Source organism: Cryptomeria japonica, chromosome 11, assembly GCF_030272615.1.
Source record: "Cryptomeria japonica chromosome 11, Sugi_1.0, whole genome shotgun sequence".
Classification (NCBI taxonomy): Eukaryota; Viridiplantae; Streptophyta; class Pinopsida; order Cupressales; family Cupressaceae; genus Cryptomeria; species Cryptomeria japonica.
Window position 1 is genome coordinate 466,640,683 of NC_081415.1, and position 72,089 is coordinate 466,712,771.

Below are 72,089 nucleotides of genomic sequence, written 5' to 3' on the forward strand. Positions count from 1 at the left end.
ATCTTGTGATGCTTTGTTATTACTTGCTGAGCATGTGATGGTTCTGTGTTTTATGCCTGTCTATAAAGCATACTGAACTAACTATTGTGATGATCAGAGGATAGTTTACCTGTTCATGCATGAGGGTGAAATGGTAGTGTTGTTTTGAGTTAAATGAAAAGCTAAGTGTTCAACCAGTCAATGCTTGTTTTAGACACTCTTGGCTTTACCAGTTGCAGTTTGTGTTGATTAAGTATTCCTGTTTGCCAGTCGTTTGGAGTATTTGCTGTCAAACCAGTTTTGAACTGTATTTGTGTTTGTACTGATTCACCCCCCCCTCTCAGTACCAGTTTGGTACTAGTGGTTCATCATTGAGTCATCAATTGGTATCAGGGCACCTCCAGGTCCTTTGTGTTGTAAGCTTAACCACTTGAGGAAAAGATCCTAGTCAAATGATGAAGAGTGAAGGTCCAAAGTTTAATAGGGAAAATTTTGGTATATGGAAAGACAGGATGAAGATATTCATCAAAAGCTCAGGTGTTTAAAACTGGAGTTATGTTGAAAATGTATATGTTGTTCCTATCGGTACTCTCACCGATGACCAAAAGAGAGAGATACAAGAAAATGGGCAGGTCATGGAAGCCCTCATTAGTAGTCTATTTGACATTGAATTTATTGATGTTCAGGACAAGGCAAATCCCAAAGAGGTATGGGACGCTCTTGAAAATATCTATGGTGGTGATGAGCATGTAAAACAAGATAAGGAAGAAATCCTGAGAGGGAAGTTTGAAGACATGCAGATGGTTGAAGGAGAGACCATTCAACAGTATGGAATAAGAATCAAAATGGTTGTTGGAGAAATCAAGAGTGCAGGTGGCAAAATAGAAGATTCCACCATGGTAAGTAAAGTCCTGAGATCCCTGTTGCCAGTCTATGCAGTAAGGGTTGCTGCTATTCAGGAGCTGAGATCAATAGACAAGTCTAAGGTGTCCTTGGACTCCATTATAGCCAAATTGACAGCCTATTAGCTGAATAGTTTTGATGACAGTGTTCAAAAGACAGAATCAACTTTTAAAGCCTCTGCTATACCATCTAGAAAAGGAAAAGAGGCTAGCACTAGTGGGGAACCTAGTCAGAACAGAGAAATGAATGATGAGGAGTTTTTGATGGAATTTGAAGCTCTTCTTGCCAGGACATTTCTAAAAGGAATTGGTAAATACAAAGGTAAGCTCCCTTTGAAATGCTTTTCCTGTAATTAGATAGGACATATTGCTTTGAACTGTCCTAATAGCGACAACAAGGATAAACCGGAAAGGTTCAAGAAATTCAAAGGAGGAAAGTAGAGAAATTGTTTTGTGGCAGTTGATGAAGGTGTCAGAGATGAGGAATCAGAAGATGAAGAGAATGAAGATATTGTGTTTGTTGTTGTAAAGGAAGATGTGGCAGACAAGAAGGCTCTTGTCTCCCAGTTTGATAATTTAAATGAATGGATCATTGACAGTGGCTATTCTCACCATATGACTGGTGACCAGAGCAAGTTTTTATCCTTAGAGGAGTATGATGGTGGTGTGGTTCTCTTTGGAAATGATGCACTATGCATGGTCAAAGGTAGAGGGTCCATCTCTCTGAATGGAAAGAGTAGTGCTGAGAATGTGTATTGGGTCGATGGTCTCATACACAACCTTCTAAGTGTTGCCCAGCTAAATGATAGTGGCCTCACTCTGCAATTCAAGAATGGAGTTTGCAGAATCAAAGGAAAAGATGGTAAATTGGTGGCCATTGGCATGTAGACCAAAGGTAACTTATTTCAGTTGAATGCAAATGTAAGTACCTGTCTTATGGCTAAGCTTGATGATAGTTGGATATGGCATAGGAGACTTTGTCATATAAACTTTGATAACATTGTAAAGGCTAGTAAGATGAAGGCAGTTAGAGGGTTGCCAGTGCTAAACAAACCGGATAATACCTTGTGTAGAGAGTGTCAATTGGGGAAAATGTCTTCCTCAACTTTTAAAGGTAAATCTTTCATTGCTGACAATTTTCTTGATCTTGTACATACTGATTTGTGTGGTCCTATGAAAACTAGAAGTGTGCATGGTGATAGGTACTTCATGATCCTCACTAATGACTGCTCAAGAATGATGTGGGTCACATTATTCAAAGACAAATATGAAGCTTTTGGGAAATTCAAAGCTTTCAGAGCATTAGTGGAGAAGGAAAGCAGTAAAAGGATCAAGTGTCTCAGAACTGATCAAGGAGGGGAATTCACTTCCAGTGAACAGATTCTACCCCTCGGACTCCATAGCAGAATGGCCTAGTAGAGAGGAATAACCAGACTATGGTTGAAGTAGCTAGAACCATGTTGATTCAAGGAAAGGTAGCTCACACTTTTTGGAGAAAAGCGGTGAGCACTGCAGTCTACACTATGAACCGGGTACTCATCAAAAAGGGTAAGGACAAAACTCCTTCTGAGTATTGGACTGGTAAGACACCTGTGGTTAGCTACTTTAAGGTATTTGGTAGCAAATGTTACATCAAGAGGAGTGAACATCAGGGCAAATTTGAAGCTAAATGTGATGAGGTAATATTTCTAGGATATTCCACCAAAAGTAAAGCTTTCAAGTGCTACAACAATAGGACTCAGAGAATTATGGAAAGTATCAATGTAAGAGTTGATGAATCCTCTGAGAAAATTGAGGAAACCAGTAGTGAGTAAGTTGTAAATGAACTGGTTGCAACCTTCTGGGAATCGGTTGTTAGCCAACCAAGTACCAGTAACAGTGTCCCTGAACTCATGAATACTGATATTGATGAAGATGAGGATGAAGAAGAAAAGCAAGAAGAACCAGTTAAGACTATTCCTTGGTATGTCAAGATGAATCATGATCCTAAGCAAATCATAGGTGATAAGGATGCAGGAATCCTTACAAGAAGAAAGATCAGAGAAAACTCATGTATGATCTCTGAATTTGAGCCTAAATCATTCAAAGAGGCTCATAAAGATGAAGACTGGATCAAGGCAATGGAAGAGGAACTTGATCAGATAGAGAAAAATGGTACATGGTCCTTGGTACCCAGACCTGAGCATAAAAATGTCATTGGCACCAAATGGGTGTTCAGAAATAAGTTGAATGAGGATGGCATAGTGATTATGAATAAAGCCAGAATTGTATACAAAGGATATGCTCAAGAAGAAGGAGAAGACTATGGAGAAACCTTTTCTCCTATAGCCAGATTGGAAGGAGTTCATATGCTTCTTGCATATGCAACCTTTAAAAGGTTCAAAGTATATCAAATGGATGTAAAATCTACATTCCTAAATGGTGTACTTGAAGAGGAGGTATATATAGAGCAACCAGATAGGTTTTCCCTATCTGGAGACAGTGATATGGTGTGCAGGATACATAAAGCTTTATATGGTCTAAAGCAAGCACCTAGGGCATGGTATGAGTGCCTACATTCCCATCTTGTGAAGATTGGATTTGAGAGAACAAGTGAAGATAGCAATATCTACTTGAAGTCTGAAGGAGATCAGATCCTGATCTGTGAGGTTTTTGTTGATGACATTATCTTTGGAGGAGATGACAAGATGAGTCATGAGTTTGCTGATGAGATGAAGAAAGAGTTTGAGATGTCACTCATAGGGGAGATTAAGTTCTTCATTGGACTGTAGATCCAGCAGATGGAAGATGGAATCTTTATCGCTCAGTCCAAATATGTCAAAGAGGTACTGAAGACCTTTGGCATGGAAGATAGCAAACTGGTTGGTACACCAATGGTGACTAGTTGCAAATTGACAAAAGAGGATGATTCCGCACTAGTTGATGAGAAGGAATACCAATCAATGATTGGTAAGTTGCATTATGTAGTGCATAGCAGACCGGATATTGCACATGTAGTTGGCATTACTGCAAGGTTCAAGAAAAGTCCAAGAGAATCCCACTTGATTGCAGTCAAGCGGATTCTTAGGAATCTAAAGGGAACAGTTGACTATGGATTGTGGTACCCATACAACAATGATTTCAATCTAAAAGTGTTCACAGATGCTGATTGGGTAGGTAATGTGGATGACCAGAAAAGCACAATCGATGGTGCATTCTTTCTTGGTGGTAGACTGGTCTCATGGATGAGTAAAAAGCAAAGTTGCATCTCTCAGTCTACAGCGGAAGCGGAGTATGTTGCAGCTTTCATGAACTGCACTTAGACAATCTAGACGAAGCATGTACTGGAAGGCTTCAAGATCCCTGTATCTGAACCGGTAAGTATATTCTATGATAACACAAGTGCTATCAATATATCAAAGAATCCGGTCTTACATTCTAGATCCAAGCATTTTGAGCTTAAGTATCATTTCTTGAGGGAAAAGGTTCAGAATAAAGAGATTGAACTAGAGCGTGTGTCCAGTAAGGAGCAGTTAGCAGACATATTCACCAAGCCTCTCCCAAAGACTACATTTATGCATTTAAGAGGTGAATTGGGGGTATTTCCCCTTCAGGAGGTGAACTAAAAGTAATTGTTCCACATCAGTCAGGTATTGGAAAGACAAATTTTTGGTTGATTGATGTGTTGAAGGATGCTACTCCTCAGGGGGAGTAACTGTTGGCATATGGACACTCCAATGAGACATTATGTGTGATTGAAGGTTTTGTCATTGATGGCAACCTTGCAATCCTATGACACCGGAAAGACATTCTATCGGTAAAACATTATTCAAGCAAGACAGTGCACCGGCATCAGCAAGACCACTCTACACCGGCACCGGCACTGGCACAGAAGAAAAGATGTATACCGGCACAAAGGCCGACAAGATTTTTGATATGTAATATTTTGTTTATTATTGTAAGCCAACTTGGCAAATTGTAAAATGACTCTTGTATATAAAAGAGATCATTGTAGACATTTGTAAGAGGTGATATAGCTATCAAAAAGAAAATTATTAGGCAGACCTAATGTGCGAATTATAGGTCAAGGGTATATGTAAAGAACAGAGTAAGAACAGGTACTGAATCTGGCATTGAGGATGCTATTGTAAAGTAGTACAAAATATTGGATTAACTTAATCCTCATTGTAAGTCAGTGTGACTTCTTACTGAGTAGTGTGCTCTAGATAGTTGGCCTTCCTGCATGTGCAGGCCCTTATTGTAAGTAATATTCTCTTATTGGCCAGTAAGTGAATATTGTGGGTCACAAATCACACCGAGGTTTTTCCCACACCGGGTTTCCTTGTTAAACATCTTGTGTTATGGTGTTCTTTTCATGTGGATGCTTTTGATTCTGTTAATTGCATTAATTCTTGCATACCGGTATACTGTTACTTTATGTTCTGCATGTTTTGTATTAAGAAAATTACATTACCGGTCAGATACTGATTCACCCCCCCCTCTCAGTATCTGTGGGAACCCTAGCAATTGGTATCAGAGCCCGGTCCTCTATTTTCAGAAGCCTAACAACTTGAGGAAGATCTTGACACCGGTAAAAATGGAAAATTTGATGAAGCAACTTGAAGGAGCTCTTACTGACTATGATGTAGAGAAGTTGAAAAATATCAAATTAGAAGATGATTTAAAAGCAGCCCAGGATATCATTCAGGCACTTCAAGAAAATCTTACTGTTACAAGAAATAAGAGAATAGAACTTTGTGAAAAATTGCAAAATGAGAATGATGAAAAGGAATCACTTAATGATAGGATAAGCAAATTGAAACAAGAGATCATGACAACAAAAAATGAAATGCAGGATATGACTATGAGATTTTGCAAAGAGATTGAGGACAGAAAGAAGAATGAAGAAGAATTGACCAGAAGACTAAGTGATGCAGCAAATGAGAACACAAGACTTAGCTATGAAAATGACATGTTGAAGACAGATCTGATGCATACTTAGAATGACTCGAATGAACTAATGAGACAAAAAGAAATCTTGGAAAGGGAATTGGAAACTACAAATCAACACAAAGAAAATTTCAAGAAAAGCTCAGAAGAACTTGGTACCTTATTGAAGAATCAAAAACCCAAAGGTGACACTTCTGGAATTGGATTTGAAGTTGGAGAAAGCTCCGATACTGCAAATACTCAGGATCATAGCAAACCGGTAAGACCTCCTAATACTTACAAATTCAATGGAAAATGCTTTAACTGTAATAGATATGGTCATAGGGCAAACAAATGTAGATCTAGGAATTATCAAAATATCAATCCTCCCACCAGTCAATGCTCCAAATGCAACAAAATTGGTCATAACTCTGAAAACTGCAGAATGAATGTAAGATGTTATGTTTGTGGAAGATTTGGACATTTATCAAATCAATGCAGAACACAAACTGGCATAGGTTATGGGAAAGATATTCAGAAAAATAATGTAACTTGTTATGCATGTAACAAAATTGGTCATATTGCTAAATTTTGTAGAAGTAAAGGTACACTGGTAGACAACAAAAGTACTAGCTTGAAAGGTAAAGAAAAGGTTGAAGAGATTAAGCAAAAATTCTCAAAGCAATGGATTAGAAAAGCTGATCTAAATATTGGGAATACTCCTCCACCAGTAGAACCAACAAATTTTCCACCGGCAGGACAATGTGATGCTCCACTGGCAAGACAGAGCAGTGCTCCACTGGTAGGAAGTTCTTCATCTAATTGAAGAAAATTATCTTGAGGCTTTGGCAATCTAATGAAACATGTGCTATTATTCCCTCAGTTAGAGAAAAGAAGTTGAAAATCACTCATTACCGGCAAATAAAGTTAAGCTAATACATTACCGACAAGCAATTAATGTGGTAGGTAGCGGAAAAGACTATAAAATAAGGTTTTGGCTCCATTTCATTTCACCGTGATTTCAAACTTTCAGAGAGCACGAAGATTTCCGAGCTAAGGCATTTTGAGAAAAAAGCAAGCACACTCCGAACAATCATTCATCCAAGACAGAAAAAAGGTATTTTATCATGGCATCCTCCTCTGCAATTGAATACATAGCGAACCCTACTATTGTGGAAGTAATTAAAAGACCTAGGCCCGTATTTCAGTTGGTCCCCGAAATAGCAAAGAAAGATGATACCTTAGGTGCATTCTCTCAAATCCCTAAAGGTGTTGTATATGCTGAAGACCCTAGAATGTATATTCACTACAATATTGAAGAGCTAGGAGACGAGGAAATCAAAACCATGTATAAAACTGAGATATGTGATGATACCGGCAATATCAAAGCTGAACACAAAATCATTGAAACCCTAGGATTCATAGAAATCCTTAGTATTCTTGAATTTCCTAAAGATGTGATTAGGATAGTATTAAGTAGAGTTCATGGAGAATTTTTCTGGTTAGATACAATTCATAAGATCACCAAGCAAGCGGTAAAGGCTGTCACAGGGTTACCGGCCATCGGTAAAAGACCAGATAAAAACAAAAAAGTTTCAAATGATCTAGTCATTGACCTAACAGGTGCAACATCCGATAGAATATCTTTAAGGGTTAATGATGTAAAGGATACAAATGTGAGATTCATAAGCATGATATTAGGTTACAAAGCCACTCATGCCAATAGACTCAACTCAGTTTCAAGTTTGTGCATCAAGAGTGCTTATGACATAGTAACAGAAAATGCAAAAATTGACATCTGTGAATGGCTAAAGGACGAACTGATAGACAACCTTGGGAAGATAAAGAAGGATAAGAAAGGAACCTTCAGATTTGGAAATCTGTTAGTGTGTCTAATGCTTCATATAACAAAACAAGTTCCTGGTATAGGATATAAAGATTTCGGATATGACATACCGGTAGGAAAGCAACTGACAGAACTGTTCAATACCATGGGCGACAATAAGGAAAACATCATTCATGACTTTTTCCAAGCACTAAAAACAAAAATGAAGAAAAGGAAAAGGTTATCACAGAAGATTGTGGACAAATACAAAGATGATATATGCTTTGTTATCAAAAAGGATGAAATATGGATGGAAGCAGTCATCCCCAAGACAATCTGGGTAATAGAAATGGGCTATGAAACAGATGACCACATAGTGGAAACTTATGCCAAAGCACTTCTGGAAGCCCCCAATGAACCTAAAGAAGAAATATTTGGTAGTGTTGAAACCATAGAAAGCCAAATTCAGTCAAAGAAAAGAGTGAAAAAGGTTGAGGCATTTGTGAGAAAAGGATCCAGACAAGAAAAAGCCATAAAGGAAGATATATTAAAGAAAATCGGCATAACTGAAGATGAGTTGGCAGACCCACAACCTGAAGCTCATCTATCACCAGTAGGTACTTCCTCAGAAGGAGATATACCAGCAACTTTTAAAAGAGTTGTTAGGAAAAGAGATCCCTCACTGGTAACCACTCCTTCACCTAGAAGGACAAGGCATAAGCAACAAGCTGTGAGATCTCTGGTCAGAAAGGTCACACCTAAAAAGAAGCTGACCCCAAAGAAAAAGAAAAAGACCACAACTGACTTGGCACCTCTAGAAATTTTGTCAAATGAAATCACAGAGGAAGGTAAATTGAAGAACATAGAGAAAATATATGACACTTTAACAGCTGATGAGAAAGAACAAGTAGAAAATAGTGTTATATTACATATGGATATGTACAAAATTTTTTTGATGGAAGTAGTCAATGAAATTCCAGATGAATTATTTCAAAGACTAGAGGCAAGAAGACAGGCAGTGATAGAATTGGATAAGAAAATAAAAATTGAGAAATTACTTGCTGTATATCCGGTAAAATCACCTAAAGAAATTGATGACCTAATTGCTCAAGCAAACCGGTCAGTATTCTTTATTGCACACTGGCAGATTTCACTAATGGCAGGAAGAGTTAATGAAGTGATAGAGGAAATAGAAGATGGATGGGATATATTCTTGGTTGAGAAAGAAAAACAAGAAGAGTTCAGGAACCCCAAACCTATAAAAGTTTATCAGAAAGATAGAGACAAGGGGAAAGGTAAAGTTGGTGGACCACCAAGTATCAAGGTTAGAGACAACTTACCCCCACCTCCTTTAAATACTCCACCGGTAAAATCAACAACTACTGAAGATCAACCGACAATTGAGAGCATGGATATAGAGGATGGAAATACTAATCCTGAAGTCCTATATACTGTGAATGTTGATACTCAGAAGATCAACATAGTGGTAGATAAAGATACAACAGATAAATCAGATATAGCCAAAGAGCCTTCGGTAACAAGAAATACAGAGAAACCGGTAGCAGATACAGGGAAAAAGGTGGAATCTGAAGCACAAACAGAGAAACCGATAGAGCTAAAGGCTCCAGAACAAATGCCACCGGTAAGAAATGCAGCAGGAAAACCAGTGCTTAAAGAAATGCAGACACAAACAGACCTACCAAAGGTCAATACAAGCATGGTCACTTCCACCGGTACTCAATTTGTTGGGTCACCATCAAAGTCAACAAATGTGACTGAGGTATTACTTGAATCTATCAAGAAAATAACTGACTATAGCTCACAAGCTTACAAAGAAATAGATGATTCAATCCCATTTTTGAAATCAATAGTTCCTAATTGTAATATAGATAATAAAGATTCTTTAGGACAGTTGGATACACTATGTAAATGCATTTCTGGAAATTTTGAGCAAATAAAGGTAGAAACTATAAAGGGCATTGTAGAAAAGGAGAAACAAAAATTCTTTGAGGAAGGAATTAAGAAGTGTAACAAAGATTTTGACACACTTCTACCAGAACTGTGTAGTCTGTTAAAAGAGTACATAAACCTATACAAAGACACATGCAAAACAAACTTCCTGACTATAGATGTAGACAAAAAGATAAACAAGACACAAGAAGAGATAAACAAGCTTGCAGACAATTTTGTCAACTCACCGGATTCATTATCTATTTTTGAAGATAAGTTAGCAAATATTGAGACAGAATAACTTAAACAGGAGAAAAAGAAAGAGACAATAATAAATAAGGCAAAGTACTTGAGATCCAAACTAAGTCCAAGATTGGATTATCTAGCATCTCTACGGAAGGAAATCTCAGAGGCATTAACACCAAGAAGTAAAACACCAGCAGAGCAATTGTAGCATCTCACCGACACTATGAAGAGAACTAAAACAATAATAAAAGATAGCAAAAAGTTTATGGATAGTATAAACTTAATTTTGGGCGATCTTCTTCAGATAATAACTACCCAACTACAAGGTTGAGGTTATGGACTGGTACAACTACAAACTCTACTAACCTTTGTCATTGATGCCAAAGGGGTAGTAGGATGAGAAAATTCAAAAACACAGGGATCATATGCTCAGGGGGAGTCACTCACTTTTTTGGTCTACACATTTTTGGATATCTTTTTGAAATTTCTCATGAGTGTTGCCATCAATGCCAAAGGGGGAGATTGTTGGCATATGGACACTCCAATGAGACATTATGTGTGATTGAAGGTTTTATCATTGATGGCAACCTTGCAATCCTACAACATCGGCAAGGCATTCTACCGGTAAAGCATTATTCAAGCAAGACAGTGCACCGACATCAACAAGACCACTCTACACCGGCATCGACACCGACACAGAAGAAAAGATGTATACCAGCACAGAGGCCGACATGATTTTTGATATGTAATATTTTGTTTATTATTGTAAGCCAACTTGGCAAATTGTAAAATGACTCTTGTATATAAAAGAGATCCTTGTAGACATTTGTAAGAGGTGATATAGCTATCAAAAAGAAAATTATTAGGTAGACCTAATGTGCGAATTATAGGTCAAGGGTATATGTAAAGAATAGAGCAAGAACCGGTACTGAATCTGGCATTAAGGATGCTATTATAAAGCAGTACAAAATATTGGATTAACTTAATCCTCATTGTAAGTCAGTGTGACTTCTTACTGAGCAGTGTGCTCTAGGCAGTTGGCCTTCCTGCATGTGTAGGCCCCTATTGTAAGTAATATTCTCTTATTGGCTAGTAAGTGAATATTGTGGGTCACAAATCCCACCGAGGTTTTTCCCACACTGGGTTTCCTTGTTAAACATCTTGTGTTATGGTGTTCTTTTCATGTGGATGTTTTTGATTCTGTTAATTACATTAATTCTTGCATACTGGTATACTGTTACTTTATGTTCTGCATGTTTTGTATTAAGAAAATTACATTACCGGTTAGATACTGATTCACCCCCCCTCTCAGTATCTATGGGAACCCTAATAGCAGCATGATGGAACAAAGATGCTTGTACCTCCACTTTGGCATTGTTGTCAAAGGGGGAGAAGGAGTGAAGTGAAAATATATCTGCAGCAAATGGGGAGAAGATGTGAAGTGGAGAAGATATCTTTGTATATTGCCATCAATGCCAAAGGGGGAGATTGTTGGCATTATGTGAACTGGCATGAAGACATAATGACATTGTATGTTGTCATTGATGTCAATATGTGTTATGAAGTGAATCGACATATGTGATATGTGAGAAGAGGGAAATGCCATATGTATGAACCGGTTTATATGCCAAAGTGAAGTAGTATATTTGTTCAAGGTGAACCGGTATGTCAAGGTGAACCGGCATGTTGTTATGAGAACCGACACATGGAAGCATTGTATGACTACCGGTTGGTAGGTAGCTTCCACTTCAGGATTTCTGGTTGAAGTACCTCAGGTCTGTGTGACTCAATCGATGATCTTCATGTGATGAGTTAGCAGTATAATGGAGGACAGATCATGTTACCATGTAAGCTCTATGTGTGTGAAGGATCTTGCATGAAGAAGACTATTCCTATCTACCTCAGGAATGTGCGAAGTCTGTCAATCAGTGATAACGCGTGATGGGTTATCAGCCGCAATGGAATTGGTGGAAAATGGACGATAGAGAATGTCTTGAGATCAATTCAAGACTATTGCATTTAATGTAGTATGATTCAATGGTCAAGAGTGAACCGCTTGAATGGCTTAACCTAACAGGTTTAGGGTTTAAGGTTTTTACTACCAACTTGTCTATTTCCTATAAGGTCGATGTTGTGTTTTTTTCTAAGGTTGTTGGAAAAAGTTGTGAATGTGTATCCAAGGGAAGTGATACACGATTCTTGCTAGACCAAAGGAGAGAAGAGATACCTGCAAAGTGAATGTGCAGAAGGAGAAGAGGAGCCTAATCAAATCTGCATTAGCATTGCATGCTGTTAACAGATCATTGTAATTCTTATTGATCTCTAACCACTTCAACAGTTGTAAAAACCCCTAACAGGGTAGCCTTAACAAGCTTGATGCAAAATCCCCTAACAGGGTGGTCTTAACAGGCTTGATTCAAATCCCTTAACCGGGTAACTCGAGGTTAATGAGTTCTCAGAAGCTATAGAGCTCTAGAGATCCTTTAGCTATTGAGTTCTTGAAATCCTCTAACAAGGTGACCCTACCAGGTTTAACCCTTAACCAAGTATTATAGCTATCCCTTAACTGGGTGATCTCTAACAAGATCGGTTCCTAGCAAAACCTATTGTAATGTCTTTAACCAGACAAGGCTCCTAACAGAGCAGACTTCAAAAGAGTTCAAAAGCAACTTGTGGGTATTCATCCCCACCGTGGTTTTTCCCAGTTGGGTTTCCATGTGAAAAATATGTGTGTCATGTGTGATGCTTTTATCTTGTGATGCTTTGTTATTACGTGTTGAGCATGTGATGGTTCTGTGTTTTATGCTTGTCTATAAAGCACACTGAACTAACTATTGTGACGATCAAAGGATAGTTTACCTATTCATGCATGAGGGTGAAATGGTAGTGTTGTTTTGAGTTAAATGAAAAGCTAAGTGTTCAACCAGTCAATGCTTGTTTTAGACACTCTTGGCTTTACCGGTTGCAGTATGTGTTGATTAAGTATTCCTATTTGCCAGTCATTTGGAGTATTTGCTGTCAAACTAGTTTTGAACTGTATTTGTGTTTGTACTAATTCAACCCCCCCTCTCAGTACCAGTTTGGTACTAGTGGTTCACCATTGACTCATCAGATCTAACCAAGCAGTTTGTGCTATTAGATAGATCAAACACTTGTGATTACTCACATCTTTGACAAGTCTGTAGCTCTTAACCGGGTAGGCCCAAAAGCCTTTGTAAAATCCTCTAACAAGGTGGTTCACCTCTGTGAATCTAAAATCCTCTAGCAAGGTAGTCTTTAATCAGACTTATCTCCTAATAGAGATTGAGATTCCTAATAGGACCTGTTCTGGTGAAGAACATTGTAAGACCTTAACTGGTCTGGTTTCTATTCTACAGATAGTGACTTGTGAGTTCCATCTCACCGTGGTTTTTCCCAGTTGGGTTTCCAAGTCAAATATCTTGTGTTATGGTTGTATTGCTTTTGTGGGTGAATACTTTATTTGCATTTTGGTTTGCATGTGTGTTAACCAGTCTGTCTGTTAAACTGCTTTACCAGTTTATCTTCAGACTGTTTAAGTGTTTTAGTGTAGAGATTTTTGGCATAATAATTCACCCCCCCCTCTTAGTATTCATCAAGGTAGAGGAACCTATACAAATCAGATTAAGGACAAGGAAGTAAACACATAAGGTAATTTATACCAGAAAGATGATAGAAATTTCTACCGGAGGAGAGAACCAGATGGCTATCGGAATGATAATTTTGGAAGACAAGACAAGAGAACATTTTGAGGAACTTTCTATAAGTGTGGAGGAGAAGGACATCATGATTTTGAGTCTAAGAAGATAGAGAATACTGGAAGAGTAGTAGTGGTGGAAGAAAACCCCACCAAATTAGACAATAAACCAGAAGATGGAGAACTATTGATGATGAGGAGATCTTTGTGTCATACCAGAGGAGATGAAGAGCCCTTGAGGAGGAAGAATTTGTTCAAGACCAGATGTAAGGTATCTGGTAAGTGTCGTAAAGTTGTTATTCATAGTGGTAGTTCATATAATATTGTTTTAGAAGAGATGGTGAATAAGTTGAATTTGGAAAGATTAAACACACTAAGCTTTATCAGATAGCATGGATTCATGATGAACATAAGTTGTTAGTAAGTGAGCAATGTTTGGTGAAATTGAAAATTGGGAATTATCATGATGAAGCCTTGTGTGATATTATGCCTATGAATATTTGTCATCTTTTGTTGGGTAGACCTTGGCAGTTTGATAGACATGCAGTACATGATGGGAGGAAGAATACATACACTATTGTGGCCAAAGGGATGAAGCAAACCTTGTTACCTTTGGAGGAAACTTTGAAGAATCAAGTCTGTACGAATGATAGAATATATTTGGTAGATGGAAGGAAATTCCTGGATGGATTGAGATATGAGAATGTGTGTTTTGCCTTAATTCCTAAGAAGACTAAGAAACAGGAACCGAAAGGAGAACAACCAGAAGAGAAAAAAGATTTGTTGACACAATATGAAGACATAATTTCAAATAATGTACCTAATGGATTGCCACCAGTGAGAAGTATTAGTCATTGCATGGACTTGGTTCTCAAAGCTAGTTTTCCTAACAAAGCTGCATACTAGATGACACCGACAGAGAGTGAAGAACTAAATGGACAAGTGTAGGAGTTGTTGAAGAAAGGTTTGATCAAGGAAAGTATGAGCCCTTGTGTAGTACTAGTAGTATTAGCACCTAAGAATAATGGAGAATGGAGAATGTGTATTGATTCCAGAGCAATAAACAAGATCATAGTGAAATATCAGTTTCATTTGCCTAGGATGGATGACATAATGGATTGTTTGAGTGGAGAAAAATACTTTACAAAGATAGATTTGAAGAGTGGATATCATCATATCAGGATCAGAGAAGGAGATGTGTGGAAGACAACAATTAAGATAAATGAAGGACTATATGAATGGTTGGTGATGCCTTTTGGGTTGACTAATGCGTCAAGTACTTTCATGAGGCTAATGAATGAGGTATTGAAGAAATTCTTGGGTAAGTTTGTTATTGTGTATTTGGATGACATTCTAATTTTCAGTAAGACAAAAGAGGAGCATTTGTTGCATTTGAGACAATTTTTGTAGAGGTTGAGAGAAGAGAGGTTGTTGATAAATATTAAGAAGTGTACTTTCATGAAGGATGAGTTAGTCTATTTGGGATTTGTGATATTTGAGGATGGTTTGAAGATGGACCCTGAGAAAGTGAAAGAAATTGTTGAAGGGCCTACACCAGAAAGCATTGGAGAGGTAAGATCATTTCATGTATTGGCTAGTTTTTACCGGAATTTCATCAGAAATTTCAGTTCAGTTTGTAACCCTATGATTGAGACCATGAGGGGAGATCGAAAGAAATTCAAGTGGACCACCAGAGAATTTTTTTTTGAACTGTTGAAGCAGAAAGTGATTGCAAATCCTGTGTTATCTTTACCGAATTTCAATAAAGTATTTCAAGTGGAACAATAATAGGAGAAGTATCGAGTTAGGAAGGGAGAGTAGCAACTTATTGTAGTGATAAATTGAATGGTTCTCAGAGGAGATATTTAGTGTATGATCAGGAGTTTTATACCGTAGGTCAAGCCTTGAATAAGTGGAGACATTACTTGTTGCCTAAGGAGTTTGTGTTGTATATAGATCACCAATCTTTGTAGTATTTGAACAATCAACGTAAGTTGAATAAGAGACATATGAGATGGGTAGAGTTTTTGCAAAGTTACACATTTGTGTTGAAGCATAGAAGTGGGAAATCTAACAAAGTTGTTGATGCATTGAGTAGGAGAAGGAATTTGCTGACAGAGGTAAGAGTGACAGTATTAGGATTTGAAGAATTGAAGACCTTGTATGATGATGACCCAGATTTTGCAGAACCTTGGAAAGCATGTAGAGAACCGGTTATGGTAGATAGAAGCAAGTGGTTGGATTACTTCATTCAGGATGGGATGTTATTTAGAGGACTTCAGTTGTGCATACCTAAGAGTTCTATGAGGGAGAATTTGATAAAGGAGAAACACAATGGAGGACTAGCTGGACATTTTGGTATTGACAAAATAGTAGCATTGGTGAGTGAGTAGTAATTTTGACCCCAGATTCATAAGGATGTTAAGAGATACATGCAAAGTTGTAGAGTTTGTCAATTTGCAAAGGGTAGTAGTCAGAATGTGGGATTGTATAAAACCTTGACAATACCGGTAAGACCTTGGGAGGATATAAGCATGGATTTTGTACTTGGATTACCTAAAACACTGAGAGGGAATGATTCTATATTTGTGGTAGTGGATAGATTCTTGAAGAAGGCTCATTTCATACCTTGTAAGAAGACATTAGATGCATTACATGTAGTAGACCTATTTTTCAAGGAAGTGGTGAGATTGCATGGATTACCTAAGAGAATAGTTTCAAATAGAGACACTAAGTTTGCTGGCTATTTTTGGAGAACACTTTGGAAGAAGATGAAGACATATTTGAAGTCTAGTTCTACATTTTATCCATAGATTGATGGACAAACATAAGTCGTTAACCAAATCTTGGGAAATTTGTTGAGATGTTTAGCTGGAGATAAAACCAGAAGTTGGGATTTGATCCTTGCAAAAGAAGAGTTTGCCTACAATAATTCACTAAATAGGAGTACTGGAAGAACACCTTTTGAGATTGTTACTGGAGTACATCCTAGAGGTATATCAAAATTAAGAGACATTAGCAGTGAAGACAAAAAAAGTTCAGAAGCAAAAGATTTTGTAGATCACATGGCAACCTTGCATATTTATGTTAAGCAACATTTGGAAGACATGAACAAAAAATATAAGAAAAAGGTAGATGAGAAGAGGAGAGAAAATGAATTTGAAGTTGGCGATGAAGTGATGGTATATCTGAGAAAAGAGAGATTCCCGGTTGGAACTTATAACAAATTGCAGATGAAAAAGTTTGGACCTTGTAGGATTTTGAGGAAGTTCAGTTATGGAAATGCATATGAAGTGGAGTTACTGAATAGTCTGAGTATTTCACCTGTGTTTAAAATTGTAGATCTAATTGAGTATCATGAACTAGAATTAAATGAGGACAGTGTTGTAGACTTGGAGAAACAGTTGCCCCAGAAGGAACCAGATTAGATTGAAGACATTTTGGATAGTAGGATTGGGCGTAGTACCCCGATCAGTCAGTATAAGGAGTATCTTGTGAAGTGGAAGGACATACCAGTTGAAGATTCATCTTGGATTTCTCAGGAAGAGGTAGACCACCTTGATTTTCCTCTGACCCCAACAAAATGAGAGGCTCACATTTTCAATAACCCCAGATGTCTGATGCAGGAGCATCCTTGGTTCGTAGCAATCTTGCATCAACCAAAAATATTTTCTTTCTATTTTTCTTTCTCTTTGCAGTTTCAACAATTCTTTTTGTGTGTCCTGATTTTGGCTCATCAGATCCTATGGAGTTGGTTTCTACTTGAAGACTCGATCATCTTTCTTATTTCCAAACTGCATCGCATTTGGATCATTTTTCAACAAGATATCGTGATTGGTTTCCTTGATAGTTTCCTATTTTGGTGATCTACCAAAACCCCTTCCAAAGCTTGCGGAGCCTTGGGCATTGATTTCGACGTTCCTTGGCATGTGGCCAACCTTTTCCCATGATCTACACTTCATCCTTTGGATTTTTTGGAGGAATCTCTTGGCGGAGGCCGACCTTGTTGATTTTACACATTAGGTCTTGTTCTTCGGGGTTTGATCTCTTTTTGGGCTGACCAGATCCTTTGGATCAAATATATAATTGTAGTCATGCATTATAATGCAATCAATTGAAGAATCAGATAGCTATACTGAGCATAGAAGATAGATCTTAAGATTAAAGGTCCCGGTTATGACCTATTCTGTACTTTGAGCATGTTTAAGCAGGCCTGTGAGCTGATTATGCTATAAGCCAGTTGTTACCGGTTGGTTGTAATCAATTTTCATGAAATAAAACAATCTTTTCTACATTTCCTCCATCATATCTTTGTGTTTCCATTGTGTTTACTCTTGCCGACTAGTTCGGATTGATCTCTTTGAGGTCCCTCCTCATCGATCGATGGTGACTGTTTCACAATCAAAATAGAGAATATTTTAGACTTAAATCAACTACCATAGCCTTATATTTGCATTTGAATTGTCCAACCTTTATAGGATATTTTGGTGTAGTTGTGGCCATGATCCCTTACTAAGTAGTCCAACCACACAACCTAAACACACAACATATGACAAAATTTATGGGAACAACACATGTTCTATTCAATCCTTCAAAATATCATTCACAATGATTATTTGCAGAATGAAATTTGCTTCTTTACCATCTTCCTAATGCCACCTTTCTTCTCCAACGATGTGTTCTGAACCTATCACTCCTCTATGCAATCTCTACTCGTGGTGGCTTTTTTTGAACATGGTGGCAATATCTTCTCTGATCATGGTGGTTGTTTGCTTTTTATTTGGCCTCTCCTTGGTCACTAGATCCCTTCAATCATTGGTTTCCACCTTTTTTAATATTTTAGCATGTCGTAGATCAATAGTTTTTAAAACAACCTAAAGATCAGTCACTATGCGTCTTTATCTAATTACTCCTTTCATATGCATGTGGTCTACTTTCTTTTGTTGGTGCTTGAGGCTATATTGTCCTTTGATTATTCAAACCTTTTAATCCTCTCTTTTCCATCTTTAAGATTGATTGGAGCTTTGGGGTTCATTAAGAACCCATGTCTTTCTTCCATGATTATGAGGGGGTGAGAGCATTATCAAAAAACCACACATGCTTGATTATTGAGGTTTCAAAAATGCTTTGGAGTTCATGCCTTTTACTTCTATAGACTTGTGGATTGGGTATCAAGGTTCTTTATAAATTTATGCTTTTCATTGGTGGTCAAGGGCAAGGCCTTTTTAGAGGAACCGATACAAACTCATACTTTTTAAGGTGTCTAAGTTCACTTGAAACCTTTGCACTTTCCTTTCTTGATCTTGAAGCTTCGAGTTGTTGTGGGAACTTGAGCACTTCTTTGTTGATTGTCAGTGAATTCCCTTTGACCAAGTGTTTTCTCTCTTATATCAACTAATGATTTGAGGCTATTCAATTCTAACCAGCAACTTAGGGATAAGGCTATCCTAAAATAAGAAATCATTAATTGCTACATGATACATTTAACTGTCAATCAGGGTTGTAGACTTAAGATGACACATGCACCATGTATGCTAGGATGCACTTGTGTTTCTATCATATTATCAAATTATAGAAATTCATTAATATATCTCTAAGCATTAATAAATTGGTAAATGACTAAAAAGAATAAATAATATCATTCGAGTAGAATTTACAACTATGAGTAATGACAATTACAACTAAAAATGATAAAATAACATAAAGGTAAATAACAGTTTTAGCTTAAGGTATGTATACAGTGCACCATTAATTAATTTCTATTAGAACAATAAACTTGTATTACTGAATATAAAAGCACAATAAACTTGTTTTACTAAATATAATTTCTATTAGAACAATAAACTTGTACTACTAAACTAATTATGAGTGACACATTACCTCAAGTGTTCCTTGACTTGGATACGCGCACTCACTAATTTAAATAATCAAATACAATTACTTCTTCATGGATGCTTCATATAATGTATTCGTTCATTCATGGAAGTAATCCACTACATAAATTGAACTATTGATATGAGAGAAAAGAGTTAATGCAAAAGATGATTGATTGATCCATTATTTCTTTCTTCACATTTATAAGCTTAATTATTCTAACTACCTAGGACTAATCTCTCACTCATTCATAGTGATTAAGTAGAGGGTTATTGTTGAAGAGACTACAAAATGATTTAAAAAAAATGGTTAAAATACAATTCACATCTATGAGTAATGCCAATTACAACTAAAAATATTAAAATAACAAAAAGGTAAATAACAATTTTAGTTGAAGTACACACAATACACATTTTTAAAATTTCAATAGGAGCAATAAACTTATACTGTTGGACAAACTAAAGAAATAATTAAATCACAGTAGTCCTAGTAAATTAATTATGAGTGACACATTACCTTTAGTGGACCCTAACTTAGATAAGAGCACTCACTAATTTAAATGATCAAATATAGTTACTTCTTCACCGATGCTTCACAAATGTATTCATTCATTCACAGAAGTAATCAATTGCATAAATTCAAACATTGATATTGTAAAGTAGAGTAAATACAAAAGATGATTGATGATAATCACATTTATAGGCTTAACTATTCTAACTGCCTTAAACTAATCTATCACTCATTCCTAGTGATTAGGAAGAGGGTTATTTGGTGAAGAGTTGCAACTACAAACTAGAAATAGAGTCCTAACAAAATTTTGCATTTTTCATAAAGAAGGTTAGATGACTAAGATGAATGTAATACAAAACAACATTATTAATAAAAGAATCTCAAATGGTGAAGTTATCTACTGGTAATAAGAGTTTGATATTGCTTCTTTGGTAGACACCTCATTGCTCATCATACTTATTACTATAGGTGAATGTTTTGGGGTTAGAGGAGCATTATTTTCTCTAGGCATTGCTTGACTATAGGAAGTTTTCATCACATGCCTTTTCTATAAAACATGTTAGCTTATTTGGTTGTTAGACCATCAAGATAAATCACAACATCTAGCACACTTTTACCAATAAAGACATACATGCAAGTATTCAACATTTCATTGATAATTATGATATAATGCTTAATAGTAGTCATATGTTTGGAGAAACATTAAAAAGTTTAGTAATATTTGGGGGATTAAGAGATAAACAAAGTAATTAAAAATTCATTGAAAAGGCCTATAATTTCCCTCCAACTTAATGTCCAACTTATCTTCAAGCTGGAGGATGTGATTGATTATGCATCATCACCAACTCTCAAAATATCCTAGGGTAGTGAAGCCATTATGTTGTGATTGTAGGGTCTAGTAGAATACTTTTAGATATTCTATTATGTCCCATCTTGTAGCTTTAGCTTCCTTATCATATGGTACACCTCCCTTCCAATGTGGAATAGGCTACCATAACATTGGTGGCTAAAACATAAGAGTCAATTACATTGTATCATGTTATATGGCCAAATAAAGATACCTTTGTGCCCTTCAAATGATTGCATGATAGTTGTACAATAAATGAATTCCTTTCTCTCCATCTCATCTATCAATTCATTCAACTGTGTTGCAAGGAATCCCAAAACCTCTCTCTCTCTCTCTCTCACTTTGCAATCTATGCCAATTTCCCAAAAATGATATAACTCAACTGTTTGGTTGCCATGATTTTTACTTGAGTATTAAGTCAAGTAACAATTGTAAATCAAATGTTTAGTATTTTCTCTAGACTTTTTGATTCTGACCTGAGAGTCGATGATGTTGATTTTCCCATCTTTGTGTAGTTTGTCATTTGTTGCCCTCTATTGATTTCATTTTGGATGAATGAAGATAAGGTCCTAAAAAATGTCTTCTACATAAAGAAGTGGGTTCCTTTGTGTATCATAAGGGAGTTTGTAATTATAGAGTTGAGATTTAAAAAATGCCCCAAAAATATTTTGGCGTGAGTAGTGAAAATTGTATATCACAATACATTTTCATGAATGAAAGTTGAGAAATTGCCCTCTTAAATAGAACATATAGCCTTGCTGATGGTCTACATTGAATACACTTTGGTATTGTTAAAGCCATTATCTCAATTATTCCTTTTAATTTCTTTATTTCAACATCCTGTTGTTTAATTTCAACATTCAATTCCTCCTTTTCCTTTTTCCATTTTTTCCTTGCAGCTTAACTTGCTACACTTATTTCCATGATTTCAGAGCAATATCTAACCAAGAGAGGTGAGGAGTATTATAATTGACTCATTTTGTCTTGCCCAACATCCTCTGGTGACTCCTTAGCAACAATTTTTTCTAACTATTTAAAACCCTGTTTCTTATTGTAGGCCATCTTCTTGTGTATCATGTGGCATCTTGATTTCTTGTTCCTTCTCTACCTCCTACTATATAATCACTTTCAACTCCATCTCCTTCTATATACCTAACCCTTGTTCTACCACCAATATTTACCCTCCTTCAGAAGGCTCATGCCTTGTTCTTGGTGGGTTTGGCTAATCAAAAATCAATTTGTCAAATGAGTGTTCCTCATCAATCTTGAGTGAGGTTTCCACAAGAAGAAGTTTATATTCATGCTGCACAAATGTTTCCACCCTCTTAGCTTGTTTCTTCAAGTGATATTTTCAGTTTCTTTTTAGGGGGTGTTTTGATGACTATACCCTTGCCTTTTAGATGATGTGATCTCTTGGTATTTTTTGGAGAAATTTCTTTGTTTCTCTTACTCAATATAGTAAGTGGATTAGACTTTGTTTTCTTTGGGGTTTTACAAAGAGTTTTTGATAATTTCCATTTCTTTCCTTATTTAGTAGGGATCTAGGTGAATTTTTGGCTTCTTGTTTTGGCTATAGGGGTAGGTTTGGGAGAAGTTAGAGGGATTTTCAGAAGGTTCTTCCTCTTAAGGAGTCATATGTTCAATTTTTTTTTTCTCATGGGGTGTTTCCCTTGTGGGAGAGGCTACATGAGAGGCAAAGGATTCATAGTCCATAGATGGTACGAGTTTACTATTTTTTTCTTTCTTCTTGGTCCTATAGACACCATCTTGGTGGTTAGTTTAAATATCAATATTTGGCCAAAGGGTTCCACATTCACCCTTTTAAGTTCCTTCCTTTCCAAATAATTTTTCCATTCCATACAAAGAAACTAAATAGTTAAAATCCCTTTTAATAAGAACTAGATTAGATAGTGATGGGACAAAGAAATTGCCTTATCATTTTGGAACTCCATAGCCATGCAAGATAGAAGATGGCAGTAGTCTAGAACATTGACCTAGTAGTTATGTTGTAGGTGACTAAATAATTTGAAATGAGTTGAATATAACAATGGAGTTTTCCTTCACACGTCACATATTTGATGACATATTTAGCAATGCATGCCCATCTTCATGGCAAGGAAGTACATTCATGCCTTGAGAGGAAGATTCCAAGGAAGAATCATCTAGCCTTGTGAATTTTGTGTGAACAAAAACTACATCATGATGCTCTAGAAAATGTTCTCCAATTTTTAGTAATCTTGTAACCTCAACAATGTATGCTACCATAAAATCTGCAGGAAGGCCCTCGACCATGGTTACAATGACACTCAAAATTGTCACGTTACTAATATCGCTAATTGTTCTTATATATTAATTAAATAATCTTAATTATTTAATTAATCTAACTTTATTCCTCTAGGTCAATCATCTTTTTCATCATAAACTAATTATTCAATTTTTATCCAAAACATTTAATCAATCAACCCTTTCTCTTTTAAATTAATTAAATAATTTTATTATTTAATTGATTGTGATTATCCAGCTTAATTAAATGATCTTTATTGTTTAATTAAATTTAATTTCTATTTTCCCATAGTTAATTAATTTCTTTAAATTATTTGATTATCTAATTATGTCCTCTAAATTAAATAAATTTATTTCATCTAATTTCCCTTCATTTTGAATTATCCAAATTTCCTCCAAATTCAAATTCAATTCATCTTCCATTAATTTCAATTTCATTTCACATTTTCAGAAACTTAAATGCAAACCAAATGACATTTCATCTTAATTTCCTACATCCCATGTCAAAATTCCTAACCGTCATCAACTTCTAGTAAACTGATGTTGGAATTAAGGAACACTGAGAGGGGGGGAGGTGTGAATCAGTGTTCTTGAATTTTTAACCCAAAGAAGATGAAGAAGAAGAGAGGATATACAAGCTATGTATGTCCAACATGAGGATGGAATCGATACCAAAAGAGGAGAATCTTACATCTCATGAGGGTGAGTTGTGTAGGATATTGAATGGAGATTGAATAGGGAAGGACACATGGAAGCTGAAGAGAAGCTATCCAAGTGAAGGTGGATAGATAGTAGGCCGAATCCCATAAAGAAAAGGGAAAATAAAAAGAGAATCAATTGGAGGTAGAATATTAAGTAGTACCAAGTATGAGGCCACAAGAATATTTAAGTTTAGTTATAGTGAGGTGCTAGAAAAGGAGAGAGGAAATTAAAATACCTCCACTTAGTTCCACCATGTGAATCTATGATCACAAATTTTGTACACAATGAGTATGGTGTAGCACCTTCCTAAGTATTAGTAATTAACATGGGCCAAAGATCAAGAACCTACCATTTGGATGAAGACTTATACTTATTGTTGAGATTTTTAATTTCAATTGAGGTTGGAATATTAATTCACAACTTAGGGATTTTTATCCACACTAAGCAACCCTTCATGAACTAGAAGATACATTTAATTATCAACCCAGGGACGTGAACTTGAAATGAGACAACATTTTATATGCACTATGTAAGCCTTCTAAGTTATTATTTCAGTTGTGTATAACAAAAAAACTCAAAATAATAAACTGAATTGAAAATATGACAATGTTGGAAATAAAACTAACTACATAGCAGTGGCTACAAGAAAACTGGTTATTTGCAACAGTAGTGGCTGCAGGATGACTGATTGTTTGCAACAACAGTGGCTACAGGATGACTGGTTATTTGCAATAGCAGTGGCTGTAGGATGACTGATTGTTTGCAACAACAGTGGCTACAGGATGACTGGTTATTTGCAACATCAGTGGCTGCAAGATGACTGTTCTAAAACTAGTGAAATCAAATATGTTGAAAATAAAACATATCATAACCAAATCACTAATTAAAGTAAAGAAAAATGAATAAAAATCTAAACTATTGCAAATCTAAATTATGATGAAATCATAGTTCCTCAAGTGGCCCTTGCTTGAGTTGGTTCAATATGTCATTAACATTTCATTTTCATTAGACAAGCTTCAATGCTCAAATCATTTTCTTATTGAAAATCAAATATTACATGGACATGTATCAGACTTGTTGATTGAAATTGGACACCATTAACAAGAATCAACACTAACTAGATACTCTCTACACTACTATCAACACTACTATCAACAATACTTTCAACACTACTTTCAACACTACTTACTCACAACTCAACAAAATCTCAAATTTATGCTTGAGGCTTGAAAGTTAAAGTAATTACAAACTCAACAACTTATTACAAATGTCATTTCTCCTATGAAAATAAGGAGATGACTTATTCTATTAATGACCTATAATAAAGATTAAACTAACAAGAGTTGAGAGAGTTCTAATCATCTTCAAACTCTACAACCATTAAATGCACTCATGGCTGAACATGTGTACAAAACATGCTATAACTATTTATGAATCATCAAATATTGTTTCCACAATCTTCTCCAATGTTTCTTCACTTTAATAATTCGAAATACATGAACTCATGAAGAGGTAGAATAGTCCAAGTTGAATTAGAACTCACCTTAACTGTTGTCTGAAAATCTGCTAGTTTGCCTCAGTAAACTTTTGGTGAATTCTTCTCATTAACTATTGTGAATCAGCTCAAACGGTTTAAACCCATTTTAGATATCATTTTAATCTTTCCATATCATTTTGAAAATCTTAATTTTTTCAAGAAACGAGTGAGATATGCCTATTTTTACTGAAACTGGTCTTTTGACTTTTTCTGTACTTTCAGTCAACTATTACATCTATCAATTGCCAACTTGTTCCTCCTTCCTTATAGTTGTATGATCAAATCAATTCACTAAAAAAAAACATGTTAATCATTCCAAAGTACTTATATTAAACAATAACCATTTATTATAATATTTTATCATCATTTAGCATCAACTAGCTAGACACACATATGCATATCAAACAACATTAATCCTAGTTAATGCATCACAAAACCAAGGTAATTTTTGGAAATTACTTGGAAAGACATTATAAATATGAGGTAAAACATTAAATAATATGGTCAATTTATAGGCTCATCATTCCCCCCGAGCTGAAATCTTGCTTGTCCTCAAGCAAGGAGTAGACATTGGTTATGCATGAAATTATTTTACTATCACATCCTTTGTTGTTTTCAAGATTGTAATTGCCTTTTCTTCTCTTTGTATTTGCTACTACAGAGGTATGAAAATATTATGTTTCCCCCCATCTGAAAGGTCATTTGTCCTCAAATGACAATTAATGGACGAGGGTGGCAAAATAAATCAGTTATGAAGCATGTAACTAGAAAAATGACAATTGACAAACACATTATAATGCATAGATAACCAATTAACTAAAAATGATAAATATTACAAATAAATGGAAATCATAAATGTAAGTACCTTTGATTATTTGGAAAGCTGCAAATTTTGAAAGTACAGGTCCCTAAGTAGCCGAGTTTACAGGTCTCTTTAAGAATGCTACATATTTTACATTAAAAGTTGTTGTAGACTTCTTGGTGTTAGTCCCGAAGACAACTGAGAGGGGGGGGGGGGTTGAATCAATTGTCTAATAAATTCAAACCAAAAATTGATTAACCAACTTAATGCTTAATACCGGTAAACCAGTTAAGTATGCCGGTAGACAGTGTTAACAGTAAATTGCTATACCGGTAAGGATTAATGCATGAAACATAAACATAAAGTTATCCACAACACATAACACCAATATTTGTACGTGGAAACCTTGTAAGGGGAAAAACCATGGTGGGAAACCTTACCCACAATCAGATGATACTACTGTAGATAGTAAGTGTACATAAATGGGGTCTGCACATGCAGAAAGGCCAACAGCCTAGAGCTCACTACTCAATCACAAAATGGGAGTCACACTGACTACAGTTGGATGGTTAAATCCAATAAGATTGTACTGCACAAAATAGCATATTCATATGCTAGATTCAATACCGGTGTAATGCTGATATGCTTCTACAAAAACCTAGCTTCACCTTCAAATGATGTCTTCATGTATACCTCTACTTTATCTCGCATATACCTTTACTCAATTCTTTTTCGCATTCCACACTTGATCTTACAAATAAGATCTTACATATATACCATACCCTAAGACCAATTTTAGTAGGTCGGCTCTACAAGATATTACAATAAAATCATTTTACAAACAATATAATATCCGATGCAATAACCAATTGAACATGTTGGCTTAATGTGTTTACAACAATAATAAATCATCTCCATAGTGTGCCATGCTGATCTGGAAAAGATAAACCTACCGGTGTAACCCTAGATAACCTGGACCTATTTGTCGGTAAAAGAAAATATGCAAATATGAATATACCAATGATTAATTCTTCAAAACAAAGTGTCCACATGATGTCTTCGACATTATCAAGTGTCTTCCATATTATTCTAGGTGTCGGTGAACATTATATCCTGCCGGTGAACCATATACCAGTAACTGTTGCAATAGTTACTTGCTTGCCAGTGAATGTTGCTGGATCTCCAAAGTGCTTGTTTTCAATAGGTGTTGACATCAATGAAAAAACCATACCAAAATACCAACAATCTCCCCCTTTGACATTGATAGCAACAAAAGATGGAAAAACCATCAAAGTGCCAAAACAGAAATGCCAAATACCAAAAACCAACAATCTCCACTAAACAACAATTTCTCCCCCTGGGAGCAATAAGTGTTTATCCAAAGATTTCAATACCAATCTCTTCCTCAAAAGATAATGTGTTTTTCCATAGATATCTCTCCCCCTTTGACATCAAATGCCAAAGCTACAAAATTCAAGTCCATACAAAATACCAACTACTCCCCCTGAGAAGTAGCTTCCTCATCAAAGACCAGAATAAAAGTTTTGTCTTTCAATTCTACCGATTGATGACAATCATCAACTTTCTAAGTCTCTACCGGTGGTGGTATGACTTCAAGCTGATCTTTGAGATATTCAAAGGTCTCCTTAGGCAAAGGTTTTGTGAAAATATCTGCAAGCTATTCTTTAGTATTCACATAAACCAGTTTTATCTCTTTTTCTTCAACTTTTTCCCTTAGAAAATTCAGTTTGATAGAAACATGTTTTGTTTTAGAATGTAATATCGGATTCTTAGATATATCAAATGCTGCAGTGTTATCACAATATATAGTAATGGGTTCCTTCCATTTTACCTTTATGTCTTTCAACATTTGCTTAAGCCATAATACCTATGTACAGTTAGTTGCTGCTGCAACATATTCTGATTCTGTTGTTGATAAAGATGTACAACTCTGTTTCTTACTCAACCAAGAAACTAATCTCTTTCCAAGAAAGAATGCTCCTCTAGTGGTGCTTTTTCTATCATCCATATCTCCTGCCCAATTTGCATCTGTGTATGCATATAGGTCAAAATTTTCATCTCTAAGATACCATAATCCAAGATTTTCTATGCCTTGTAAGTATCGAAAAATCCTTTTTACTGCTGATTCATGATTTTCCCTAAGATTACTCTGAAATATAGAAACAATACATACTGCATTCATAATATCAGGCCTGGTTTGTGTCAAATACAGTAAACCTCCTATCATAGATTTGTATCTAGTTGGATTAATAGGTGTAGATTCATCCCTTTGAGATAATTTGTCATTTGTGGTCATAGGTGTGCTTGCCGGTTTAGAGTTCTCCATCCCAAATTTCTTTAGTAATTATTTCAAGTACTTGGATTGACTCAAAAATATACCTTTATTAGTCTGAGAAATCTGCAAACCTAAAAAGAATTTTATTTCTCCAATCATAGACATTTCAAATTCTTGCTGCATTTTAATAGAAAATTCCTTACATAATCCATCTTCTCCTCCAAAGATTATATCATCAACAAATACTTCAATAATCAAGATGTCATCATTAGTTATTTTGTAATATAAATTGCTATCTGCATTTCCTTTAGTAAAACCAATCTTTAAAAGATATTTATCCAACCTTGCATACCAAGCTCTTGGGGCTTGTTTTAATCCATACAGAGCTTTTCTTAACCTGCAAACCATATCATTGTCATCTGTCAAAGAAAATCCATCAGGTTGTTCAATATATACTTCTTCTTCAAGATCTCCATTCAAAAATGCACATTTAATATCCATTTGATAAACTTTGTAGTTCTTGTGAGCTACAAAAGCCAAGAATAATCTAGCTACCTCAATTCTGGCTACCGGTGCAAAGGTTTCATTGTAATCAACTCCTTCTTTTTGAGAATATCCCTTACACACTAGTCTTGCTTTATTTCAGACAACCTTACCATATTCATTAAGTTTGTTTCTAAATACCCATTTGGTTTCAATTACATTTTTATCTTTAGGCCGGGGAACTAATGTCCAAGTATTATTTTTCTCAATTTGTCCTAATTCTTCTTCCATAGCTTTAATCCAAAATTTATCTTCACATGCCTCATTGATAGATGATGGTTCAATTTGAGAAATAAGACATACCTCTTCATTTTCCAATCTTCCTCTTGTCATAACTCCTTTAAATATGTTTCCAATTATTTGATCTTCAGAATGATTCAATCTTACATACCGAGGTGTCTTAGTTTGCTGTTGTTCCTCAATTATTGTGGAATCTTCTGATGATACTGAATAACTAGATCTTCATTCTGTACCGGTGGATTCAGTATAGGTTCATTTGTCACAATTTCTGTTGCCAGTTCAGAGTCTATATACCTTGAAGTTCCTCTGAATTGTTCATCAATCTTTACATTTGTACTCTCAACAATTTTTTGCAATCTCTTATTAAAATATCTATATGCCTTGCTCTTAGATGAATAACCAAGAAATATTCCTTCATCACATCTAGGATAAAATTTTCCAATATACTCATCTCTTCTAATATAACATTTACTTCCAAAAATTCTGAAATACTTAAGAGTAGGAGTATTACCAAACCATAGTTCATGAGGGGTCTTACTGGTTTCACCTTTGATGTGAACTTTGTTGAATGTATAGACAACAGTACTAACTACCTCTCTCTAATACACATATGGTAGATTTGCTTATGATAACATACTTCTTGCTACATCCAAGATAGTTCTATTTTTCCTTTCAACAACTCCATTCTGCTATGGTGTCCGAGGTGCTGATAACTGTCTTCTGATTCCATTCACTTCATAGAATGTATTAAAGTCGTTAGATGTGAATTATCCTCCTTGATCTAATCTTAAACATTTGATTTTCTTACCGGTTTCATTTTCAACCATTGCTTTGAATAGTTTGAACTTTCCAAGTGCTTCTGATTTCTCTCTGAGAAAAGTAACCCAACACATTCTAGAATAATCATCAATAATTAGCATGAAATATCTATCACCTTGTAAGCTTCTAGTTCTAGCTAGACCACATAAATCAGTGTGAATTAAATCAAGAGCATTATTGGATTTTTCTGGAATACTTTTGAAACTAGCTCTAACTTGTGTTCCAAATTGACATTCCTTACAAAATGTATTCTGAGGTTTCACAATTTTAGGTAGATCTCTAACTACCTTAGAAGTACTAATTTTTACCATGCAATCAAAGTTTACATGACATAGTCTCTTATGCCATAACCAACTTTCATCTATATGTGCAATTAAGCATGCCTTTTCAGTGTTATTCAAATGAAAGATATTGCCTCTAGTCTGATTACCGGTTGCAATTTCCATACCAGTTCTATTCATGATTTTACATTTTCCATTTTTAAATTGTAACTGAAATCCCTTCTCAACTAATTGACCAACACTTAAAAGATTATGCTTTAATCCTTCAACATAGTAGACATTGTCAGTGTTATGCTTACCATCAAGAGATATTGAATCCTTACCTTTAATTGAATAGGCTTTGTCATCTCCAAATCTTACTAAACCTCCATTGTATTCTTGAAAGTTCAAGAATTTACCTTTGTCTCCAGTCATATGATGTAAGCATCCTGAGTCAATGATCCATTCATCCTTTGTTTCAACTTTAGCTACTAGGGCTTGTTCTACCAGTTGAGCAGTAGGTGTCGGTTGATCTTCTGTTATAGCAACAAAAACCCATCCATTGTTTGCTGGATCCTCATCAGAATCATCAGTCACAACTTCATCAATAATGTAACAAGATTTGTCTTTGTTCTTCTTAAATTTGTATCTCTGATATTCAGGATTAGGATTGTATGTTCTTCTAGCTTCTTCTCTTAGTCTAGCATGTCTATCAGGGCATCTTGAAGCCATATGACCAATCTTATTGCAGTTAAAACATTTAAAGGGTGTTTTACCTTCATACTTACTTCCAATTGGACCTTTTGGCATTTTCCTTGCAAATAATGCTTCAAGCTCTTCAAGCTCTTCATTCTCCTTTCTGGATTCTTCAAGTTCTCTTGCATAAAAGGTTCTTCAGTCTGATTTGTCAAATGATGGAGCAAATGATGTTGATTCTTTAAAGGCCAAATCAGTCTTTATAGTAGCAGCAAGACCAAATTCCTCAATTTCAAAGGTTGAAAGTTTTCCAATCAATGTATCCCTAGTTACTAATGTATTAGGCATTGTTCTCAACTCATTTATAGTAGTAACCTTCATTTTATATGCCGGTGGCAAACCTCTTAAGATTTTTGAAACAATTTCATCCTCACTCAGAGTTCCTCCATAACATTTAATACCTAAAACAATTACATTTACTCTTTCCATAAAAGCAGAAATCCTTTCATCTTCTTCCATTTTCATATGTTCATACCTGACTCGGAAGCTTTCTAGTTTTGCAATTTTGACTGTGGAATCTCCTTCATTCAATGTTTCCAAATGATCCCAAATAGCTTTAGTAGTAGACCTATATGATAATCCCATGATTTGTTGATCTGATAATACACTCAAAAGTGCTTCTCTTGCTTTGCAATCATTCTCTTCATCTTTAGCTAAGGTAGTTGGAGCAGTCTGACCAGCTACATCAACAGTATAACCATTCTTAGTAACTTCCTAGATGTCTTTACCAATGCAATTCAGATGTGTCTCCATTCTAGTCTTCCATATCCCATAGTTGGTTCCATCAAGTTTAGGACTGTCCTTCTTGAAATAATTAGTAGACATTGGATCTCCTCAAGTTGTTAAACTTCTGCAAAAGAGGACTAGGCTCTAATACCCATTGTTAGGTCCCGGAGACAACTGAGAGGGGGGGAGTGAATCAGTTGTCTAATAAATTCAAACCAAAAACTAATTAACCAACTTAATGCTTAATACCAGTAAACCAGTTAAGTATGCCAGTAGACAGTGTTAACAGTAAATTGCTATACTGGTAAGGATTAATGCATGAAACATAAACATAAAGTCATCCACAACACATAACACCAATATTTGTACGTGGAAACCTTGTAAGGGGAAAAACCATGGTGGGAAACCTTATCCACAATCAAATGATACAACTGTAGATAGTAAGTGTACATAAATGGGGTTTGCACATGCAGAAAGGCCAATAGCCTAGACCTCACTGCTCAATCACAAAATGGGAGTCACATTGACTACAGTTGGATGGTTAAATCCAATAAGAATGTACTGCACAAAATAGCATCTTCATATGCTAGATTCAGTACTAGTGTAATGCTGACATGCTTCTACAAAAACCTAGCTTCACCTTCAAATGATGTCTTCGTGTATACCTCTGCTTGATCTTGCATATACCTTTACTCAATTCTTTTTCGCATTCCACACTTGATCTTACAAATAAGATCTTACATATATACCATACCCTAAGACCAATTTTAGTAGGTCGGCTCTACAAGATATTACAATAAAATTATTTTACAAACAATATAATATCCGATGCAATAACTGATTGAACATGTCGGCTTAATGTGTTTACAACAATAATAAATCATCTCCATAGCATGCCATGCTGATCTGGAAAAGATAAACCTACCGGTGTAACCCTAGATAACCTGGACTATTTGCTGGTAAAAGAAAATATGTAAATATGAATATACCAATGATTAATTCTTCAAAACAAAGTGTCCACATGATGTCTTTGACATTATCAAGTGTCTTCCATATCATTCTAGATGCCGGTGAACATTATATCCTACTGGTGAACCATATACCAGTAACTGTTGCAATAGTTGCTTGCTGGTGAATGTTGTTGGATCTTCAAAGTGCTTGTTTTCAGTAGGTGTTGACATCAATGACAAAACCATACCAAAATACCAACACTTGGAAGATTGTGTAGGTTGATTATTTAGTCACACTAGAACTGCTGCAAGTAACTTAAAAAGGCTAGAAATTTTTTGAACAATTGCTACACCTCATCCAATGACTTTAATACAACTCTGAAAGAGTCATTTAAACAAGAAGAATTTGGGGAAACAACTTCACTAGACAACACCTAACTAAGCATGAACAAATGAAGAAATAGACATCTAAGAAATTGTGCAAGAGCACTTATTAAATGAAAAACCTATCCTGGCCTATCCTAACCTTAACTAACCAACAAATAAGACTTACTCAAACAAAACCATTCACTGGTTCTATGAAATATCTACCCTTTCTTAGCAACTTACAATGCTTCACATGCTTATGTGCAACCAAAAAGAGTTGCAATTCCAATAGAAACTTAACAAATAGTTGCAGTGACTTTTGAAAGATATTAAGACACTCACTTACAACTTCATTATGATAATATATTCTTCTATTTTGAAGTGTATAAGAGAGATGAAACCATTCTTCTTCAACTGCAACTCAAAATTTAGTTTCATCTTCAACTGCAGCTTCGTGCTTGGATGTAATAAGTTGTGATGCTTTGCTTGCCTCCTTCTTAGCTAGATGTCTGATGGGACATCCTCGTGAAATCACAAATTTAGAACCCTCCTTGGTGCTTTTGTGTTGATGGGATGACTCTTTGTCCTCTTCTTGATTTGTAAACTCCATTTTGTGTGACTTATTTGACAAAAATATAAAAATTTCTGCACTTTTCTCTTGCTGCTCATGATTTTTCTCTATAAAAGATACTTGTTGAGCATCTAAATTTAAGAAAAAATTCTCTAAGTCATCCCAAAACATATCTTCATCAACATCTTCTTTACTTTTTAGCATTAGAGGATTGAATTAGCTTTATGGCAGCTCTCTTCTTGAAGTAAGAGTTCCGATTTGACAACACATTTAGCAACCTTGTGTATGGTAACTTCTTCATTTTGCAAAACAAGGTTATCTTACTTTACCTTCTCACAAACCAACACCTTGTCATCAATACATGAACAAAATGCCTCTATGATGTTAGAGAACATGTCTTCATTCATTTCCAAACTTGCTACAAATGATATTGGCTCTTGGTTATTGTGCTTCATTGACTTCTAAAACAACTTAGTGACTCTCATGGCTTGACTCATCCCTGACAACGATGCCAAAAATGTTGAGCTTTTTAATTGCAATTGAGGTTGGAATATTAATTCACAACTTAGAGATTTTTATCCACACTAAGGAACCCTTCATGAACTAGAAGCTACATTTAATTATCAACCTAGGGACGTGAAATTGAAATGAGACAACACAGTATATGAACTATGGAAGCCTTCTAAGTTATTATTTCAGTTGTGTATAGCAAAAAAACTCAGAATAATAAACTAAATTAAAAACACGACAATGCTGGAAATAAAACTAACTACACAACAGTGGTTGTAGGAAGACTGGTTATTTGCAACAATAGTGGCTGCAGGATGACTGGTTGTTTGCAACAATAGTGGTTGTAAGATGACTGGTTATTTGCAGCAACAGTGGCTACAGGATGATTGTTCTAAAACTAGTTTAATCAAATATGCTGAAAACAAAACCTATCATAACAAACTCACTAATTAAAGTAAAGCATAATGAATAAAAATCTAAACTATGATGAAATCACAGTTCCTCAAGTGGCCCTTGCTTGAGTTGCTTCAATCTGTCATTAGCATTCCATCTTCAATAGACAAGGTTGAGTGCTCAAATAATATTCTTATTGAAAATCAAATATTACATGGACATGTTTCAGACTTATTGATTGAACTTGGACACCATTAACAAGACTCAACACTAACTCGATACTCTCTACACTACTATCAACAATACTTTCAACACTACTTTCAACACTACTTACTCACAACTCAACAAAATCTCAGATTTATGCTTGAGGCTTGAGAGTTGAAGTGATTAAAAAATCAACAACTTATTACAAATGTCATTTATCCTATGACAACAAGGAGATGACTTATTCTATTCATGAATGATAGTAAAGATTAAACTAACAAGAGTTGAGAGAATTCTAATCCTCTTCGAACTCTACAACCATTAAATGCACTCATGGCTGAACATGTGTACAAAACATGTTATAATTATTTATGAATCATCAAATATTGTTTTCACAATCTTCTCCAATGTTTATTCACTTTAATAACTCCAAATACACGAACTCATGAAGAGGTAGAATAGTCGAAGTTGAATTAGAACTCAATCCTTAACTACTGCCTGAAAATATGCTAGTTTGTCTCAGTCAACTTCTGGTGAATTCTACTCATTAACTATTCCAAATTATCTCAAAGGTTTAAACCCATTTTAGATCTCCTTTTAATATTTCCAGATCATTTTGAAAATATTTTTTTTTTCAAGAAATGAGTGAGATGTGCCCATTTTACAGAAACTAATCTTTTGACTTTTTCTGCACTTCCAATCAACTATTACATCTATCAATTGTCAACTTGTTTCTCCTTTCTTCTAGCTGTATGATCGACTCAAAACACTAAAAAACATGTTAATCATTCCAAATTACTTTACATTAAACAATAACCATTTATTATAATATTTTATAATCATTTAGCATCAACTAGCTAGACACACATATGCATATCAAACACCATTAATCCTAGTTAATGCTTCACAAAACCAAGGTAATGTTTGGAAATTACTTGGAAAGACATTATAAACATGGGGTAAAACATTAAATAATATGGTCAATTTATAGGCTCATCACTTACAACCACTAAAAATGATTCACCATATTGTAGAAGCACTAGTAAAAATGGTTTCTTCTTGCAACCACATGAATTATATCAACAAGAAGATATAGGAAAAGTAAGATGCCACTTGAAATAATTGAAAGTATAACCATAGAGTGATGAGAACTTGCAATAAGATATGTGAGGTACATGGGAGTAGGCACACTTAAATCAACCAATAATTTGTTGAGGTGGTGAGCTCATGAAGAGGAAGTAATGATGCTATAGTCGTGTATGCAAATAGGGGAACAAAACAGATTTTCTCATGTAGAGAATGAGAATTGGCAGGTCTAATAATAAGTCCAATACCATATTCTTGAGATTATGGGGTTGCTAGTAGAGTAGATAAGTGACCATGAAAATACAGAGAAAAAATGAAAGTATTTTTTGCTAATATGGATACGAAGATAGCTAATTGGTGTTATGGAGTTCTAGATGAATGGATGAAGAGTGAAGGTACATAGATAGATACATGGTCATGATATGCATAGAGTGCCTAGAGAAGTGAATAAATAGATACAAAAGGTAGAAAATCTAGTATAATGGTGGTGGAGGGACACTAATCATATTAATACAAGAGTTGTTATTTGATTTGGATGATCATGTTTGAATGGTAGAGTGGCTATTGAGAGAAAATTTAGTGGTGAAGAAGGTCACGAAAACACAAATAAGATCCATTGAAGGAAGGGTTGAAGGAATGGAGTAGGTTTGTGTAGAAAAGAAATAGGTTGTGTGGGATGAAAGAAATGCATTTAATGCCTAGGATAAGTGGTAGGTAGTAATGCCAAGAAAATGCCATGAAACATGTGTATTAATAATATGAAGGAAAATAGGTAAGTACCAAAGGAGTTGGAGGTTTTCATTTGAAGGCTCAACATACCCTATAATATTATTTATGGGTAGATAACTACAAGAGAGATATCATATTATGTTTGAGGTATATTTAACTATGTTATCAATAATTGTGGATTGGTAGAAAGGATTTTAGGCTTGGTGAATTTGAATGCCTAAAAATTTAAGTGGGATCCAAGGAAAAGACATACAAATTGGAAGGCTCAAGGAGAGCATATAAAAGTTAAGATGGTGTTTTCATTTGAGCATGTGAATAATCTAAGAAAAGGAGACAAAAAATAAGAGGGGTTTCAAATATGAAGAGGTCTAGGCTAGAAAGTGAGAAAATTTGAGAGGAAATGAGTCACAAGAATAATGAGAAGGGAGAGATGAGTGAAAGAGGTCATAAAATTTGGTGACAAGTGAAGGATTTTAAATACCATGATCAACTAGTGAGGAGGGTGAGAAAATGCATGTAGAGAGTTTGATACAAGTGTCAATGTGGAAGAGAGGCCATGAGCATGTTCAAGAAGCAAGAGGGCTCATGTGAGATCAACTAAGAAATGTGATGAGAATAATTGAAGAGCTTATGTGATAAACCACTTAACTTTATCCAAAAATCTCAACTGATTTATTTTATTTATTATATAAATATTGATTTCTTATTCTTACTTGTTCCTAATCGTTTGTTTCAATCACATACTCATGTACATCTATCCAAATGGGATAGGCATCCATCCAACTGGGATGGGCATCTAGCCATACGAGTTAGGAATCTAACCATATGGGTTAGGCATATGTCCATACAGGACATGAGGTTTCATCTATCCAATCCAGGATAGGCATCTACCCAAACAGGGTAGGCATTTATTCATAAGAATAGGATATGCTCTGGCCAGAGACTTTAGACTCATCGGGACCATTCGGGTCCTGATTCACTCTTTAAAGACTACACTCCCCTACTAGGAGTGCACCGAGGTCACCTTCCTTAGGAGTATACAAATAATTCCATAAACAAGCTTGAGTTTCACCTCGTAATTTGACTTATAGCCTTGGGAAGTCAAGCTAATCCATACAAGATTCTTTCTGAGTAGGCATTGAATTAATATTATCTTCTAGTTAGCAACATTTGTACCCTTTGATTGAGGGAATTGAGGAGTTTCAAAAACCTTGAAGAACTCACCTTTAACCAAATCCTAATCCCCATCCTCGAGCACCTGAGTACAAGGGACAACTCCATCCCTAGACTGCCTACATAACCATTTCGTCACGAGATCAAGGCGTAAAGTATGTAGTTCTAGTTTCTAACTATGGTTTAATGTAAACTATTCGATGAGTATGCAACCCTTTCTAGGGTCAATGTCCCAGACAGTTTCTTTGTGGTTGCTACCCACGATGGTATCTCTATCGCAAAAAGGCTCAAGATGGCCTTTTGCTTGTGGCCTAAACCAGCCAAGTCTTATTTTTTATTAAATACACCACCCTTAATTTGTTATCATCCACTGAAATCATCAAGATAAAATAAATTTCTAAAATCATAACACACAACCAAACCCTAATGGGGTTTTCTAAGGTTTAACTAAGCGGATGTAAATTCATTTAAGATTTATCTTTTTAGATTATCGATCCAAGGGGGATTACCCACCCCTTGGATTTTAACTTCCAAATTACCCTTATTTCTCCCCGACAATTTAGAGGGATGATGCCACATATGCCATTGTTGTAACTTTAGTAGGTATTAAGTGTAGTAGTTCAACACAATGACATTACCCATAAGGGTGACCCAGATGCACCATAGATACTGAACACTAATAAGGTTTTTGGTTTCAACTCCTCTTGTTTAGTTGCCTAACTAGGAATTTAACTTTGAATTCATGAATCTTAAGTAAAGAAATATACCAATACAACCATGAAGATGAAGCTATAATATACAAGGAATTATTGCTTGAAATTTAAACTAAGATATAATTTTTTGCGTAATTGAAAGGAACACAATCAAATCATCTACTTTGGAATAGTATTTTCTTGAAAGAAAACTATGATAATAATTAAAATTCTAAAACTTAAACTAAATGCATGAAAGTACTATCCACTTGAAAACTATGATACTTATAGAAGATAGCTTATAAAAATGACCATTACACTTTAAGTATGAATCCTAATACTTGGAAGGTACCAAATTGCTTGAAAGAAAATTAAATGGTTAAATAACAAGACTTTGGAAAAGAAATTAACATTTACTTGTTGAAGGGAAAACATTATTTAATACTAAGCTTGAGAATAACCACATTATTTATAATACTTGAAAGGTACTAAATTACTTGAAATAAAATTAAATGATAGCAAGAGGATTTTAACACTTACTTGTTTGAAGGGAAAAACTATTTAATAATAGGCTTCAAAATAACCACATTACTTTTAACTACCAAAGTTTGAACATAAGATTAGAAGAGAGTCTGATTTCTTTCTAATTAACCAATATAAGTAAAGATCCTAAATAATTCTAATCAATCTTCTTCTAGTTGTTTTTAAACTAATGCCAAATCCTTCACAAGAATATAAAGAGATAACTAACTATTCCTTCCACTTGAAGCAATGTTAACTTTACCCTGGGATATTTTCTATAAATAATAACCTTATAGTTTTAAAATTCTTAGAAGACAGCTAAGGTTTGCTCCTAGATTTTCCCTCAATTGAAGTTGTTGTTTAATTTTCTAGGAGATCATGGAATACGTTTCTCAAAAACTCATGTTAAGGTAAGAATCCAATAATAACAAATTATAACTTACTTCATCTTCAAAGCTAAGTTTCATTAGACATTCACAAAAGATGAGTACTAAATTTGAGATTCTGTAAGATAAGATCAAGTTTAGCAATATCTTGTAAAACGATAACAATTTTGTTTCCATTTCCATTTTCTAAAAACTATTTGATTTTCAAATAAGGTTTCTTTACATCTTAATTAATACAAGTATTTTTTCTAAAATGGATTATACCATTTAGGTTGTATGTTAACTGTGAAATTCTTCTCTAAGTCTAAAAGTTTTGATTAATTAAGAAAAATAGGTTTTTAGGACCCGAAACCTTTAACATAGGAGATTAAGAAAAGACATCTAAAATTCTAGAGCTTATAAACCGCTTACAAAATGACTAGCAAAAAAGCCAACAAAATGAAAAAGACAGCTAAAGAAAAAACAACAAAGAAACTAGGAAAGCACTACACAACTATAGTCTTCAGGAGGTCCTCCGGCTTTTTCACCAACTGGTCATAGGTAGCCCCAACAACTTTGAGATCATCCAGGTCCTTGTTAGGTTTCTTTTCTTTCTTTTTGCCTCTGGTTCTAGTTTTAGGTCCTTGAGCATCTCCTGTGCCTTCAGTGTCAGGGTCAATATCCAGGGTCTCCTTCTCCTCGTCCAATTTGCTGATGAGAGTATTAGTGTTGCTAGCAGAAATCTTCAGGATGCTTAAACTCTGTTCTGCAATACTCTTGAGGCAATCCTCAATTTTACTGACTTTACTGGCAGTGCTCGAAATTGTTTGATCATTAACATCAGCAAGAATTTTCCTTTCGAGCAGGTCTTTCTCTATTTTCTCAAATCTAGAGTTGAAAGAGTCTCTCATGTTTTCAGCTTTTGCAAGAGCCTCTAAGTTTAAAAGTTAATAAATTCATTCCTTTGTAATATAAATGTGATTACTTCTTTTACTAGTCTTAAGTGCTTCTAAGGCTTGTCTACTCTCGATGACCTTGTATACTCTATTTCTTGAAAACTAACTTGCGTAAAGATATGTTCAAATGTTCAACTTCTTGAATTGAGGAATTTTTTTACTAAGCATTAATTCTTTTTGCTTGGAGTACACAAGAAAAAAGGTAACTATGAACCTAAGCACCTTTACTTGGGAGGTAATATACAAAAAGATAGTTCGAAGTCCAATAAATAAAAAACTTAAATATTTGAATTGTATTGAGCATCCTGAGAGAATCTATTTACTACTAGGATTTATTTGAAGTTAGCTATTGATACTTGATTTAAAAAAAAGAACCAATACTTTGGAAATGAATTCATTTATTTTTAACTTGCGCAAAAGCTTTCCAAGGTGCATTATGAATGTAATATCATTTCCCCATCCATTGTTTTCATAATTCAAACTAATTTATCTAATAAGGAGATTTAACTATTATCCTAAGAAAAACTATTTCAAGGTAGTGGATCTCTTGATATTTGGTTATCCATTTCATATGTTAATTGTCCACTAGCTTTTTGCAATTTATAACCATCTAAAATCTAAAGGAGGTCCTTCCCCATCATTAAAGAAATTAATAAACACTTTAGAAATATGATATTTGTTAAAGGAAAAATTCTAAATTTGCAACTTAATTAAACTCCAATAAAAGGACCTTTAAAATTTACTATTCACTAAGAATGAATTTTTGTAACCTTGGGAGAATAATTTTTAATAATGTAATTAATTCTATCAATATAATAAATTTCTAAAAGAATTCTCTCATGGAATCATAGATGGTTAACTTTGGTAGGTAAAATTGTTCTCATCAAGTTTGTTTTGAATGCTATTCCCATATATCTCATGTCTATTTTGAAGTCTCCAAAAGTAGCTATTGTTAGTTTACAAGATACTCTTAGAGATTTTCTTTGGAACAATAATAAAGATGGCAAGAAGAAACTCCCTTTAGTTGCATGGGATAAGGTATGTTTTCCTAAGGAACTTGGGGGATCAGGAATTCAGAGTCTCAAGAATTAGAATTTAGCCTTAGGTGCTAAGTTGGTTTGGAAATTATATGACAAGCCTAGCTCCTTATGGACACAAATTATGTTTGCCAAATATTTAAATAATGGACCAAGAGAGTACATTTTTAAAGTCTCAAATTTGCCTTTGGGTTCTGCTATTTGAAATTTTCTTTGTAAATGTAGATCAAATATTTTGCCTCATCTCTCATGGATTGTTCATAATGGTAGAAAGGTCAGATTCTGGGATGAAGTATGGAATGGACATACACCTTTGGTGAATATTAGGGATTGGTCTCCTCTGATCACTGTTCTTTCCTCCCTTTGGGGTGTTTTTGTAGCAGATTATTTTGAAATTGTGACTAGTGGTCCCCTTAAGCTAGCTAGATGGAAGTTGATTGATTTCTTAGATGTTGATCAAAGCATGAAATTAGATTTTGAGAAGATTTTGGGGGATAGAATTGTATTTCTTTCTAATTCTGAGGATGAACTTATTTGGACAAAGAATATTTCTGGTAAGTACACTGTTAAAGATGGTTACAACTCTCTTATGGTTGCTAAAGATTTATCATCTTGGCCTTATAAGTTGTTTTGGCATTCGGCTTGTCTGCCTAAAGCTAGAGCCTTTGCTTGGTTCGTAGTTCAGGACAAAGTCCTTACAGGTATGCGACTAGACAGGCTTGGTATTACTGGTGTTTTCCCTTGTGTCCTTTGTAACAAAAATTTGGAATCTTCTTCACACCTGTTCCTACATTGTGATTATGCTTATGAATGTTGGTAGTGGTTGTTTGAGAAGTTAAATATTTCCTTTGTTATTGGTAAGGATCTCATTTCCCATTTTATATCTTGGCCCTTTATGTTTGCCTCATCTTTTTATGCATGCCTTTGGATCATATCTCCATCTATTGTGATTTGGAATGTCTGGCTAGAGAGAAACAACATGATATTTACAAAAATAAGGTCTCTTGTGTTTGAGGTTCTATCAAAAATTGAGTCTTCAATCTCTGAGGTTGCTTTGTCGTTTATTTATAAGAATTTGGAAAATCTTACTTCTTTTTCGCACTGGGATAGTAGAGTTACTAGAGTTTGGAAGATGCTGTTAGTTTTACCCTCTCATGGTTAAATTTTAAAAAAGAATGATGCAATAGGTAAGAGATGCTCTGCTAGATGGAAACCTCCTCCACAGGGGCACTTTAAACTAAATTTTGATGGGGCCTCTTGTGGTAACCCTGGGCCGGCTGGGATAGGCATGGTAATTTATGATCACAATGCAAATTTTATTCGAGCTAAGTGTCATGCTATTGGTTTTAAAACTAACAATTATGCAGAATTTCATGCTTTGTCTTTTGGTTTGGATATGGCAATCTCTTTGGGAATTAAGAACTTAATAATTGAAGGTGATTCTATGGTGATTATTCAATGTGTTATGAAAACGAAATCGAATTGATGGAATTTGCAGTATATACTTGATCCCATTTTACAAAAATTAGAATTGTTTGAATCTTTCTTGGTATCCCATTGTTACAGAGAAGTTAATAAGATTGTGGATTATTTGGAAAATTTAGCCATTGATAGCAATGCCAATCAGCGAGAAGTGGGTTTTGAGGAAATTCCTTCTAGGGTATGGGAAGGTTTGCAACAATAGTTATGTGATTTTCTTGAGTAATGTTGATGTAAAATTTTATGATGATAATTATTCCCGCTTTCCCCTTTCATTTTAAGTATTCATGTTCCTTGTCTGGAGGAGAGTTCGAGCTCATGGTATTTGATACAATAGTGTTTTTCCAAAGTTTTTTTGATACTTTCTTTTTTGGCAAGAAGGTTTTTGGCTCATGGGATTTGGCACAAGGCTTTGGAAAATTTTGTCTTCTTCCATTAATAGCAGATGTGGAGTCTACATTTGAAAATTATCTGATGGGTTTTTTTGACAAATTTTCATATGGTCTCTATGTAAAACTGATATTATATGTGTTGTGACCGCATTTTGTATGTGGTTTTGGGCGGGGTGTATAAACTGATCCGTTAGATACTATAGGTTTATTTTATGAGCTGTGACTGGAGGTTTTCTTCCCAGGGTTCTTTTCTCTGGTATGCTCTTTGAATCCTGTGTAAAAATTAAAAATATTAATAAAAAAGTTTAGTGGAATAATCCACTTTTATTGAAAAAAATAAATAAATTTTAATTAAATGTACAAATTAATTTAACAACTTAAAATATAAATTAATTCAACTATTTCACTAACCTAAATATTAATTATAAATTTTAATTAAAAACTATATTTAAAATAAAACAATTTTTAATTAATTACTCCGAAATATCAATAAATTATTTTTATAATATAATAAATTTTAATTATCCTTAACTGACAAAAATAAATTATATTTAAATAAAATAATTTTGTATATTAAAGAGGGAAGGGTCTCACGGGCCCCTTTTCCCCCACCCTCGCAGAGCTGCAACTACTCTGGCTCCAAAACGGCATGCCATGACATGATGTGCGGCTCCAAAATTGCATGCCCTCACATGATATCATGAGACCTGCGTTTGGGACCCACCATCAGGCTTCTGATGATGTGGAGGCATATTGCCATTTTGCGGTTGACAAAAAGCATTTGCACGTGGCTAACATTTTCTGACTGCTCTCATGTTCACAGTCACAGGCACAACTACTTTTGCTAGACGACAGTCACTGTTTGCAATGCATGACAATGTTGTTTTCAACACGCCAAAAAAATTGTTTTGAAATTTCTTTCCCGCCCAGCATTTCAAAAATATTTGAAATTTCTTCCCCGCGCAACCATTTCAAAAATATTTAAAATTCCTAAAAATTAATCTTGTATTCATTTTTCCATTTTGGATCACTACAGTCAGAGCCATGAAAGTAGGTGCCAGGTTTGGATTACTAGAGTCGAGCCATGAAAGCAGGGATGTTGTTGACATTCGATGAAATATGATTTTTGCTAGGTTGAATTCCTTCTATGCTACAAGGATATTGTTTTAGCAAAAAGGACAATTTCTTCGCCATGAACAAAGGCCACACTCCAATAATCATGGCTGCCCATGCCCATGTTGGTCAGGGAATGGTAAAAATCACTTTTTTTTGGCATGCATTTTTTGTGGGTTTCAAAAAAAATGGAAGTGTACAATTCAAAAATATTTGTTTTAAATTCCTCTTCTGCTACTCCAGCATAGTATTTTTATTTTATTGTGCTTTTCAAAAATAAATTTGAAGGATGTGGCTAAACATTTCAAAGAAAATGAGTGGAGGGCAACTCGAGAGATGATGGGCCTAGGAGAAAATAGCTAATACCATCCGCTATGGCTATTCTCACTACAAAAAGGTATGACTATTGATCCCAAGAAATCTTAAATTATAGTTTAGCTTTGCTTAATCTGCTGTTTGGTTCTAGGCTTTTGTATAATCAGTAATTTTGTTTTGGGTTTCTCTAATCTATAGTTTTATTGGATTTTTGTTTTGATCTATGATTTGTATTTAACATTTTCCTTTGCATTAGGCTAGAAGTATGGTGACAAAGGCAAGCTAATCAAGTTGGGCATCTATTTTTTGCAGTTGGTGAAATAGTGACGATGCCTCATGAGGAAATCCATGCCTTCAGTAAGCTATATTGATGGCATTCCATGAGAATCCATCTGTTCTTTAATGTCATAAAATTTTTTATGAGCATCCACAAAATTCCTGCACTTGACATACATGTTGACAAGGTTATTTTGTAAAATGTGCATTTAGGAAAATACAAAATGCCCCATGTTTGATTAGAGACTAGATTTGATTATCTTGTGGAAGGGCAGTGATGCAAATGTGGATGTGTAATATTTGAAGATATAATAGTGGACAGAGAAGTTGCGTGTAGTAAATGAGCATAATAATAAAGCAAGAGAGCCACTACCATTGTTGATCTGAATTGAGGTAGAGGTTCAAACGATATCAAAATCAATAATATCTGGTGTAGGAAACTTGCAATATTATTCTCAGTACAAGAATGATACAAACTTGAAAAGGGAGTTTTATGCAATCCAAAAAGTAACTTCTCATTTCCAAAATTCAGAATATAAACAAGTACAAGACTATCTAGAGTCACCACAACCATCAGATTTTGAAATGATAAGCTGGTTGTGAGAAAATATTCTAATATTTTAATATAAAAATTTTAATTTTAATTTTGAATTAATTTTGCATCTCTCAAACCTCCAGATCAATTGTTGTCTATAATTTTTTTTTTGAATATTATGATTTTTGTCTTGAAGGCTTTGGCAGTCATGGAAACATATTGCAGAACTTTTGAGACTGTGGCATCTGTTGAACATGTTATTTTTTCATATAAGTTTTAAGGTCAATGCAAAATATATTTATCAAAAGTTGTATAATTTATGTGGATGCCAATGTTTATAGGAAAAAAATAGCTTACTATTCATATATCTTTGAATTTTTTATTTTTTAAATGTTGTGTAGATGGGTTGAAGCTATTCTCACTCCAAAACAAACCTTTCGTACAATGTGATAGCAAAGTGTTAGTCAATCGCAATCGTTTATTGCAAAATCGACGTTGTAAAAGGCGCGACTAACATGCATGTTAGTCAATCCATACTATCATTTTGGAGCCAGAATAGACACTTGTAAATTTCATAATTAACTTATAAGAAGTATAATCAAGTTTAAATTTTTAAAGATATAAATTTATTTTCATTTTCTTAACTTAGATATATGGAGACAAATTCAATTTATTCACTTTTCACTATTGTAAACTTAAACTTGATATATTAGTATTTTGCATTTGTTTTTATTAATATAATATTTAATTATATTAGTACTTAAAATTGACTACAATATTGTAAAAGTTAAAATTTTGATTCATTAAAAAATTCATTGATTTTAATTATGTAGGCTTTGGGTTGTTTAATTTAAGGCATTTCTAGAGGATATTTTAAGCCACTTGACTGGTCAGTTCATTCTCTCGCACCACGAAACTGCGTGTTAGTCACTTTCGCTATTTCATGGGGCTAAAGGAAATGGTGGCCATGTAGTCTACGAAATGGAGAATTCGACTAACATGCCATTTTAGTCTCTTTTGTCGTTTTGCGAGGCCAAAGAAAAAGGCAGCCACACAGCCTGCGAATCAATGAAGCTGCATAACACGCCATGTTAGTCACTTTTGCTGTTTCGTGAGGCCAAAAAAAAAAGGCGACCACACAACCTATGAATCAACAAAGCTGCATAACATGCCATGTTAGTCACTTTCACCATTTTACGAGGCCAAAGAAAATGTCAGCCACATAGTCTGCAAAACACTCTATGTTAGTCACTTTCACCATTTCGTGAGGCCAAAGAAAATGTCAGCCACACAATCTGCAAAACAATGAAGGTGCATAATATGCCATGTTAGTCTAATTAGCCATTTCGTGAGACAAAACAAAATGTCAGCCAGGTCGTTAGCAAATCAGTGAAGGTGCATAACACAGATGTTAGTCTAATTCGCTGTTTCACAAGGCAAAAGAAAAAGGCGGACACGCAGTCCACGAATCAGCGAAGGCGCATAACAAGCTATGTTAGATGCTTTTGCCATTTTGTGAGGCCAAAGAAAATGTCAGCCATGCAGTCTGCGAAACAATGAAGGCACATAATACGCCATGCTAGTCTAATTCACCATTTCACGAGATGAAACAAAATGTTGGCCAGGCCATCCACGAATCAGCGAAGGTGCATAACACACCATGTTAGTCTAATTCTCTATTTCATGAGGCCAAAGAAAAAGGCAGACACGCAGTCTATGAATCAATGAAGGCGCATAACACACATGTTAGTCTAATTCAACATTTCATGAGGCCAAAGAAAATGTCAGCCACGCAATCCATGAAACAATGAAGGTGCATAATACACCATGTTAGTCTAATTCACCATTTTGTGAGACAAAACAAAATGTCAGCTAGGTCATCCATGAATCAGTGAAGGCACATAACATGCCATGTTAGTCTAATTTGTTGTTTCGTGAGGCCAAAGAAAAAGGCAGACATGCAGTCTGCAAATCAACGAAGGCGCATAACATGCTATGTTAGATGCTTTTGCCATTTCCTGAGGTTAAAGAAAATGTCGGCCACAAAGTCTGTGAAATAGTGAAGGTGCATAATACGCCGGGTTAGTCTAATTTGCCATTTCATGAGATGAAACAAAATGTCGGCTAGGCTGTCCATGAATCAGCAAAGGCACATAACATGCCATGTTAGTCTAATTCGTTGTTTCGCGAGGCCAAAGAAAAAGGTGGACACACAGTCCACGAATCAACGAAGTCGCATAACACACTATGTTAGATGCTTTCATCATTTTGCAAGGCCAAATAAAATGCCGGCCACACAGTCCGTGAAACAACAAAAATGCAAAACATGCTATAATCATTTTTGCTGTTTCATGAGGCTAAAGAAAATGTTGGCCACGCAGTCCGTGAAATAACAAAGGTGCATAATACATCATGTTAGTCTAATTCTCCATTTCACGAGATGAAAAAAAACGCTGGCCAAGCCGTCCACGAATCAGTGAAGGCGCATAACATGCAATGTTAGTCTAATTCATCATTTTACAGGGCCAAAGAAAAAAGCAGGCACACAGTCTGCGAATCAACGAAGGTGCATAACATGCTATGTTAGACATTTTTGCCATTTTGCGAGGCCAAAGAAAATGTTAGCCACACAGTCCGCGAATTGGTGAAGGAGCATAACATGCCATGTTATACACTCAAATCAAGAATTCTAATGATAGTAACTTAGGAACTATATAAGAAAGAAAACACAAACAAGAGCAAGATAATGAGGACCCAAGTCAAACTTTGTTACCACAAAACTAATGCCTTATATCAAAATAATTATAAGATTTAGATCTCACAATCTAATTGACTCATCAAGAACCAAGGAAAATTAGAACATTTAAATATTAGATAACAATTGACAATAAATTTGAGTAGAAATAACTTGGGATTCATCATTCTTTTTGGAAATATGGGGTGTGTATGCAAGGAACGCCATGTTTTTGTTGGAAATTGACACTCATCTGGTGGTTATCGATGCTTGATTAATGGTTTACTCTCCCTTTCTTCTCTCTCTCTCCCCACTCTAGGTCTCTCCTATACTCTCTCCCTCTCTCTCTCACCTTCCCTCCTTATCTCCATATATATCCATCCTCCCCCTTCCATCTCTCTTCTCCTCCTATTGTTTCTCTCCACTCTTTCTTTGTTCTCTTGATCACTACCTATCCCTCCCAACATCTCTCTCCATACCTATTTTTCTCTCTTATTTTCTTCTCTCTCTCCCTCACCTATCTACCTCTTCCCTCTCTAGGTCTCTCAGTCACTCCCCACCCATCTCTCCCTCTCTTCTTAGACATCTCTTTCTCTTTATTCTTCCCTCTCTCCTCTTCTCTCTCCCTCCCCTCTCCAGGTCATCACCTCTCCCTCCTTGATATAGTATTTAGATAATAGGTTATAGGATATAAGATTTATGATATAAGGTACAAGATTGATGGTAATAGTTTAGGGAACATAGGGTTTAGGGTAGTGGTCGTATTGATTCCCCCCTCTATCTCTCCATATTCCTCTCTCTCTCTCTCTCTCACACACACACACACTCTCACCTATCTCTCCATGAACCATGGTCTCTCCCTCCCTCTCTATCTCCCCCTTCCTTACTCTCATATACATCTTCCTCCCCTACTTTGTCATACTCTCTCTCTCTCTCTCCCCTCTCTCCATTGTCTAGGTCATCACCTCTTCCTCCTAGCCTCTCTCCCTCTCTTGCATTTCTAGGTTTCTCCCTCCTCTCTCCATATCTATACCACTCCATCTATGTCTCATTAGGCACCTCTATCTATGCCCCTGTATGTATGTCTCCCCTCTCTCTCCCATATAGGTATACAAGATTGATGGAACATTGTTTAGGGTAGATAGGGTTGAGGGTAGTACGATGGTATTGATACTTCTATCTATCTCTACATATTCCTCTCTCTTTCTTCTCTATCACCTCTCTCTATCTTCTTTGTCACCTCTCTCCCCTCCCTATGTCTCTCTCCATCTCTATCTCCCCATTCCTTACCCTCATATATATCTTCATCCCCTACTCTCTCATACTCTCTCTATTTCATCTATTCTAACACGTGTTGCCCCTTACAAAGATACCTAGAGGGCAAGAGAGAGGTTAGATAGATAGATGGGAAGAGAGGGGTGAGATAGATAAAGGGGGATAGAAGAGGAGAGTTGATGAGTTAGGAGAATGAGAGAGAAGAGGAGGGAGAGAGAGCAAAGAAAAAGATAGGGCTAAGGAGGGGGAGAGGTAGAGGTATAAATGGAGTGAGATACCTAGAGAGGTAGATAGGTGAGGGAGAAAGAGAAGGAAATGATAGAGAAGTTAAAGAGAAGAGAGAGAGAGAGAGGTGAGAGAGAGGTGAGAGAGAAGAGAGAGAGAGAGAGAGAGAGAGAGAGAGAGAGAGAGAGAGAGAGAGAGAGAGAGAGAGAGAGAGAGAGAGAGAGGAAGATGGAGAGATAGAGGGAGGAATCAATACGACCACTACCCTCAACCCTATGTTACCTAAACTATGTACCATCAATCTTGTACCTTATACCATAAATCTTATATCCTACAACCTATTATCTAAAGACTATATTGGGGAGGGAGAGGTGATGACCTGGAGATGGGAGGGGGAGAGAAGAGGAGAGAGGGAAGAATAAAGATAAAGAGAGATCTAAGAAGAGAGGGAGAGGTGGGTAGGGAGTGATTGAGAGACCTAGAGAGAGATGAGGTAGATAGGTGAGGGAGAGAGAAGAAAATAAGAGAGGAAAATAGGTATGAAGAGAGAGGTTGGGAGGGATAGGTAGTGATCGAGAGAACATAGAGAGAGGAGACAGAAACAATAGGAGGAGAAGAGAGATGGAGGGAAGGAGGTAGTGGTCTATGTGTTGACATCAATGCCAATGGGGGAGATTGTTGGCATTACTTATTTCACTCTTCCCATGTGATCCAAAGAATAAAATTGACTAATATTCTGCTGGAAACATGCATTCTCCACCTATGATATTGTAGAGTTGAGCAAGATGAACCATTATTACAATATAAAAAGAAGTGTGAATACTGCTTACAAAAATATTAGAACTCCCTTAAGACAAAAATTTCTATTCAAGGAAGAAAAACATTAAAATAGTACGCTCCCCTTGATCCATAGACATCAAAATATTGAGATTCAATCATAAATAATAGAGGCATAACTGGCACACATTTGAATTGAGGTCCCTTTTGGAGGGACTAGGGTCTTGGGCACCCTAGTCCACTCAGACTAGGGTTTTGGGCACCATAGTACTCTCAAACATCGACAAGAGAAAGGGGTGGTATAGTATCAAGATCCAGGATATAGGATCTAGTCTCAAATTAGTAAATGACAGTAGTAGGATAGGATTGTTGGCAGTGAGCCAGCATCCCTCATGGGATTTGTGACATGGTTTAATCGCCTCCTATGGATTCTACAAGTCTATTGGTTGTATCGGGCATTGAAAGGTCAATATTTTGGTGCAATGACAACCACACTTGTAACAAGTGGTATTGAAGCTTGGTCACAGGTTCAAATCCCCTCAGTGATTGATGCGGGCCTGCAATGAGTGATGTTGGGGGGATTGTTGGCAGTGAGCTATCATCCCTTGCGGGATTTGTGACATGGTTTAACCGCCTCCTATGGATTCTACAAGTCTAGTGGTTGTATCGGGCATTAAAAGGTCAACCTTTTGGTGCAATGACAACCACACTTGTAACAAGGATATGGCCCAAATATGCTTAAATGATCCAAGAGAAGGCATACTAAAGTAGGGACCCAAAGAGAGTGCGAATCTTGTAAAAGATTACAATTTGCAACACTATAGAATGATAGTAACATAACATAAAAAAGTCTAAGTAAACACTCAAATAAGAATTCTAATGATAGTAACTTAGGGATTAGCTAAGAAAGAAAACACAAACAAGAGGAGGATAATGAGGACCCCAGTCAAACTTTGTTTCCACAAAACTAATGCCTTATATCAAAATAATTATAAAATTTAGATCTCACAATCTAATTGACTCATCAAGAACCAAGGAAAACTAGAACATTTAAATATAAGATAACATTTGACAATAAATTTGAGTAGAAATAACTTGGGATTCATCATTCTTTTTGGAAATATGGGGTGTGTATGCAAGGAATGCCATGTTTCTAGATAGATTTGTAAGTAATTAGTGAGGAAAATGGATAACATAATCCCACATTATTAGGATGGTATATTGTCTTTCCAATTAGGTTTAGATGTTTGTTTTGAGTAGTATATGGTGAGCTTGAAAAGTGAATAGAATAACATTGTTATCCTATTAATTTTGATAAGGAAAATACTAGCTAGAGAAAGTTCACATAGAAGAATAAGAACTTGATGAATTCAATCAAAATTAATACTGATACTTAAAATATGTTCAATCAAGCACTTTAATGAATTATGTACTAGAAAAGTTATAGTAGAAATATGGTCTGTGAATAAGACTTGTACTTGTAAAAGCATATAAAATATATAAAATGTGCCTCAATGTTTTATCAAGTACAAGGTTATATTAGAAACATTCCCTATTCAAAACCTGCTTGATGGGTGTTCAGGGTCACTCTTAAGTTACAAATAAATTATAGGCCTAATAGGAAAAAAAATATTAAGATATAATTATGAAAACCCCATTTATAAATCATAAAAGAAAGTATTAGCAAAACTCACCCACTAGCCTTAACTGAAACCACTATCCTATGGATCTCTGTTATATTCAATAATTTGAAGACTTAATAATGCTATAATAATTTTGGAATTAGGTAAATTTTAAATGTTGTTTAAAGTGTGACTGAAATGTGCAATCAAATTGCAATAGGAGAAAACATCTCAAACACACCAATGAAGCATTGCATTAGATATTATAAATTAAAACAAATGCAATGGATTAAAAACTCTAAAATCGTGTAATGCCCCGCCAAGAACCCTAAAGGAAAACCACACTACTAGGCAACTAAAGGTGAAATAATTTTTTTTTTTAAAGATTAAGTGCATTAATTATTACATTGCACGTTTATTAACACAAGCGGAAGTCTAACACATGAATTCCTAAGGGTTACCAATGAAGATTAACTCATAACAATAACAACATCATAAGGTTAATCCAATTATCCATATAATTAGAGAACTCAAATACATTTAATTAAATCATACTCATAAAACTGAATTCCACATTGAAAGATTTAAAGTGTTACAATATTTTTACTTTCAATGATTCATTTACACATAAGAAGAAAGATAACTGAAATAACATACATTCAACTGAATTAAGATTGCAATATTCAATAATTACATGGCTTCCAATAGTACAAATGAAATACATAAGTTACAATGCCAAGGTTACATAGTTTACTGATACAATGATCACATGGGTCTCAAATGTACAATAATCACGAACATGAGCTGATACAAGAATCACAAACCAAGAAACACTAGCGAAGCTGATCCTCACATGAAGGTACAGACAATGATATCTAATGGGAAGTGGCACTACCACCCGACCATGTGATCCCAAAATGGAACCACCCCACCATGCTAGGAGATAGCAGAAGATCCTCAAGCAAGAAAAACAAGACAAGTATGACAGTACAACATGACTCTGTAAAACTCATGTGACTCAACTCACAAAACACTAATGACCCTAAAGAGAGAGTGTCATTGCATGGCTTAAGATGGTTACCCTAGGTAGGTTCCCATAGGTCCCGGCCCCCATCCTGGGTTATCCTAGTAACCTTTCCTGAACCCTCGGCTCCATCCAAGTATCATGTGGACCCTACCAACCTTTCGTGAAGACAAGGTGGCAGGTTTTCTATTCCAGGCCTTCCCACAACATCTTGAGCCTATACAAGCACTCAACCATGTGCGAGGTACAATATCTTAATTAATATTACAACTACCCACCCCCTAATCATTTATTAGATTATCACTTATTAACAGACTTTTGAGGGGTTATCCTGCCATCCTCTTCGGGTGCGACCCCCGCTCGAAAGCCACTCTCTCATAGGACACTAACAGGAATGGTCTCTCTACAAGAACCCTATGGCGAAACTAACAACCATATCTAATCCTGACAAAATACAGGTGAAGGATACACAAATCAATAACCCAGGATTGACCATTTGGAACAAAACACACAACAGTTCATATCAATAGGGTTACACAACAACACCTAACCAAGGGGGTATAACAACCATTACGGCATGACGACAACTCAAAACCAGAATTGCAACGTAAATAAGCTTTTACCAAAAACTACCATTTACACTAAAGATCCTAATATAGACAATCTTTTTAAACAGTCAAAAGCATTAAATACTTGCAAATATAGATATTCCAGAGAAATAGAAAATACAACTATATTTATAAAAGAAATTCAGAGTTGTCATTTGTGGAGTAAGGCTAAATTTAACCACATTAAATTAACCCCCTAACATATATTCATGATTAATTAATAAAAGAATCTAAATATATGTTTTCAATTACAATAAATTTAATTCTAATTTAAATATATGTAATAATATAATATATTTATATGAATATATATTCATCAAATAATACCATATAAACATATGTCATATAATATATATATATATATATATATATATATATATATATATATATATATATATATATATATATATATATATATATATATATATATATATATTAAAATGTAAAAACTAAATTTCACAATTTTAATCTATTCTCAAATATCCCAGAACAATATTATTAAAAAAAATAAAACTTAATAAAATTTATAAAATTTTCCTAACCCCTTGCAGTCAAGCGTTGCACACACGGAAGGCAGGAAAAGCATTTTTTTTTTGTCTTTTTATTTGGTAGCACTGCTATCATATGGTAGCAGCCGCTAACTTATGCTACCATACGGTAGCGCTGCTATCTTATGGTAGCTTTGCTACCGTTTGGTAGCAAGCTACCCCCCAAATAATTTTAATTAATTTTTTATTTTTAATTTTTTTTTAATTTTTTTTAATTTTTTTTAAAAAATTAGAGATTATAAAATTCTCCTTTCCCAGAGATTATAAAAATCTCTTTTCCCAGCACTCTGAGAAAATAAAGTTTAATAAAATCACAGGCAAATTTTTTTTAACTAAAACTATAGCCACCCATAAAATTATTTTCTGAAAAAAAATTTATACCAGGAACCAAATAAATGTCTGTGATAGAACAGAGATTTGGGTAAAACATAAAGTTTCCTAAATCTTTCTTTCACAAAGCCTTAAGGGAAATTTATTAAACCAAAAAAAAACTCTAATTTTCTCCATACACAGGAAGAACACAAAAATACACAGGAAGAAGAAATTCCCAAAAATTTTACCAGCATGACTTTCCTTTCACCACAAATTTGCAAATTCACACAATAAGAAAACAAAACCCTTTCACAAACGAGGAAATAAGGAATTTTAAACTTTGAATTTAAAACACGGGAAGAATCAAATTTTCTAATTTAAAAATCAATCCTCTTCAAGTTTTGAGAAACTAATTCAAGAAGATTATAACCAACCAAAATTTATTCAATTTCTCAAACTGAAACAAATTTTAAAACTCCCCAAACAGAGATCTTTCGAAAAATCAACACACAGAGAGATATTTTCGAAAGGTAAATTTAAATTTTTCAAACAAAGAGAAGAGTGACAAACACCCAACCTGTGATAGCAATCCTGGATGAATACTCTGCAAACAATTTGAATCAAACCTCCAAGCAGCTCGAGTTCTGGTTTCCAATCTAGCCTCCAAAAATTTCTCCAAAAATATGCATCCCTCTTCCCGTGAACTCACAGGCATAATAAAGAAAAAATATTCAACCTAAACTTTTAGGTTTGAAAATGTTTTCTAATAAATCATAATATTTAATAATAAAATAATTTTTTTTTTTCTAATTTCCAAAAAGTAAATAATAAAGTTATTTCCAAAAGTCATTTCTTTTATCTCTCTTTTCTCATGACATTTAATTAACTTTTTCTAAAAAAGTAATTAAGGCAATAATTTTAACTCTATTTTTATTATTATTATTTATTTTTTGTTAAATTTAGAGAACAATAATATGCAATTAACTTTATTTATTTTTCCACTTGATTTAAATATGATCACATTTCCAATATAATGCAATTACTAAACTAAATTTAATAATTCCATTCAATTAACTAATCCATAACATAAAGGCATAATAATACATAAATTAAATACACCAACTATGAAATGACACCATAAACTCAAATAAACAATCTAATCCACCAGGGCACACAAACCGAAAAACCATACGAAGACTCTAAAAAAGTCAAACAAACAAAACTCGAAGGCCGAACACATGGAAAGGACGACCAACTAACAACACTCACAAGAGTGTAACTGAGGGTATAATTAGGGTCAACCACTATCTCCTCCACTCCCATCAGACAAATAAGGCATGCTTAGACCTGTGAAGCCAGGTGGAGACGATACCCCCGTACCTACCCGATACTTGTACTTGCAATGTCCTGCATCATCGAACCACACATGCATATATACAAATATAGAATACACGGCATGCACACCGATGAAGGAGAATCATGACGTTCCCTGTCTCGCCGGAGTGAGTGAAGGAAAATCATCCCCTCGCATCCCATACACTTGCAAACACACAACATATAAATAACACATCACATATGTAAGGTAAAAGTGTCAATCAATGACAATAATCCATAAAAATAGCACTAATCACAAATACTGAAATACTGTAATAAAGCATACATCACATATCCAGTTAAAGCATGAAATAATAGCAAATAATTTTGAATAAAATTTAGTAGTAATGTATCAACTGAAAAGTAAACTGCAGTAAAATATAAGTCTAACAAGTTCGATCGAGGAGGGGTACTACAAATCGCCTCATTATCCTCTATCTCTAAAGATCTCTAAGATTCAAGTTGGCCCTCACTTGGGAGAGTAGCTTGATCCTCAAGATAACCTAGAGAATGAGTTATATGAAAATGCTACTAGAATCGAAATGGGTGCAACTAGGATTCTAGTAAAATACTAAGATGAAAATGAAGGGGATGAAGGATGCAAGCTAGGTGATTAAGATGCAAAGATATGTTCCAAATTGAAAACTAAATGATGCTATGTGAATTAATTAAACTATATGAAGATGAAAAGCTATAAAAAGATGCGAATTTAAGCTAAATGATGAACTAAAATGAATCTAAATTCTATGAAATGGATGCTAGATGTTTATGCTTGGATGCTTGAAAATGGCAGAATGAGCTCTTTGATAACCTGCAATACAAATTAGCTATAATATGGATGCTAAAAATTGTTAGATGAATTGGAGGAAAAATGGGTTCTATTTATAGGCAAAATAGAGAAATTGATGGTTGAGATCGAATAACCTCAATAAGGGCTAGGATTGAAAGTTATCAATCCATGGGAGGAATTCAATCCAATCCCAAGTTGACAAATGTCACCTTGAGATGGCTTGAGGGGATGCTAAGAAAGCATTAGATGCTAATTTAAGCATTAGGGATAACCTCAAGTAGTGACATAATTGGATAATGTCATTAACCAAAGAGACATGCTATTACCCAAGAGTTAAACTCTTGTGCAACATGGAAATTGGTCAAAGGGAGAACCATCATGGCTAAGGGGTGTGGGCTTGTAAGAGGCATTAAATGCCTTTTGAAGACTTTGAAGGTTAATTTGTAAGAGGGTAGATAACCCTCAAGTCTCATGTAAGAGCCTTACAAATTTTGGAAGACTCAAAAAGTTAACTTGTTGAAAAAGATAAAGCTTTAAATGCATTTGGAAAACTTTCTTCCAAATTTGGAGAAGTGACTTCCCCAAATTTAGGAATGTGACATGATTAGAAGAAATTAGGCTAATAAAGGGGTTCTGAGGACTTCTAGAAGAATGATTAAGAGGTTAAGCCAAAATGTAAGAGAATGCAAGTGGGAGAAAATAGGAGATTTTAATTAAAATAAAAGATTTATTTCAACTAAAATAGATGCAACTTGCATTTGAAGGAAAATGCAAGTGGGGGGCTATTTATAAATAAATAATGATTTATTTAAATGTAAAGAAGATTTTAATTAAAAGGGAAAAAGCTATTAATTAAATAAATAAGATTTATTTAATTAAGTGGGTAAATAAAGGATAATTAAATGAATAAAATTCACTTAATTCATTGTGCAACTTTTAGGTGTCTACAATTTTTAGTTGTGTTTGTCCCTAATTACAATTGAATGTGTTTGTCCCTAATATTACAATTGGACATGTTTGTCCCTAATCACATTTGTTGGGTGATAATGATTGGATATTTTTATTATTAATCATATTTGTTTAATATGATTGGATGTGTTTGTGTCAATCATAATTACTATGAATAGAAGTGTGTCCTATTCAAAAGTAATGATAGATAAAAGTGTTTGTTCCCATCCAAAATTTGTGTATGACCTCAAATAGATGTGTTTATCCCTATGCTAGGTTATATGATTATATGTGTTATTCACTATCCTTGGATGAATTCCAATAAGGCCGATCCTATTAAGGAAGCGTAGTGAGGGTAGATCCACTATTGCTTGTCATGATTAGTGTATTTTTTATGAACTAATGAATGTTTCATCAAGTATTGTTAGTCCACTTATCCCCATTGGAGAATGATGTAATAAGGGAGGTATTGGGAATATCACATCATTTCCATTGATTTGTTGGTTTGTCATAAAAATATTTTTTGAGGACTGCTTTCTTGTATTATGATTTTTTAAACAACTCATCTATTTCCCTATAGTATAGGAGATAACAATTGAACAATTGAATAGAAGTACAAGATTGTTTTATGTATAAAAAAATATTTTTGACTTCTATAAACTCAACCCAAAATTTTAAACAAACTAGCTTTTAAAGCTTATATTCCACAAAATTATTAGTTTGAATATTAAAACCTCATAACAGAAAATCAATTATTTTAAATCAATCATAATATAACCTAATTGATTTAACCTAGTTGATATTATCCTGATTGATATTAACCTTATTGATTTTTAACTGAATTGATTTTAACTGAATTGATTTTAACTGAATTGATTTTAACTTAATTGATATTAACTTAATATCAATTAGGTTAAATCAATTAAAGTGATATTAACTTAATATCAATCATATTAAGTTAATATCAATTTAATTAAGTCAATATCAATTAAGTTTTATCAATTAGGTTAAATCAATTAGGTTAATATCAATTAGGTTAAATCAATTAGGTTAATAACAACTAGGTTAAATCAATTAGATTAAATATATAAGTTTGATCTATAGAATAATAAAATATTATTCAAATTGATATCAATTATTTTGTTCATCACGATTGGATGCAAACAAATTATTGTAGAAAGTTAATGTGTATGAAGAGTTATTTTTTTAATTATTAAGTTAATATCAATTAGGTCAAATCAATCATAATATAACCTAATTGATTTTTTTTTTAACTAACCTAATTGATTTTAACTTAATTGATATTAACTTAATATCAATTAGATTAATTGATATTAAATTCACATCAATTCCGTTAATTGATATTAACTTCATATCAGTTAGATTAAATCAATTAAATTGATCATTGAACTATATTAATTAAATCCACCAAGCAATGCGGGAACATTGGATTTGAATTTAAATTAATTTTCGTCATGTGGGAGAAGTTAATTTTCCATCTTGAGGGAGCAGTTAATTTAAGCCACCTTCTGCAGCCATGTCTGTGACTGTGAGAGTGGCCCGCAAATGTTAGCCGCCTACAAATTCTTTTTGTCAACTGCAAAACAACAACATGCCTCCAGGTCAGCCCGATGGTGGGTCCCAGAACATGTCTCATCGCATCGACTTGCAAATTCTTTCTGTCAGCCACAAAATGACAACATGCCTCCAGGCCAGCCCGATGGTGGGTCCCAGAACATGTCTCATCGCATCATGGGAGGGCATGGGAGGGATGTATATCAATGGGATCCAGATGCATGTCATTTGTACAATAGTTCCATTTCGGAGCTAGAATAGATGCGTCCCCCCCGTTGTGGTCTGTATAAAATACTTGAGTAGGGTTGGTGGGGGTCTAACCCCTAACCTTCCAGCACATATCTTTTCTTCCTACCAACTAGCCACATGACCTCTAGAGAAAATGATGCTTGATTTATTTAAATAATAATGTAGCTATATTGGGGGGGGGGGATGTGGGGTGACAACTTGAATGGTCAACCTCCCTCCCACCGATCAACCCTTGCAATTAAGGCATGTACCACATGATTTTAATTTTAATTTTGAACCACCAAAAAACTGAATTTGAAATTTAACACATCAATTTATTTAATATTAATATTAATATTTTTTTAAATCAAAATATAAATTAAATTTTGATCTTAAATAAATAAACTTAATTTCAATAACTTTTATATATATATATATATATATATATATAACAAGAATATAATTTTAACTTTACTTCTAATTTATTTATTATTGTTATTATTTTATATATATATATATATATTAACAACAACAAAAAAAAAAACTATTTTGTTTGTATATTGTTTCATATCATATTAGAAATCCAATATTTTATATAACTATTTTATTTTATAGGAAAAGATTGATCTAATCAATGAGAAAATCTATATATATTCTTGAAAGGAATTTCCACTAACTCATTATACCAAAAAAAAAGTAAGATATACTTATTTATTTCGTAGATGCAAATATATTTATTCTATCAAAATTTGAAACAAGGAGACATGCATAATATATTTCCTTTAACAAATCTAAACAAAGGAGGGTATGCGCAATTATATTTCCTTTATCAAAACTGAAAACAACGAAGGATGATAATGTAATTCCTATATTATTTAACCCTCCCTCTTTTTGATTTAATCAAAATATCAAAAGCTTTCTCCTTTAAACTAAATTTTTTTCAAATAAAACAACATGCATGCAAATAAAAAAAAGATCCATATCCATCATTTCTCTTTTGAAATTAAAACAAGAAAGTATGAAAGGAGGGAACCTAAATTTGAACAAAGAACCCTATTGTTGAATTACCTCTTGTTTCTCAGCCATCCTTTCTCAATCCTCGCTTTGTAGCTTTGTGAAGATCTTCTCCAAAACTTCAAAGTAACGAAAATTCTTGCAATATTTCTACAAAGTTTCTCCTACATCTAACATGAATTTGAAACTATTTTTTTAACAATTCAAAAACTTATTTCATCACATAAAAGCAAAAACGAACTCCCCTCTTTCAAGAATCTACTATTTCTTATATAGAAAAGGGAGTCATTTTCTCGCTACAAAAGAATTAAATGATTTATAGATTCTAATTGTAGAAATAATTCTATGCAAAAATGATTATTGTCATAGTGGGGGTTACATACAAAAATTTGAATTTGAGATTCTCTTCTAGAACCTTCTCATTTCCTCCAACATATGCTAAATAACATATTGAGAAAATAAGTAATTTCTAAATTAATTTCTTACAAAAATGATTGTTGTCATAGTGGGGGTTACATTTGACCATGCATTCAAAATTTGAATTTGAATTTTCCTCTATTTTATCAAAAAAAATATTGTAACTCCTTTGTCATAAAAAAACCATGAATGAAATTATTCTTGTCATAGAATAACTTGTAACTGCCATGTCATATATTTGCTAAATATAATATTTATTCCTTAATATTTTGAATTTGAAAATTTCTTTTCTAGAATCTTCTTATTTCTCGTACACCCTATGCTCAATTCAAATATTGAGGAAATAAATAATTTTGAATTAAATTATGACCTCATGAGTGTGTCACCACTATTTAATTCTTCTTTTTAAACTAATTCCATCCTTGTTCAATTTTCATCTCCAACTAACATTGCTCATAGAATTAATAATAATATTAATAATAGAAGTAGTAATAATAATAATAATAATAATAATAATAATAATAATAATAATAATAATAATAATAATAGCAAGTCATATCAAGGTCCAAAAAGAGGGTTATGACAACCTATATCACCAAATGGGTAGTAAGGCAAGAAGAGGAGAAAGAGACACATAATATTATTTGGGAAACATGGCAAGAGGAGGTGACATTACAAGTTAGAATAATGTCGATGCAAAGGTACATGTTAGTTGTAAGGTTATAAGAAAGAAGAGAGGAATGATATGCTAAGAGTGCATGTATAGTTGAGGATTTTGTGCATGTACAAGAGTGTGAAAAGAGGAAGTATATATATCCTTTCATCTAAAAGGAAAATAATATATTGTTTGTGTATGCTATCCAAATAGTGTCAAATGGGTATGTTTGGGTGCATGATTTGGTAGGCCTCCATTGTTCTAGGCAAGAAGAGGTTATGCATAGTTACTAAAAGTTGGGTGGTAGTATTAGAGTATAGGATACCATAGGCTATTAGTTTCTATAGGTTGACTTGTAGCAAAGGGGAAAATCTAGTTTGCTTCTACATAATTTTGTGTGAGGTTATGAAGTAGTTCCATTAGTGTGTTATGAGTGGATTGGCTCCCATCAATGTGATATAATGGGACTGCATTATCCTCTATTTCACCTCTTAAATATTTTTTGGCCTCACATATTTTGCACAATACAATACTAATAAAAATGTAATAAGATCTTGAATAGAAAAAGAGTTAGAGATGAACAATAGTAGTATTAGCATGTTATTAAAATTGTGAATATAATAGTTTAGAATAGGTGAGAATAAGTTGTGCTTTCTCAAGAGGATATCTCTCCAAGAAACTCCAAAAAACATTAATGTAAAAGAGAAACCATAAAAAAAATATTGTAAGATTCAAAGACTTCTACAAATAACAAGGAAGAGCATAAATAGCTACGAAAGGTAGCTCATAATATTGTTGATACAACAATTTAACTATTTTATGTAGTCAAGATTGAATCATAAATAAAATTATAAGCTATTAAAAAATCAAAAAAGATTATCCTTTCAAAATATTTCATGATGTAATTACTATTTCAAACAATAGAGTTACAAAATACTATTGTGAACTTGATAAAATCTAAGAAAATGACTCTTATAAAATAAGATGAAGTAAAAAAATATTTTCATGGCTACTAAATATGGTAAAAAGAAGCAGAAATAGGATATCTTGCATAGAGGATCCCAATGGGAAATTACTAACAAAATCAGAGGACATTGCTTTAGAGGCAGTTATATTTTTCAAATTATTGTTATCCTCAGAAGGTGGGAATTTTATGAATGATTTTATTTCTAACATTCCCTCCTTAGTGTCCCCAGAGGATAATAGGATGATGATGTCTCCTTTTTCATTAGAAGAAGTAAAATGTGTGGTTTTCGCCATGAATCCAGATAAGGCTCCAGGGTCGGATGGGTTTAGCCCTTTATTTTTTCAGAAGTGTTGGGACTTTGTGGGCAAAGATGTTTTATTGGCTCTTGAAGAGGCTAGGAGAAATAGGTCAAATTTAAAAGAACTTAACACTACGATGATTGCTATTATTCCTAAAAAAGAGGTTACTAAGACTTTTGCTAATTTTCATCCTATTGCTTTATGCAACACTTTGTATAAAATTTTTACTTAGACAATTTCCCTTCGTTTAGCTAAAATTCTTTCTAAAATCATCTCTTTGGAGCAAGGTGGTTTTTTTCCCAGTAGGGAAACAACGGAGGGAGCTATTGTGGCACATGAGGTGTTGCATTCTATCTCTAGTCAGAAGTTTCCGGCCATGATACTAAAATTGGACATGAAGGCTTATGATAGGGTTGAATGGGGGGCTTTAGGTTTTTCTAAGGCTTGGGTTAAATGGATTAATTCTTGCATCTCTTCTGCTAGATTCTCGGTCTTAATTAATGGTTCCCCTTGTGGTTTTTTTTCCTCTTCTAGAGGTTTGAGGTAGGGGGACCCTCTATCCCCTTTTTTGTTTATACTTTTAGCTGAGTCTTTTAGTTGGGCTATTAAGGCTGCGAAATTGAAAGGGCTTTGGAAGGGGGTGAGGATTCCGGATTCTATTTCTCATTATCTATTTGCAAATGATACTTTGTTATTTGGTCAGGCTTCTTTGAGGGAGGCATCTATTATAAAAGGAATTATTCATAATTATGCTGCATTTTCAGGTCAAAAAGTTAATGTTGAGAAGTCAAAAGTATTCTTCCTCAATACATCACAATTAGATCAGCATAGATTGCAGTCCTTTTGGGGTTTTGAACCTAGTAACCTCCCATGTACTTATCTTGGTATACCTTTCTTTATTAAACAGGATAAATTAAGCTTTTGGGATAAGATTATTTCTATTATTTCAAAGAGAATTCTATCTTGGAATCAAAGATGGTTAAGTCTGGCTGGGAAAATTGTTCTTATTAAATCTGTATTGAATGCAATTCCCATTTACCTTATGTCAGTGTTAAAATCTCCAAAATATGTGATTGTGATCTTGCAGGACACTCTTAGGACCTTTCTTTGGAGTAGTAATAAAGATGGAAGGAAAATTTTTTCCCTAGTAGCCTAGGATAAAGTCTGTTTGCCTGAGGATCTTGGGGGTACAGGTATTAGGAACTTGGAAAATCAGAATTTGGCCCTAGGAGCTAAGTTGGTCTGGAAGTTGTATGAGCAACCTGGTTCTTTATGGGCACAAATTATGTATGCAAAATACCTTAATAATGGTCCAAGAGAGTATATTTTTTGAAATTTCAAATTTACCTTCAGGTTTAGTAATGTGGAATTTTATATGTAAATGCAAGACTGTTATTTTGCCACATCTCTCTTGGATTGTTCATAATGGGAAGAAGGTTAGATTTTGGGAAGAGGTGTGGAATGGTCACATTCCATTACTAAATATTAGGGACTGGTCCCCTTTGATATCTATTCTTTCTTCCCTTTGGGGGGTCTTTGTGGAAGATTATTTTGAGATAGTGTACAATGGAAATCTTAGGATGGCAAAGTGGAAATCCATTGAGTTTTTGGATGTTGATCAAGAACTAAAAATGCATTTTGCAAAGGTTATGGGAGAAAGAGTGATTATCCTCTCTGATTCTAAAGATGAACTTGTTTGGACAAAGAATATTTCTAGTAAATATACAATGAAAGATGGCTATAATTCTCTTATGACTACGAAAGATTTATCTTCTTGGCCATGTAAGCTTTTTTGGCATTCGGCCTGTCTACCAAAAGCTGGTGCTTTTGCCTGGTTAGCAGTTCAAGATAGGGTCCTTATAGGCATGAGATTGGATAGACTTGGTATCAGTGTTGTTTTTCCTTGTGTGTTATATAATGAAAAATTGGAATCCTCTTCTCACTTATTTCTTCATTGTGATTTTGCATACCAATGCTGGCAATGGTTGTTTGATAAATTGAATTTGGCTTTTGTCATAGGGAAAGATCTTATTTCTCATTTTAGATCTTAGCCATTTCTGTTTGCCTCATCATTTGGAATATTTGGTTAGAATAAAATAACAGGATTTAAAAAAAAACAAGTTCTTCTCTTGAAGAGATTTTATTGAAAATTGAATATTCCATTTCTAAAGTTGCCTTGTCTCATATTTACAAGAATCTAGAAAATCTCACCTCTTTCTCGCATTGGGATAGTAGCGTGACCAGGGTTTGGAAGATGTTATCTATCCTTCCTTCTCATGGGTCAATTTTGAAAAAGAATGATGCTTTAAATAAGAGAAATTTGGCTATTTGGAAGCCCCCTCCTCAAGGACATTTTAAATTGAATTTTAATGGAGCTTCTCATGGGAATCCTGGTTTGGCTGGGGTAGGTATGGTGATTTTTGATCATCAATTAAACTTTATTCAGGCTCAGTGTCATGCCATTGGTCATAAGACTAATAATTTTGTAGAGTTTAATGCCATGTCTTTAGGCTTGGCTATGACTATATCCCTAGGAATCAAGGATCTTGTAATTGAAGGGGATTTGATGGTGGTCATCCAAAGTGTTTTGAAGAAAAGGTCTAATTTTTGGCAATTAGAATATGTTCTGGATCACATTTTACAGCAATTAGAGTTTTTTAATATCTTCTTGATTTCTCATTGTTATAGAGAAGTAAATAGAATTGCAGATTTCTTGGCTAATCTAGCTATTGACAGTAATGCTAATTTGCATGATGTAAGTGTGGAAGAGATCCCTACTTCAGTTTTGGAATATTTGCACTAAGATTTGGGGGTCCTCTTTTTATATGGTAATTTTGAATTTCTTTTCTGCCTTTTTTCCTTTGGAGGTAGTCATGTTTGTTGAATATGCTCAGGTGGAAAGTATGCTTGATAGATGAGAAAATATTTTCATTTATGAAGTATGGTTATGATCTGGCATAGGTAGCAAGGGTGGGCACCTTCTATGGTTTTAGGGTGGTGGCTTGTCATTGTACAGTACTGGGCAAGGTCTTTTCAGTCTGCATTCACATGAGTGTTATCTGTGCTTTGATTGTTTTGTGTTGTACGGAAGGATTGCCTATTCGAAGTTATCTATCATGGTACTTGTGTTTTGATCATGATTGGGTAAGCATTTCTTAATTGCATCTGATGGGGTGTTTCATGTAATGTTCTTCTACCACCAGTACCGTGAGAAGTATTATGCTATTATTGTTTTCAATTATGAAGATATCTCTTACAAGATTTAAATTTGTTGATTGCCTTCATTTGTAATCATGAATTGTGTTGGCATTTCTTGCTCACATTTTTGTCTGCAGATGTCTTTAAAAGATGACAACATTTTTGTATTTTGCATAAGGCTTTTTCTGGTTCTTTCTTGGGTATGCATATGTTGAATGTTTCTGCTCTTTCACGATACAGGGTTATTGTTGAATGCCAAGTTGCGGTCTTAGATGAGGATACGGGAAGTAGTTCTGAGATGCTTGGTAAATTTTTCCATTTATTTTCTCCTTAGGTGGATTATGAGGTACGTAGGTTGGTGGGGAGTCTTTGGTTGCAGTCTAGTTCTAATTTTTTTGGCTTTGAGATTTTGTCTCGATTTCGTACTATTTGTTATGATATTTTGTATGATGAGGGTTTGCTCCAAATCTTGGTTTCTACGTTCATACTTCCCTTAGTATGCACTTGGGAGCTTGTTAGGTTTGCACTAGATAGCTATCATTTTGAGCTGGGGTCTTTTTATTATGGGGGCTTTCTTCCTCATTCTGATCTTTTGGACAATGGGCGGTGTGGGGAATTACTATTTGAAATGAGAATGGGTTTAATCTGTGATAGATTGGGGGATACTTTGAAATCATTTGAAAACTTAGTAGATTGGGTTTCACCTCAGTTTGTGGATAAGGATTTGGTTTTTCTAATGGTGTTACATTCGTTGCTCTCTCTTAGGTTTTTGGTTTCAGTGCCTCCAAGGTTGGAATTCTCCTTGCAGATTGTACCTCCTTTGAGAGAGGATAGGGAACCTCCTGATGAGAGCTCAAGCTCTTGGTTTTTGACTTGATTACATTATGCAGATATCTTTTTGGTTCATATCTCTTTTTGATGCAGGATTATATCTCAAGAATTGGTCAAATTTTTTTGCAATCTTGAGAGGTTTTGATGCGGCCTGGTTATTTGCTATGAGGTTGCTTCTGCAGTTTCAAATTTAGAGGTATCTTGGCCTTATGGGGCTGTGTGGTTATCTCCAATTTTTTGATGGCATATGGACACATGATATGTACATCTCTAAAGCTATGTAATGGGTGGTCGGTTTTAGACTGATCTTGTAAATGAGGTATCTGGGTTATTTTAATTTTTCCTTTTTCGGGCTGCAATTGGAGGTTTTCTTGCAGGTTCTTTCCTGCCAGTATGCCCTTTGAACCCATTGTAAACAAAAAATGAATATATTAATAAAAATAGTTTAGTGGCATGTCCACTTTTATTTAGAAAAAAAATATGGTTTGTATGGTTGTATTATTATAGGACAAAATTGTGACTATGTAGACATCCATGCGATTACATTTTGATTTTAAAAGAAGTATATTAAAAATATTATAAAACAATCACACTATATTAAAACATATTAAACATTTAAAATACACGACAAGAAATAGAAACACATATTATTTGATCTATTAAAATTAGGAGAAATGTGAAAGATAGGCTTAATTGAGTCCTAAAAATGTGCTATAGGATTGAAAATGGGTATTGTGTGTGGGGAAATGAGGGCGACAAAAACGTAAAATTTAGTTTCAAAAGGCCCACACACCAATGAGACTCTTGATGCAAGTTATAGGAACTATTTGAGATAGCTCAACTTCCCAAGGGGTGTCCCATTATTCTCTATCTCACAGGATTCCTAGGGTCTCACTCTTGCTCTCAAATCATTGAGCAAAGTGGCTTAGGAATGACAACTCCAAGAATGAGTGATATTTGATATATAAGCATGCATTCATTCCTAAAACATGTATGATATTGAAACTAGGATGATTAAACTAGTATAAATATGATGCTATGATAAAGGATTAGTAAACTTATCCTAGCATGATATACTAGTCTAACATGGATATGCTATGATATTTAAAGATGCTTTTAAATGCTATTATGATTAAAAAAAGATAGGCTAAATGCTTAGTAAAATGACTATAAGCTTGATGCATAAAACTTCTATATCACTAGCAAAATGACTATAAGGTTGATACATAAAGACTTCTATATGCAAATGAGAGAATGAGATCTCTATTTATAGGAAAAATAGGGCAATGGGTGGTTAAGATTGAGTAATCTTAACAAGGGCTAGGATTGAAATTTAATCAATCCATGTTCATAATTCTCACCAATGAAATGGTGACAATTGTCAATAAGAGGTTGCTTGAGAGGAGATGTAAGAAGCATTAAATGCTTGAGAAGACATGATGGTTAACTTGGGAGGTAAGGTTAAGGTTAGGCTAGGGTTATTCATTGGATAAAGCTTTTATCCAAGGGGTAAACTCTTGTGAAAAGGTTAAAGGTATAACCAAGGGTAAAGCCATGAATGCTTGATGAGACCCTTGGGTTAGATGAGGGTTGAGTTAGAGAGAAAGTCTCTAACCATGAAGGGATGGGTGAGTTAACCATTAATGGCTTGGAAGACTTTGAGGGTTAACTTGTTGAAGACACAAAGCCTTTAATATATTTCAAAGACTTTGGAGGCTCTGAGAAGTGACTTCTCTTTGCTTAGGGATGTGACAAAAATTAGGAGATGGATTAGACTAATTGGAAGGGATTAGAAGAACTTACAAGGAGGGGTTAAGAGGCAAGTGGGAGATGTAGGAAAATGCAAGTGGATGGAAAAGGATTTTAATTAAAATAAATTACTTTATTTTAACTAAAAGGAAGCAACTTGCATAAATACAAGTGGGGGATTTAAATAAATAAATCAGATTTATTTACTTGCAAGGATCAATTTAATTAAAAAGGGAGAAAGGGGAACTAATTAAATAAAGTGATTTATTTAATTAAAGGCTAGAAAAGGTTTAGGTGAACTTAATTAAATAAATTGAGTAATTCATTAATTAAATAGATGAATGTGAAGAATTTAATTCAATAGAGAAATGGGGTTAAAATGAATATTAAATATTCATTTAGGAAAGTGGTCAGATTTATACATCTACATTTTGCCCCTCTTTGAAGTGACGTGTGTGCACATGTTGATTCAAACAAAATTTGTCGGATATGATGTTTGTGTCGAAATGTTGATATGATTCCCCAGATTTGATGAATGACATTGATGATGCCCCCTCAAGAGATGAATCAAGGATTTAAAAAATTTGTCAATTTGATGAGTGTTTTTGAATTAATTGCAATATGAGAATATTGACTGGGTTGAATGCACATTGATTGATTCATCTCCCGATAATGATGTTGATAAGGTTAAAAATGAAAAAGTGGGAGGAAAATACATGCCCCACCTATTAACCTTGTTGATTTTACCCTATTAAAAGGTAAAAAAGTGATTTGGTTTATATCATTTGCACAGTTGTCTCCTTGTGATTGTGATAGCTGAGCTCTGATGAAGATGTCGATTCCATATGCTTCTCACTGATTTGAATGCCTCTGGTGACACTGGAGACCCACCTCTTATGGCCCCCCTATAAGTGGTCAAAATCTCTCCACGTTTGTGATTTATTTTGTTTATTTTGATCATGTTTTTCAATTTTTTGGTTGAAATTTTTTGGGTTAGCGCATAGGTTGGATCACGTAGTGTGTAGGGTTAACCTAGGTAGGTTAGCATCTGAGTAGATTTTGGTAGCGCGCAAGGAGGATAGGTTAGCACATAGAGAGTTTTAGCGCACAGGGTCAGTAGAAATGCTAATAGGATGGATTGGGTAGCGCATCGGGTAGTTTAGCGCATGAGGTTAGCATGGTAGCACAATGGGAGTACTAGTTAGCGCGTGGGGGGATTTAGGATGTAGAGTGTGGTTTCTAGTGCATTGATGAAAAAGGATACCACATGAGTAGCAACTTAGCACTTAGGAGCCCTGCTTTAGCACGTAGGGTCCAAAGTTGATGAAAAAGGGATGGAAGAATTCATCGTGAGTCGAATAGATGAGATAGATGGCTTAGGTGGTGATACGTACCTGCTGATTGTTCTGTTTATGGGTCTCGATCCAATGTTTTACCTGCTTTGTGATGATGCCCGATTTTGATATGATGATTGGAGTTTGTTATTGTCAATATGAATTGCTTTTGATATGGAGTGCCAAGTTGATTGATTTTTGATGTGGATCTTTGATGTTTGCCTTTTGATATGAATTTGAGTTGATGTCTAATATGAGTCCCGATTCTTGATTTCCTATATGATTCCTGATTTTGATGCTTGTGATATGGATTCGTGATTTGATTGCTCGATATGGTTCTTGATGTTTCTTTCAATATGGATCTTTGATGTTCGATATGGGTTTTGATTTGAGATATGGGTTTTTGATTTTCGATATTGTTCTTTTATTTTCAATATGGGTCTTGATTGATTTTTCTCGATATGGGTCAGATTTGATGCTTGCAATATGGATTTGTGATTTGATTTCTCAATATGGGTCTTTGATTTTTGATATGGGTCAGATTTTTTATATGGTTCTTTGATTTTTGATATGGTTCAGATTTGATTTCTCGATATGGGTCAGATTTTTGATATGGTTCAGATTTAATTTCTCAATATGGTTCTTTGATTTCTCGATATGGTTCTTTATTTGATGCTTCATTGTTTCAAGTTGATTTTTCTTTGATTGGATATATCAGATAGATTTGGGAATTGATGATGGACACTTGTTGTTTTGCAGGCAGAGCTTGGCGTGCTCCAGTCTCAAGAGTGATTTCTGAGACCATGGTCATTGATTCCGTGCTTGTCACAGGATGACAGAGATGTAGTTTGTCCTTTTTACTAGACATGCCTTGGTATATCATTAACCAGGGTTTGTTGACAGATTTGGCAGAAAGGTGGCACAATGATACAAACACCTTCCACTTGGCTATGAGTGAGATGATAGTCACACCAGAGGACTGTTACCAGATTCTACGGATTCCTGTGGTTGGGGCCTTGTTGCCGTATGAGAAAACTCAAGAGGGTAGGACAAAGGCTCTTCGTCGCATCTTCTAGGATGATTAGATCAATGGATATGAGATCCCATGGCAGGAGTTTGTGGATTTTGGTTATTCTCCACTACCATCAGTATTAGTAGGTTTCATTAGTGGATTTTTGTGTCCTGACCGTAGGTCAAAGGGTCTAGCTATGGGATGGGGATTGGTGCTGGAGGACATAGTGATGCAAGGATGCAGGTTTTCATGGGGGTCCTATATGTTATCCCACCTATACAAAGGGCTTCACTAGGTGGTATATCTAGGATATAGCATTTTATCAACTAGGGTGACATTGCTACAGGTGTGGGCTTGGGAGCAAATTCTTGTATCGAGATCGCTTGTAGATAGGGATAGGCCAGTTGGTCTGGCATATGTGTATGGGTATACCTGTGTAGTTGTTTAGCATAAGCTGGGAAAACTAGAGCATTGGTAGAGGGTACTGAATGATATTGATATGGTGATTGGAGACCGTATATGGATTGTGAGGTGTGGGCAGAGGATGGGCTAGAGATGCCCTATGTGTATATGGCAAGGTATCTGATTGGGCGAATGCCCTTTATTATTGAGTGATTCTTGCATAGTTGTGTTCAACGATAGTAAGGTAGAGAACATGGAATGCCACAGGGAGCTTGTTTATATGCTTGTCGACAACATGATGTGCTAGAGTGGGGACCCACTTTAGATAGCATAACAATAGTTGAGGAGTATATGATGTTGGCAAGGCATATCTAGGATTATGGAGTTGGGGTTGTGGATGCAGGTATGATAGAGGAGTTCTTAGCATACTTCATGGCACATGCAGTGGCACATATATCTATTTCGATAGAGATGTTGCCTGCTTTCAATGATGATGAGGATGAGAAGCCACAAAGGCAAGGGGGAGAAGAGGTAGATTAGATAGAGGGAGAGGAGATAGGAGAGGGAGGTGGAGATGGTGATGGTGGAGGAGGAGGAGGAGGAGGAAGTTTTGTTGGTCGAGGAGCATGAGATAGGGGGAGAGGAGGTGGATTAGATAGAGGGAGAGGATGTGGTGGAGTAGGTGGTGGTTTAGATATAGGAGGTAGAATTGTTCTTGGTATTGGTGGGGTTGGTGGGGTAGAGGTTTTTCTAGCTACGGTGGGTGGTATGGAGGATGATTGCTGAC